Source organism: Agelaius tricolor, unplaced genomic scaffold (genome assembly GCF_023055355.1).
Source record: "Agelaius tricolor isolate 1412-34295 unplaced genomic scaffold, bAgeTri1.0.p SCAF_1, whole genome shotgun sequence".
NCBI lineage: Eukaryota > Metazoa > Chordata > Aves > Passeriformes > Icteridae > Agelaius > Agelaius tricolor.
The window spans coordinates 30,286,946-30,345,995 of NW_027269261.1; the positions used below are offsets into that span (position 1 = coordinate 30,286,946).

The following is a 59,050-nucleotide window of genomic DNA, read 5'->3' on the forward strand; positions in this document are numbered from 1 at the left end:
AGATCAGGAGGTGCAAAGAGAGGCCAGCTACACAAAACATTCCTTCCTCCCACACTACTTGGCCAGCAGCATGAAAGTATACCTTGTAATTTGTTCTGCAAAGACAATGGAATCAAAGTGAAATATCTAAGTGCCTGAAGTTTGTTGGTATGCAGTGGATCACCTCTGCTTGCAGGAGTAGCTGGTTATGGTTCCCTGGGGAATAAACTATTCTTCTGGATGTTGCTCCTTACCAGGCTCACCTCTTTTAAACCCAGGGAAACACAAGGAGACAGTCTAACAAGTGCAATAGCATTTCAACACAGGGAAAAATGGTATGTGATTTACAGGCTTGTTTGTTTTTAAATATGGACTGACTCAGTTACTGAGAGTACTAATTATGCAATCAGTGATTAGGAGTTTAGAGTGGAAAGTAGAAATGTTGAATCAAAATCACAAACAAACTTTCTGTAAAATGCCTGAAAGTGTTTTTGCTCTTGTCTGCACTCTGGAACTGCAGTGGGTTCAGGGTCATTCATGTCATTCCTTGTGCCTTTAAGATACTGTTTCAATGTATAAATGGGCCTTTAGAGACTTAAAGACAGATGGAGAAGAGTACAGTTTCAAAATTTAATCAAATACCTTCCAGTTACGAAGCACAGATGTTCAGGGTCAGGAACACACAAGCGCAGCATTGCTGTAATGTGTCAGGCTACTGCTGCCGCTGTCGGAGTAACCTAACCACTTGCAGGTGACTCAGAAGAAGGTGCAAGAGCACGAAAAGGAAAATTTTATCATAATTTTTTATGATATCATAATTTTCAAGATAATTCATAATAATTGAAGAGCTACTGAAAGCTCTTCAGTTCTTTCAGTCACTTGCCATAAGTACTTATATACAATTTTTTAAAATCAGCGAGTGAAAGAATGACAGATGCTCACATTATTCATTTGTGGCCAATGGCTTTTCAAGTTTTGCAAAGGTCTTGGGCCAAGTGATAACACCTGGGAATAATTTTCATGTGGTAATTGTGCATCATTAAATTCTTCTTTTCCTTTTAATTAAAAGGAAATTACAGCCTTTCAACTTCATGAGGGATCCCCCATTTTTCCCTTAATAAAAAAATTAGCCTAGTTTATGACATTTAAAAAATGTTTATTATGATGCTTTTTTCTTGCTATTCCCTCTAGTACATATAAATTAATTTTTTTAACTACTTCATTTTAAAATCCTTTTTCCTTTTAATGCTTCCTTTAAATAACTGGAAAATCCCATGCAAAGACTGATCACTTGATGTGCTTGTGGATTTCGTAGTTTCTCCAGTCCTGCTTTTAGGCTGCTAGGAACCTCTTGGAGATGTATTTTTATTGGGCACTATATACATTAGTGGAAGGACCATGTGATTTCTTGGGGGCAATATCACATGAGTATACATTGGGCCTGATTGTTTTATATAGGTATCTGTAACCAATGCATGTTCCTCTGCCTTATACGTACTCTCATTTTTGTTTTGTCATACTCTCTTGCATATTTTCTACCTCTCTCCTTTGTCTTTCCCATTCTCGTCCATTCCTCCTTTTCCCATTTCAACTATGTCTGCACGGGCTTATCTCAGCCTTTTAGTTTGTGTACTCCAACTGAGTACGTATATACCCCAAATCTCTTAGTGTTGATGCAGTTGACATGAACTACTCTACTTTTTGAGTGTTTACTTCCTGTTGTGGGGGCTGAAAGAGAAACAGAACAAGTTACAATCACAAAAATGATGTCTGTAAGATGAACCGTGTCCACACCAGAAGCACTTTGCCAGTGTGTAAAACACATCACTGTACCTCTCCTTAACCCATTTAAATTCGAACACAGAGGGGCAAGGGCTTGTGCGTGGCTGTAAGCGGTCCCTGGAGAAGGCTTCACAAACAGGATGAGCTTCAAGAGGGCTTCAGCTTGGAAGATGTTTTGAGCATCTTATGGAAAATCACTACCCGGTGTTTCCCCTCCCTCCCAAACACATAGGGACATAGAGATATTTATTGACAGTACCAAAGGCATGAAAGAAATGGAGATGCAGTTTCTGCTCCTAGTGAACTGTAATGCCCACGTGTGGACGTCTCAGGAAGGGGTGAAATCTGCCGACGGACATATTTTCTCCTCAAAGCTCCTGCTCAGCTTCCCCTCAGGCTTCCACGCATCCAGGAAAGCCACAGATCTCATTTCGCAGCCTCCCGGCGTCGAAAACGAGAAATTCCACTGAACCTGCCGGCATGAGGGAACAAGTAAAATAAAACTGAGCGACGTTAGCCCTTCTTACCCTGACTCTGGGGAAAACACAGAGAGGGACTTACGGACGGCTGTGGGCGCAGGGACCAACCGCGCTCAGGGGGGAAGAGGCCGGGGCCGGGCTGCCCTCCTGGCCCCTCACCGGCTCCCGGCAGGCAGGGCGGGAAGAACGGAGGTCGCGGCCCCGCTCCCCTTCCCCCAGGCGGCCCCTCGAGGGCTGGCGATGGCGATGGCCAGACCCCACCGCCTCCCTCCCGCGCCGCGGGGACCGCCCGCCCCCGGCCGGGCCGCGGGCTGGGTCCCGCCGCGCCCCGGCGGCCGCTCCGCGGCGGCAGCGCCGCATGCGCGGGCGGGGGGGGAAGAGAGGAAGCGGGAGAGCCCCAGATTCAAATTGCTGTTCTGGAGGGAGGAGAAAACTAGGAGAAGGAGACAGCCCGGGGGGAGTGGAGGGAGGAGGAGAGAGTGGGAGGGGAGTGTGGAAGGGGAGTGTGGAAGACTCTAAGGGAACGCGGCAGAAGCCGGGAGAGGAGGCACCGCAGACGGCCGGCGTAGGCAGAGGTATCAAGGGAAGGACAGGGCGGCTTTGGGCACCCACGGCCGCAGCGCGGGGCACACGCCCCGGCTCGCCCACCCGCCGCACTTCGCCCGCCCGCCCTCCTTGCCCGCCGCCAGCACCATGGTGGACAGGGGCCCCTTGTTGACCTCAGCCATCATCTTCTACCTGTCCATTGGGGCGGCGATCTTCGAGGTGCTGGAGGAGCCCCACTGGCGCTCGGCTACCGACAACTATAAGCGGCAGAAGACGGAGCTGCTCAAGCAGTTCCCTTGCCTGGGCCAAGAGGGTCTGGACAGGATCCTGCAGGTAGGTACAGCGGGCACCGCCGGGGCGGGAATAGGGGCTGGGGCCGGGGGGTGCCGGCGGTAGCAGCGGCGGCAGCAGCAGCAGGTGCTGCCGGGGGCCCGGGAGCGGAAAACCCCGCGCCCGTGGGCGAGCGGGCTGAGGAACCGGCCGGGATCCGGCACAGCCCGACCGTGTCTGTGCCTTCACAAAGCCCGGTGCCGAAAAACTGTCCTTGAAGCGGGAGCGTAGGGAAACCTCTTAATCGTTCCTAACTACTTAATGACAGAGCCTTCTCTTTCCCTCCGAGTCCTGAAGGAGCTGGGGGTTGATTTTCAGCGGGCCGGCCCAGAGGTGCCGCCCGGAGTGTGCTCCCGCCCGCTGCTCAACCCGGCGCCCGTGAATGCGGCTCTTGTTTTAGCACCCACGGTGCTCCTTCTGCCTCAATGGATGTTGTGTTAAGAGGAAGGGAAGGTGAAGCCAAGTGTCTCGATCCTCTTGTGTTTGGTCTGATTTTCTTCCCTTTCTCTTTTTTAATTTCTTCCTTTACTAAATATTGGGGAGGTGCCTAGGGGTCCCGCAGGTCAGTCGGGGTAACGGGAGGAAAGGGTGCACGGCTCGCACGGAGGGATGCTCGCAACTCTTGCGCTGTTATACTCCAGGAGGCTGACTTTTTTTCCAAGCCATAAGGAGTTGATAATCGTCCTGTCTCGCTCATCCGGCAGAATGCTCTTCAAACCAGTTCTTAATCGATAGCGTGTATTAAATCCGAGAGCTATATAAACTTAGTGCCTTCTTATGGATGTGGAATCCGTTAAAATGTCGTGGTAAGCAGTAGTGAACTATGAAACACAGACTGCCCAGATATGTAGGGCTCCAGTGGTAAGAGTGAGCCATTTGGGACTTTTTAATTTCAGAAATGTTTATACCGAGTAAGATTTGCTGTTCATTATGTTTGGATTTTTATAAAATTATTTTATTTTCAAATTCACTAAAAGTCGATTAAAATGCTCAAATACAGAAGAATGGCAAAGTGGCTCATTAGTTTTCTTGGTGTAATAGATACTGTGCAAGCTTGGAAGAGTACAGATTCTTTATCCTAAAAGTTTGTGGTTAAAGTTCTCTTTCTTCGGTTGGTGGCTTCCTTCTGTCTGCTTCAGATAGCAGAGCGTTCTGGTGGCAATGTCCTTATTGTTCCCGTCTTAGTGCCTTGCTAAGTGTCTGTGGTATTTAGTGGAACAGGTGGATAGAGGCTTGAAGCTATTGAGAGACGTTGGAAAATGAAAGACATGCTATGTGTTTGGAGTAGGTTTTTGCTGTTCTGGAGTCTTAATGAAATCTTACTTTAGATTATATCCCAAACCTGTTTTAATGTCCTCAAGGAAAAAAGCATTGTTTGGATTGGGATGTGCCTGGCACGCTTAACTTGCTGCAGACATAATGCAGGATCTACATTCTGCCTTAATTTATTATGAAAATTATGTTGGTATGAGGGAATCATTAACAGCGTTTTATGTTTGGTTGTTTTTTCCCATTATGAGTATCACAATGAATCCTGAAGTGGCAGAAAGTTGGGGTTTTTTTGGTTTTGGGTTTATTTTTTTCTTAAAATACAAGATGATAATGAAAAAAATGTGGACGGCCTTTCCTCTCCAATGCATTAGCCCCTGCTGATAGTATCATACGTGGTTTGAGGTTTCCCTCTGCACTTCTTCCAATCCTATCCTGCTATCCATGTCCAGTCTTGCTAGTCTGATGATCCCACATAGATATTCTGTTGTCATCCTAAGTTCAGGTTAGCTCAAATGTAAATGCCTTTATTTCACAGTTATTTGTAACTGCAAACTTTACTGCCTGCTCTCTTTTAGAGTTGTAGTTTTGTGCCTGTTCATATTCAACTTCTATGTAAGAAGTGATGGGAAAGAGGGGAGTGTGTCATATCTGACAGAGGACAATGGTAGGGTGAAATCTAACCTAGCTGAAGCTAACTGATGGGGGGGAGGGAAATCATGTAAGGACATCAGGATTCTGTCCTAAATAAGCTGTAAAGAATATCAGAAATAGTCTTTGTAGTTGTCCTTTCTCATCCACTCAATGCTGCTTCTGTTGGGTTGTGCAGAATCTTTAAAACATTGCTTGCATCTCTTTCACAAAACCTGATCATCCTTTTCTATTATTAAACCTCCAAATTTATTCTCTATTCACAACCAGAACATGTTGATTTGAAAAATGGGCTTTTAACACCTCCCCACTCATCCTCATCCCCACTGCTATCTTGTTCCTCTGAGCCTCCTCTTCTAGCTTCTTCCAAGGACTCCCTAAACTTGTGCTTGGGATTTTGCGTGGTTTAACTAATTTTTCTGCTGTTGTCTCTTTTTTAATAGGTAATTTCATCTTGAAGCCTTTTCTTTCACTCTGATGTTGGTCCCAACTGATACTCTTGTGACTCTACAGAGCCATGTTGAGCTTTGCTGTTGCTTCTCTGATGTTCTATTTAAGACCCCCATTTAAAACATACTGGATAAAGTTCTTCAGCAAATATCACCAACTGTAGAATTTTAAATGTGTATTGGTAAAATGAAAGGATGCCAGGAAATGTTCAAGTTGGACTAACAATACCAATTTTGTTTCCAGAAGCAGCCTGAAAGGTGACAAGGACTGACTTATTCAGAGACCGGTCTCTCTGCTGCCCTTGTTCCCCACCCAGGTTAGCTCGTGTGTTCCTTTGAGCCTAATGCTAGCTGTAAGTGGAATGGAAACTGTGTGGAATGGCTGCAAAGCCAGATCTGTAGCGTTGATCTTGAGCACTTAAAAAGACAAATAGTTTATCAGCACAGATTCTCAGCTCACGTACAGACCAGCATCTCTGTACCAACAGTTTGACTGATTATTAAGTGGGCTGTATTTGGTCAAATACTGTCTAAAGTTTATATTCTGTAATAAAAATTTCACAATGTATTACAGTAGAAATACACCACAATAAATGTTTCTTGAAATGTGTTTAACACACTTGCAAAAATTTACAAGCTAAGTATTGTAGGATATGCTAAAAAGAAAGCCTTTTCCCTCCATCCTGAGAAATGCCTAAAAATAAACTTGCTTAAAAGCAACTTTTTAGGAGTCTCTTGTGTGAAGAATCCATTTGCTTTTGATTGTTGAGAGTACCATACTATTTATCAAACTGTAAGAGGTAAAGTACTTAAACACTTCTCAGAGTAACGTTATGTAGACCCTGATTTTAAAGGTAGCTCACCCTAGGCTGTGTATAGGCTGGTTTCTGCTTGTCCACGTTCTTCTGGGTAGAGCTGATTGCTCAGATATAAATGTGGCTGAGATGCCACATTATTCACATTATTTAAGCCTCCAAAGACCCTCCACCGCAACTGTGTATTGACACAGGGAGCTGTGTAATCTCTCATCTCTATGTACAATTACTTTGGAAGAGAAATGTCTCATAACTCTTTGGAATGTGTGCAGAAATTAACATTGTTAGTATTAATGTCACTAATCATATCTATCATCATTGTAGGATCTTAAAAGTAGTGTAACAGCTTTGTCTGTTGATACAATTCTGTGGCTTGTCATTGCCACTTGTTTCAGTGGCCGTGAGTTCTGGGACTCTTTAGGAAGAGCAGCAAAGCAGGGATCCACTGATGACACTTTTATCTCCCCTGCTGTAGGAAGGAGTTTGGAAGACTGAACCAAATATAAGGTGATTCAGTCATTTCCCTCTCCTCCAGTTCCTTACTTTTACTCTTTATTGCTCCATCCTGGTTGTGAAACATCAGCTTTAATGATAAAGGAGCTATTCATGCAAGAAGGTGCCCTCTTGACCTTCAATTTTGTCTATTCACATGAGCAAAGGTTTGCCTACCCTGGGCCACATCTTATTTACCAGGAAATCTTCTACTTGCCCACCAGAGTCATTGAAAAATGATACGGGTCCCACTGATAAACATCAAGGCTGGTGAAAAGAAAGGGAATCATTTGCAGATGAGTGAAAATGGTTGCTTTCAAAACAGCAATAAAATGAAAAGAGAAACTGCTGCCTGTGTTTAGGGGAAGCAGACAAACATACTGAGTATGAGAGCAAATAGTTGGAGTCTTTATTTGAGAAGCGTATAAGACTCAAAGCAGGCCTGAGATACAACTTTAGAAACTGAAATGTTTAGACTTAAAGCCCAGTGCTGTGAACAAATATTTTAGAAGACTTCTAAGGATGGCTGCTAGAATATACATGGCATGTGGTTTATGCTAAAGAAAATAACAGTTAAGTGGATTAATACTAGTTTCTCCCCTGGTTTTTAAAGTGTCTTCATTTTTCACAAGTACCTGCAGGTGCATTTCCAGGATTTTGGTTTGTGTTTGAAGATGGTGAAGCTTGCTTGAATATTCTTGGAATTTATCTTAAATTGTGAAAATTTAAGAATATTCTCTCATTCTGAACATTGTTTCCCACATTGCTTTTATTTCAAGCTGCTACCTCAGGGTTTAAATCTATGTGCAACACTTTTGAGAGAGTCTGCAAACTAGAAAAACTAAAGTTTTCTTAAAAACTTGAACTAGGTTTTCAATGCTTTATTCAACATTTAATAGAGATAAAGCTTTTGCTTAAGCTTTATAGAGTGACTTGTTTTTCAGTGTTAAATTAATAGGAGCATCTTTTTCATAATATTTTCCCTTTTTTGTGCTCTTCAGGAAATGGATAAATGAGATTCTAGACTTACTTGGGTTTGTTTGCTCTTTACCATCCTGATCCCTTCCATTGGGGATATTGAAGGTGGGGTGGATAAATAGGGGACTGAATTCATTATCTGGAATCACAGTTGACTTGTCTCTTTCAAGGTGAAGCCTTTTTCATAGGCTGAGCAAAGTAAAGCTGAGCATCTTTCAAAGGACAAGTGACTGCCAATGAAACAAAGTTGTTAACTATTTCTATTATCTTTCATATAAAAACTCGACAGTGTAAATTAAGGCTTATGCATGTGAAAAAGGTCTTCCTGGATTGTTCAAATTTACATCTTCATTATGCCCAGTCCAAATTCAGCAGCTATGAACTGAGATGAAAATGTAGGACCACTGTCCACGGCCGACTAAGATGCCTCAGAGTGTGACTTAGGGGTACTGCCACTGCAACATTAAAGAATTGAGGACAGGCAGCACAGAATCGTTAGGGTTGGAGAAAACCTCTGAGATCATAGAGTCCAGCCTTTGAACAAACACCAACTTGTCAAGTGGACTCTGGCACTGAGTGCCATGTCCAGTTGTTTCTTGAATGCCTCCAGTGATGGCGACTCCACACCTTCCTGGGTAGTCCATTCCAATGCTTAACAGCCCTTTCTGCAAAGAAATTCCTGCTGCTGTCCAGCTGCATTACCCCACAGCTTTTCTCTGTGTGTTTCTACACAGGAAACCAAATGTAAGCAGGCATGCTTTTCTGTTGTGTTTCCTTTTTTTTTTTTCCTTTTCCCTGTTTAACCATTAAATTGTTTGAACTTTCTTGGAACATAGTTAAACAAAGCTGATAGTGCATACACTGCAACTCTGCTGATGGAGCAATAGCAATCGATCAGAAGCCATAATTTTTTTGCTATGGGCTTTTCCTTTTTCCTGTTATGCACTTAATCTTTGAGTGTTCCTAGTATGCTGTCCTTCTGTTACCTTAGAACTGAATGTTTGTGTTACCTTGCATGTTACCTTCTGCTACTAGGTGTGTTTTTGGCAAGCTCTGCTCCAGAGACCATGGCATGCAGGTAGTTTTGCAAGTTACCAACAGCTTGTTCTATGCTTTGGTTCATACTGTATATATGGTTTTTGCAAGATACCTTCTGTACCCAGTGAAGATACAGAGTAAGGATGAGTTTGTACAGATTTCCTTTTTAAAAACAAGTAGTTGTTTTTGCTATGTATTAATAATTAAAGACAGTGAATTGTTTTGCTTTTCTCTGAATGCTGTTGACTTTCAGAACAGTTGTTTTCCTTGCTGGTAGTGCAATTAGATGTCAACATAATAATACACAACCCAGAAACAAGCTGGATTACAAGTGAGAGTAAATAATCTGATCATCTGGGGAGCAGAGGAGAATGCTTGTGCACTTTGGTGCTGTGGATCTGCTGATCTCAGTGCCTATGATTTACAGAGGTTTTATTCTGTCCTGGCACTTGTTTGATTCTATGGATTGAATGCATAGGAACATGTAATTAAATTTCTTCCTGGAGTAGGTTGGAATAGTAGTATGTCTTTGGGCTTTGTTTAGTCCAAACTGAGCTCATCACAAACTGAATCTGCTCTGTAGTATGTAACAGAATGTGGTAGCAGGACAAGTGGAAGAGTTGCACTCTTCGGTTAAATTAAAATCCTGAAGCACCACCTGTGGTGCTACTGACATCCTCAGGAGAGCCACTCTTTGAGGCCAATTGAACTTTCAAAATAAGCATGTAATATGTACTCTGCATTTTTGCTAGCACTGTCTGCTGAGGGGATGCCTTGGGCTTGAAGGAGCTTTGTCTTCCTTTATTTTCTGTCTTGATTCTGTCAGGTCCCTCACCATCACTGCATTAGTAGATCTTTTCTTTAGAACACCAGGTTCTTGAATTGTAGACAGGAGAGATTATTCCTAGGCATGTATTGCCCTAGTAGCTCTATTTACAGTCAAAATAGTAGGGAAGTGATTATTTTTCTTTTTTTTTTTTTTTTCCTTGCATTGTGTTGTGTGAACTCGAGTGGATCAAATGCACTCTTGGGTGCAAAATAGCTTCTGAAATGTTTTAAAATCAAACCTCAGAGACAGATTTTCTTAAGAGAAAGAAATGTGAGTGATAAAAGTGAAGTAGGAAACAAATAATAGGTTGTGTTTCTTTTTCTAACCGTATGTGTATCTGTAGTGTTTCTTACGATGGACCTATGTTTTTTAACCTCTGTTGTGGGATCGATTGCTACAGATCAGCCTGTCTGTAGGACTGTATTTCTGCCTTAATGAAAAGGCAGACACACATTGTGATTGAGCAAACTGGCAAATACTAAACTGACTTTGTTCTGTGTTGGCATCTTGGAAATACTGTGTAAGCAGTTTCCAACTGCTGAGAAACAAAACTCAGACCTGTACGTCTCTTTGAGCTTGCAAGAGGTGCAAAAATGTTCCCAGTTGGACCTATCACAGGTCTCTGTATTCTGATACTTCCTAACAACAGTGACAGTTAACATCCATTTGGACTGCAAAGTAAGTCACAAGATTGTCAGATAATGGCAGCGAGTGAGTAATAGCTGATGGAACTTGAAAATAATTCTGCAAAGGCTAGTGAAGGTCCCGAGGTAGAAAGCAAAGCCAGATATGATACAGTATTTTTGATGGCCTGGCTAAAATATCAAATTATCAGTGATGACTTCTCTGTGTGACCTCCAAATGCACATATTGCTACTCTTCTCTGCTACTCCCAGTCTACTCCAAATGAGTAAAAAAGCTGTGGAGGACAGTTGCTCAAGAATCATGTTTGGTCCCTCGCTAGAGAAACTGCAGTTTTTGAGTAGATAGGTTCTGGCCTGTAATGGAAGTGAGGTTGATGAGTCTCCTCCAGGCACCAAAGAAACAGAGGAGGTGTTTGGAGCCAAGCAGCTGAACAAAGAGAAGGGTTTAATCAAGCTCACTGTGATACTGACTTCTCCCTTAGCCTCTCTTGCATTAATCTGGCTGGAACGCTCAACCTGCCACATGCTCAGCTCTTACAGTTGCTGTTAACCAGCTACAGACTGTAATGCAAATTTGTTAAAATCAAGTTAAATAGTTGATCTATGATAACTCACCAGTTAAGGCTTCAGGCCTGTCTAAGTGGTGTGTACGTGACTGCAGAATGGCAGAGGGCAATCAGTGCTTGCCTTGTTGGCACAAGGCTTTTTGAAGGGCACTGGAGTTTGTGCTTCCCTCCTCATTTTTATCAGTGCACTCTGAAAATTTTTCACCTGTATCACTATCAATTGCCCTTTTAAAATGCCACTTGCCTGCTTCCAACTTTTTTTATGGCTTTTCAGGTGGAAGGCAAGAAAAGGGAGAGAGACCAAAAAATTTTGAAGTTGCTTCTGTTTAGCAGCAAACCCAGTAGTCATCTTTATTGTGTCTTTACATTATTTGTTACACTAATACTAGATTTTCTGGTAGTGTCTTAATTGGATGTGACTATAGGATAACAGTGCTTTTTCATGAAGTTGTTACATGGTCTCTGCAAGGTCCTAAAGGTGTCAACTTGATTAATGAAATGAGAATAGATGTCTTTATCTTATATTTAGGGGAAGTAAAATACAGTTCAAACTTTGAGAGCACCTTGGCTTTATTTGCATGTTTTAATAATGCTTGTTCAGCTCTGCTATAATTAGACAATTGGTTATTTGGACAGATGTCCTCACAGCTGGAGAAACACTGTCATAAAGTAGTTTCATGCTAGATACTGACTAGGTGTTTTCAGCTGAATTCTGTGCATATTGGAAAAACTGTCTCACTTATTTGAGGCAACTGCAGCTTTTCTGTGGTTTTGTTGACTTCCTTAGCATCTTTATGTGAGCAGCTTTTAAGCTTGAGTGTTCTCTACTTAGAAGTGTATGAGTGCTTTCTCTGTCTCAGCTTTGGAGAAGGTTCTAGATGCTGCTGAACAGTCACAGATGTCAGTTACAGGAAATCTGGGCTAGGAAGGAAAAGAGTAGCAGAAGGCAACAACTATGGTACTTCTGCCACTTGATCCCTCTTGCCTTCAATACAATAGCAAGAAGGTGACAAAGTGGTTTGGCTTTCATGCATTCCCAGGGATGGGACAGTTGAGAAGTGATGGAGCACAGAGTCTGTTAATTACCTACCACACATCAATGCTGTACATTGCTCTTTGCCTGCAATTTGTCTTGTGTTAGCTGTTCAGGGGAAACCTGCAAATGAATGGGAAATTTTGTGAATCTGAAAGTGTGCATGGTAGTTTTAAAGTGGAAAGATTTTTCAGTTGACTAAGCTTACTTTTTCACTTAGTTAAAATCCTTTCTACAAGATATATGCAAGTTCTAGTTTACCTGTGGGGTTTGACCAGGAACTAGATGTGGTACAGGACTGAAAAGATGACTGGAGATTGATTGAAGCAGTATCTGTTCTGCTTTCTGTCAGTTAGTGATTGGAAGCTCCCTTGGTAAGAAAGCCTCTTCTGTGTACTTATTAGTGTAGCGCCAAATATATTAAAAAACAGAAGATTGTGTTCCTGTGCATATGTTGTATATATGGTTTTTAATGTTATTTATGTTATTTTTAATGTTATTGGATTACTGAAAAAAAAAAGGGGGTTGTATATATGCTGACACAACTGTGTTTAAGAAATATTTTAATGCACAGCTAGCTTTTAGCAGCAAACTGATGGTATTGCCAGTATAATACACTCACCCAGCAGAAGAAATAAACTGGGCAAACCAAGCTATTACAGGTCTGAGAGTGTCTAGGTCAGACTGTTTCCTAGTCTGTTATCTCAGTTACTGGTCACACTTTTTTCTAGCCTGCCATAACTGTGCTGGCAGATCTCTGTATTTGAAAACATTTGTTCAGAGCAGCCTCCATTCTTTCCCCAGTCCTCCTCAAAGATCAGTCTTCAGCTAACCTAGTGTTGAAGGGATTTATAATAAAAATATTTTATTTTAGGTTTAAGCCCTGGATAAAGCTAAATATATAATAACAGAAGTCTCAAAGCTAAGAGCCTTTCTGTGGCAGGCTTTTTGCCCTTGTTAGACCCCTTAAGATAAACCCATCACCTTGCTAGTCATACAGAGCATCCTGTCCCTGTTGACATAGGAAGCATGCCTTGCCTTGCCTCCTCCTCCTGCTGCCTGATACAGGAATGATATAGGGAGATAGACTGGTTGAAGTTATGAAAAGTTTTTGGTTGACCCTGGAAACCTGGTTGGTTGTTTGGCTTAACAAGGTGGCTTAAATGAAGGTACTACCCTAAAGCGTTACTAGCCAACAGTGTGTCTTTTTCTTGTTTCTGTTCTGTAGTTCAAAAGTCTACCTGATTAAAAATGTTGTTGCAAGTAGTACTCTGCTCCGCCCAAGTCTGATCACTTTCAGTTTTTTTATTTGATGCTGTTGGGACAAGCAAGATTTTTATTCTAGCATGTGTAAGCTCACTGGATTGTCAGACAAGGAAGTTGTTAGGATAGGTTGTTAAACAGGAAATGAGGTGTGTGATGCTACTAGCATGCTTCAGCAGTAGCCTCTAGCATGTCTTCAGAGAAACAAGACCTTTAAAGTTGTGTTGAAATTTGGGGATGCAATACAAAAGTGCTTGTGAAACCGAAAGTCTATGGCATTTTCCTCCTGGTGCCTAAGAAACGGAACAGTTTTTAGAGTGTTCTTAACAAGTAGCTTTCTGTAAATTTCTTAACCTGAAGCATGTTTTAATGCATGGCTATAAATGGGAACAAATATAGTATGCAGTGTTACTTCATGCTTCAATTCACTCACTGAGCTGAGAAGTTTATTGGGCCTCTGTAAGCAAAGCTGTCAAGCTTAGATCACTTGTGTTTTGACTTGTTCTAACTACCTGTTCTTATGCACTAAGGGCATGGGAGGTTGGGGGGAGGGGGTGGTGGGAAGCTTCATTTTAAACTCAGTTTCCTCTTCTACTCCTGTGTAATATCAACATTTTCTGTCCAGCCCCTCTGCATCTAATAAATTCATCTCAATAAACTGTGTTTTTATTGACAATAGGACTGTTTTGGTTTCATTTAAATCTACTTAAATCAATTGCTACTGAACTGAAATGTATTATTTTGGAAACAGACTGCTCCATGGGTTACCATCTGCTTATGCAATCGGTACCAGCTCTGTTGCAAGAGTCTCATGCAAACACTGTCTGGTTCTAGCCCTGCCTAACACAGGTCACCAGCTGGTGTGAGGGCTTGATTAAACTCTTGACTCTTCTGCTTCCACTTTCTTATCTCTGAAATGGGGACAACAGCATTTTCCAAAGCCCTTCTAAAGGGGAGTTGGCTACATTAGTCACCATGTATGTATTCAGATAGGAAGGAAGCCTAATCTGGTATTACAGATTATTCCAGTGTCTTAATTTCAGCTGATGCAACATAAAGTTGTCAAAATACTTTTTTTTTTCTTTTCTCCATCCAAGGCAAAGTGTGTTATAATCATTTCAGAACAGAAGTCCACCAAATTAAGCTATACTAATGAAAGCTATGACATAGTCTGATAGGTTTTATTTCTGAATGAGAATGTTGGTAAGTCAATGAAAAGTAGGGACACTCAGCATCTGCAGAACAGCTGCAGTTCTCATGCAGCAATAACCTTTAGCTAATTTGTCTTCAGAACATGTCTATGTGGAACTTGGGAAAGTGAAAAGGAAACATTTCTATTACTGCATTAATCAAAAGAGCAAGGGAATGCTGGTAAAGCACTGAATATGCTTTTCATCAAAATAGTTTATTAAGTAGTTCATAAAACTGGACTCTAGTCCTGAAATTAATAGGGGAAAAATATAAACTACTAAATTCTGTAGTCATGATCTGTCAAAAAACCCAGATGCCTCTTGAAAACAGTTGGTATTTACATTCATTGCACGGAAATCAAAAGGGGAAATAAAATTAGGCAACAACATTAGTTTGCTGAGGCATAGGATCTGCAGGTATCACAAATAGGGAAGTTTCAGTATTCAATTCTGCAATGACAAAATAGTTCCAGTTAACTTATTTGCTGAATTAAGAGTTTCACTTATTATTTAACTCTGCAGAAAGTCACAAAAGGAAATAACCTTGTTGATCTTTTTCCATTAATATCCCTCACATTGTTTGTCCTATGAATTATGACTTATGGGAAAATTAACTGTCCATGCTATACATCATACACAAGCAAGTCTTAAACAGTGTATGCTGTAAAAATATTGACATACCTCCAAGAGGTTAATTTCCCTACACATTAGACCTTTTTTTCCAAAGGAAACAGTAACACCTATTTGAACTGCATAATAGAAATAGAACTCCAGTTGTTGAAATTGTTTTTTTATGGACTCATACCACCTAAATCTCAATGACTTCATGTTTCACTCTAAAATAGAAACTATTCCAGAACTTGGGGGGTTATTGCAGAATTAATTAATTCTCTCATCACAGTAATTTACCCCTAGTCTTCTATTTTATTCATCTGGGCCAGGAGGTCTCTAATCAAGCATGTTGTTAGCTAGTTGTTATGTCAAAGCAAAATTAGCAGCAGGACAGTAGAGGTTGGTAGTGAGGGGTTATTCATTCAACTGTAATGGTTCAATTTGCCAAAACCCCTCAAAATTCACCATGTAGCATCTTAAAACTGCTTGGTTTCTGATCAGTGGTGTTACATTCACTTTCTCTTCAAGGCTTGTTTGCATGCTTGATTTCATGGTACAGAAAGAGCAACAAATATTTTCAAAGGCCTTACTGCTCTGTTTTTCTATCAATTCATGTGAGCTATGCTGGCTTGGCCTCAATTTGCCTTAGAGAGGATCTGTGCTTAGGTCTAGCCCTTTTTGGGCTGAACATCCTTCTGTGATTTTATTATTGAATTTTACTGCATGAAAAATGAAGCCTCAGATTTAGGACATTCCTTTCAGTAAAGGTAGTGTGGGAAAGCAATGGGAAGTTTCCATGAGGATGGAGAAAGGCAAAACATAGAACTCATTGCAAACCATGAAATCAATAAGTATTATCTAAATCATGTCTGGGCAGACTACAACAGGTTTCCACAAACACTTCTGTCCACCATGTGAGGACTTTTTAGAAAACACATGTGTGTGTTTTGACTGAAAATCTCTTATACTGCCTATTTTTAAAACACTGTTTTGTAAAATAGATGCTTATGATGGAAAGCTGCAAAGACAAATGTAACTCTTGCATTGCTTCTTACAAAACAAAAGAACAAAATTATAGAATGGTTTGTGTTGGGAGGAGCCTTAATGATACTCCAGTTCCAACCCCCTTGCCATGGGCAGGGGTAACTTTCGCTGGACCATGTTGCTGAGATTCGTGTTCTGTTTCCATTGTCAGATGGAATATTTCCATGCAAAATGTGCTTAATCTGAAGAGGACATCTCTTGTGTTATGTCTGTAGCTGTAGATGTAATAGCCATCTGTAAACCTTCAGTAGAATAGCACTTGGTACAAATAAGGAGTGCAAATTATCATTACAAAATCAGTGATCTTGACTTGTACTTCTTTTCCATGTGGCCTTAAGATAAGGCTTCACAAAGTCACAAAGTAGGGTAATGCATCCACTTTGTAGAACTGCTAGTATGTTCAGTAAAGGAAATTATCTGTATTCTGTATGGCTCAAACCTTACTTAAAGTTCTTCTTGTTAGAAGTCTTTCAGGAGAAAAAATAAATCAAGCTCGTGCTTCAAAAATATTAGTCTTCTATTTATCAGTAGAGTTGTTTCTTTCCAAGTAATTTGTTTTGCTCTTCACCATTTATCTCTTGGGCACTCGGCATTGTGTCCATCCTTGAGGAAGAGCTCCTGCACACCTTTAAATGGAGCCACAGAAAATGGTAAAAGAGTAAAAACTCTCCCAGCATCTCTCTGGAGAATTCCTCCTCTCTTACTAAGAGGATTTTACTAAGGACAAAAATATGCTCCACAGTGCAGTACAGTAGTAATAAGGATTCCAGATCCAAAATCTTACCCCTAACACCACAGTGCAGAAATATTTACATTAGCTGAACTAATCACTGTTAATCTGGACCTTGGTTTGGGCAGGGAGGTTCTTATACACTACCGTGCTGAATGCTGTGATTAACAGCTATTGCCTGGTTGAGAGCCTGTTTTAATTTGCAGCTTAGTTTCATTCAGACTTATTTTTTTGTTGTTTATTCCTATACCAAACTGGATTTTTGTTTAAATGGTTTTTTTGTTTGTGGTCTTGCATTATAGTTTCTGACACAGTAAAAAGAAAGCAACGCTATCTCCTCTCACCCTTTATTTTTGCAGTAAAACTTGCTTATCTTCTCTAAATAAAATTGATGACAAAATCTATGTTGTTCTCAAGGGCAATGAGGTCCAGTTTCAAGATACGGAAGTTTTGGAACTCTCCTCTTACTGCAGGTTAATTCAAGGAGAATTTAAGTTTACAGCCTAGACTGAAGTAGGAAATTAAAGAAACTAGATGAGTTTCAAACTGTATTTTGCTAGTCTGTTGTCCCTATAATCGAACTAAGTCAAATGGTTTTTCCATGGTTCTTTTCTACAGGCATGCCCTTTCTGTTATTAAATCAAGAGCCTTTCCTGGAACTACTGTTTTTCTATTAATTTTCAGATATTGCAGAAGTTGGGAAGCTAGGAGGGTTAAGTTTGATCTCCACCCATTTGCTTGTCCCACAGGAGATAATTCTCTCATCATTTCAATGGGGATTGTTTACCAAGATATTTTCCACTAACTTTAAAACTCTCTCTTTGTTCTCCATGCCAAGTGACACCAAAAAAAAGTGCACTTGCATCTTGGGAAGCATCATATCCTCAGGAAAGCTCTCTTAATTAGGTTTATTACTCAGCTGTAACTTTCCCTGCAAAACGCAAGCATATCAATACACTTTGTGATGTTTGTGTCCACCTTGGAGGGAAGGAAAAGGTGGTGGTGCTAGTTACCAGCACTGATTGAGCAGCTAATCTTGCAGAACATTACACAATACTAAGACTGTTTCTCCAAGTAGAAGCAACCCTATGGACTTTTTGTAGATAGATTGGAATTCATTGCAGTGATCAGCATTTACACCTATATGAATTACTAAAATGGGCAGCACGTGAATGTCTGGTTTTAATTGGGAGGTAGGACGTGGTGAGTGGAGTGGGCGCAGGAGAAAGTAGGGGAAAAAAAAATTCAATGTAGCAAATACTGGCACTATAGAATGGCATAAAAATTTTATCGTCAATGTATATTGTATGTATCCTATTTGATGCTGCTCATGCTTTGTCTAACTTTGATCATCCATTCAAGCAGGGAATAGCTGGCAGGATTACTTACCTTTTCTGTTTCCAAACAATGATGTGGAATTAATTTATCCGTAAACTCACAACTTGTTTCCACTGGACTGTGTCCTGAAGTTTCCAGACTCATAAATGTTATATTTAAGCCACAATTAGAGTTTTATGTGTCTTTCAGGTTCAGGCATGTAAAGAGATGGTTCTTTACATCTCCTCCAAATTCATGATTTATTGCATGGCCTTCAGATAACAAGCTAAAACCAGAGCAGAGCATATATCTTCTAAATTTGTATGTAAAATCTTTCCCCCCCTTCTTGTCTCTGACTAATGAGAGCTATTTCTGGATAATAAATTGAGATTGTACTTGAAGAGCATGATTTCTGCTGTCTAATATGGGTTAATTAACAGATTGCCTTTCTAAAGGATCACTTAGTCTGATTAAATTTTAATTGAAAAACAAGAAAAACAGATGAGCACTTAAAAGACTGAAATAAGCAGTGTTTCTGCCTGTGACAAATGTACACTCTCTACCCTCATTCATTTTGCCAACTAGGAAGCATATAGAGTAAGAGGACACAGAGACAAAGAGAGGTGCTTGTGCTGTATTACTGTCTTTAATGAGACTGCCCTTTGCATGTTAAATCAATTTTTTCCTCTCTTCACTGGGTTGTCACTATCAGCAGTTACGGATTAACTAAGCCAAGTGCTTGGTCTGTTACAAATTCATCATTTTAGCATTGTTCCCACAGACACTCTGCACTTGCAAAAACAAAAAACCCAGAAGAAAAAAAATCCTGAAATGCCCAGATTGAAATTTGTCACTCTGTTCCTTTTGAGACAGTCCACTGAAGATCTTTCTTCATTGTTTAACATGTGTATAACTGGTGCTGTGTTAAAATAGTGGTGCTAAAGATAAAGGGTGGAAAAATACTATCTATCATCAGTGCCTGGGAAAAGGTGTGGGAAAACTCTTTTCCACTTGGCAGAATAGTTAGAAAGCAGGTCTGTTCTGCAAAGTCAGGACAGAATCTTAAGCCACTATAGCCTTAATAAAGGTAGGCAGGTGTGACAATATTATCTCTTATGTTTTATTTATAATGGCATTGTATCTAAACACAAATCCTTTTGAAAAACTTCACTCTACACATTTTTGGAAGGTCCTGGAGACTGTATGCAATAGTAAAATGTGGTGGGTTGACACTGGCTGGATGCCAAGCACACACCAAAGTCTCTGTATCACTCCCCATGCAAGTGGACAAGAGAGAAAATACAGGGAAAGGTTTGTGAGTTGAGATAAGGACAGGAAGAGATCACTCACCAATTACCATCACAGGCAAAAGAGTTTCAACTTGGGGATATTAATTGAATTTATTACTAACAAAATCAGAGCAGGATGATGAAAAGTAAAATAAATCTTAAAAACACCTTCCCCTTACCCCTCCCTCTTTCACAGGCTGTACTTCCTCCCACTCAGTGGCTCAGGGAGACAGGGAATGGGGGTGTTATGGTCAGCTCATCACACTCCTGGCACTGCTCAGGGAGAGGAGCTGTTCCCCTGCTCTGCCATGGAGTCCCTCCCACAGGGGACAGCTCTCCATGAACTTCTCCAGCACCAGTTTGTCCCATGGACAACAGCTCTCTCTGAACTGCTGCAGTGTGGGTCACTCTTCCATGGGGTTCAGTCCTTCAGGCACAGCCTGCTCCAACGTGGGTCCCCCACAGGTCCTACCAGAGTGAGCTCTCTCCATGGGTTTGCACGTTCCTGCCAGGACCCTACTCCAGAGTGAGCTCTCTCCATGAGTTTGCACGTTCCTGCCAGGACCCTGCTCCAGAGTGAGCTCTCTCCATGGGTTTGCACGTTCCTGCCAGGACCCTGCTCCAGAGTGAGCTCTCTCCATAGGTTTGCACGTTCCTGCCAGGACCCTGCTCCAGAGTGAGCTCTCTCCATGGGTTTGCACGTTCCTGCCAGGACCCTGCTCCAGCACAGGCCTCCCACGGGGTCACAGCCTCCTCTCAGGCATCCACCTGCTCTGCTGTGGGGCTCCTCCACAGGCTGCAGGTGGATCTCTGCATCCCCAGGGACCTCCGTGGGCTGCAGGGGCACAGCTGCTCCACCATGGTCTGCACCAGGGGCTGCAGGGGAATCTCAGCTCCAGAGCCTGGAGCATCTCCTGCCCCTCCTTCTGCACTGACCTGGGTGTCTGCAGAGCTGTTCCTCCCACATTCTCACTCCTCTCTGCTCTGGCTGCAGTTACATTTTTTTTTCCTTTTTAAATGCATTATTATAGAGGTGTTGCCATCATTTCTAATAGGTCCAGCCTTGGCCAGTGGCACATCCATCTTGGAACTGGCTGGCATTGGCTCTGCTGGACATGGAGGAAGCTTCAAGCAGATTATCACAGAAGCCACCCCTGCAGCCCCCCAAGCTACCAAAGCGTGGCCACACAAACACAATGGATTCACTAACCTGTAGCAAGGATGCTGTTGTTTAAATACTCTTTGCGTATACAGGTGATTCTGGGATTGGGTAGTGTGAATTTTAAGAACAGCTAATGTGATAGAACTTCAGATGCAAATAGGAGTTCACTGGCATGTCCAACAAACTCTTGCAGAGAAATTTTTGAGCTCATGTTGAGCAGTTCCAGTTTGCTTTGGGGAATGTCAGTGTTCTTCCTTGGTTCTGAGCATGTAAATAAACCTTACAGAAGCTTCCTCAGAATTACACTAAATAATGAATATTCTCAAGTGTAAAGGTATCTGTGTAGGATTATGTCAATGTTTTCTAATCCCTCTTCAAACTCAGTTACACCCTTTGAAGGACATACACAAGGCTTTTTTACATGCAGTTACTTAGTCAAGAGTATTTTCTCTCTGGTAAAGACTCAGTTACACCCTTTGAAGGACATACACAGGGCTTCTTTACATGCAGTTACTTAGTCAAGAGTATTTTCTCTCTGGTAAAGACCATTTCCATTTTTCTGTGTTTGATAGTATCTTGTTTGGTAGTTTCTTGTCTTTGGTGTTCTTACTGGACAGCCTGTTCTATGCTGGTTAATCAGTAAATTAAAAGAGATGTTGAGCTCTAATCCACAGTTTTCTTCATAGCATGTACTTAATTACTTTCACTGGGATCTGCTTTCAAAGTCCAGTAAAGGACAAGGTATCCCACTCTATGCTTTCTCCACCTAAATGGAGATAATAAAATATTGCAATAAAACTAGCAAGACTGCTTAAAAAAAAGTGCCAGCCACATGTAAGTCTCTGAACAGGAGGTTTCCCACTTAAATCGATAACGAATTGTGACAAAATGACTTAAATAAGAAATCAAGAACAAGATATGTAAAGAAATAATCTGGGTATTCTGTGTTCTAAACTAACAGCCAAAAATGATGCCTGATTTGCTGTCTGTTGTATCACAAAACTATGCATAGTGAAAACCAGGCATGTATTTACATGCATTTTTTAACTATCAGGCTTAGATGTAGGGACAGCTTTGTGTGAAGTGGCATGTGCTGGAGGCTCAGTTAGGTAAGAAAAAATCTGCTTAGGTGAAGGCACAAGTTCCTGACAGACCTAAGTAAAGCATAATGAAGGGAAAGCAATAGTGAGTCTTGGTTCTGTAATTAATTTATGCATTGAGAAGCACTGTTGCATGAACAGAATGAAACACTAAGAAGTTGGCTGGGTAAATGAAGAATCAACAAGATTAGCCAAACTCTTTCTACAGAGCAAGTTCAATCTTGTTATATAACCTTTTGGATAAAGTGTGTTATATACAATACATTTGAACTCTTTATATACCTTTCTGTTTTGTATGCTGTAAGATACTGGTGCATCATTTAAAGTCACTTGTAGCAAATTTAAATAACTTTTATAATTGCCTTATTAAAAGCACACAAATAAACAAAAACCACTGACATGTTGAAACAGTTTTAAAAAACCAGCAAAACTTCTTTGAGTTCTTCTTTTTCCCAAGACTGTGGAAAAGTGAGAAGATAATATTCTATTTGCTGTATTGATAGAAGTGTGAAAATATCATCTCATTCTGGATTAAATCTTGCTATTGTTGGAAAAAAACTCCTCCCTTGAAGTATATTAATCCATGTTTTTCCAGGATTTTTTTCCCCCACTGGGAATTTTGAAAACTTTGTCTTTTGATAAGAGAACTATATTTTAAGACTAAACTGTTGATTGAAAAATGCAAAATATGTATGCACTTGCTATAGCACTTGCACTGCATTTATAAAGTGATTGGTTATGAAAGCAAGGGGAAAACTTTTCCCCTGCTATTTGTAGTTGATCTACATTGGAATGTAAACCTGAGGAACAATACTTGCTTTCCAGGGTTTGCTTTTATTTTTTTTTCTTCTATTTCAATTCATACATAAAGGAGAAGGAATCCTATATAGTCCTAGTGATCTCTAGTTTTTTGCATAATCTTCATGTATTCTTGTGGTTATGTGTGTTATTTACATCTGTCAACATCAAGCATGAAGCTTATAGAGTTTCTTTTCTTCTAGAAGTGAAAGTTAACATTATTCTCTCAATGATTACTTCCTATTTTTTGTTTCAGTTTCAACTTTGACCTTGTGGTAGGCGGCTACCGTCCACAATCCCATTGTCCTGTTAGAAACAAGATATTTCTGCCTTGGATTTTGTTTGTTAAAGCAGCCTATACAAGTTCTAGGATTATCAAGAGTCTTGCAGAACCTAGTTTAACATAGGCCAGCTGGGTATTCACTCCTTTATGCTTAGCTGATCCGGAACCAAACTTGTGTAGTCAACCGATGTCCTCTTCACTTAATGTGGAACTTATTAATTCCCACCATCCTCCTATACTGCAGGTGCTGCTGACTCATATCCTGCACCTCTTGCTTCCAGCTCAACTCTCTGCATAGGTCAGTAAAGGACAGTAAAACTTTCACAGGTTAGCAAGACACAAGGGTGTTGCCTGTCAGACCGAGACAATGTGGTTCATTTGTCTTATTTTTCTTTCTCAAAAAAGGTCGCAAACCATTCCCCACAGAAGAGAAGTAGGAAATCCAGGACTCAGCTAAAAGACTTCTTTTTACATCTGGCATGGTTCTTGTCCTGACAAACATGAAATTCATGCTGCAAACACAGATAATGCTGAGAGGGAAATGAGAGGTCAGCTGTCCTAAGTCCTGCTGGTTTGTGTAATCCTGCAGAGACTGTCAAGTGGCAAAGGCAGCCTCAAGGGCTTGTCCACTTGGCCCCGTGTGCTGGCCCTGGTCATGTTGCCAGTGTGATTCCGATGGGAACGCTTGAGACCAAGCGAGCAGTTAGGGTAAGTCTGTCATTACACTAGAGATGGCAGTGAAAAAAGATGGCAGGAACCACAATTGTGTGCTTTTCTGGTGGCTTCGAGCTGCTTAGAACAGGAGGATGGTTACCACCATGCTTTCCTGAGAACTCTTGCCTTGAGCAGATCACGTATGAAATGTGCCAGGTGCCAAGTGGCAGAAACATATCCAGAGAGTGTGCTGCTGTTTTGTATTCTAGGCTGTGTGAGGTTTTTGTATTCTAATCCTTAAAGAATTTTTTTTCCTTTCCAAGAAGTGATGAGCTTCCATTTCTGTGCACTGACACGTGTATAGCAGCCGCTCTAAAGATGACATGGGAATAGCTGATCTTTCTGCTGCCTCAATGAAATCATTTCACCGTATGTGAATTCTCCCGGCTTTCTGCAGCTCTGCCACGTTGTGTCTCTGGCCACCAAAGTAAGCAGCGTGGCACAGCAAGATTTTCTTAGCAGTACTGCATCTGTCTTTGAGGTTGGGAAGAGAGGTGAAAGAATATATAGGTTAATATGAAGTCTTTGAAGAACTCAAACAGGAATTTCTAATAAAACATTACTTGTGTATACCTCATATATCTAGACATGAAAAGTAATTGGGAGAAAGAGTTTTTTATTCATTGGTAAAATCATTAGTTGCATAGTTGGCTTCACTTTTCCCTTCCTTACCCAAAACCCAAGCTGCCAAGGTATTCCAGAGAGGAAAATATTTCCTCTGATGGACAGTATCTTCCGTTCAGTTGGGGCACACTGGGGGTGCAGAGTGAAAACCAATCACCTTCAATATCTACCTTGTTTGTTTGTTGTTTTGTCTTTCTCCAGTGACTGTAACTCAAAACAATAAATTATGGTGTTTAGTATTACATTAGATATATATTTGTTGTTTAACAACTAAATACAGAAACTTACTCAGTAGTTGAGCTATGACAGCTGTAAGCCAGGATTAGTATATTCTAGTTTGACTGTGATCTTACAAGTTGATCTAGCTATAAAGTACTTACAAAATTCAGACTGTGCCTGTGAAATAGCTTCTGCTGCTTTTAATGTGTAAGCAGACATCAAAGTGCAATATGCCAACAGGACAGGAAACTTCCCCCTGTGGCCGCTGTGCTGCCTGTCTGCATAATGAGTTTGAGGATGCTGTCCTGTCAATTTAGCTGTGACCACCCACAGGCCTTTTTCCTTCAAAAGGGTTACTGGCTGAGAGGGTTTCTTTTCTCTTTATATACATGTAGTCAGTCCTGTGACAATATTATCCAGGTCAGCAGAACTTTGTAATGTATACCTGACCTGGGAGTCTTAACACGTGACTCAGGTTTTTTATTATTGGAAACATATCCATTAACAATTAAATATGTTTTTATTGCATCTAAAAATAAGATTATTATAAACAGCTGACTGCTACTGTAACTTTATAGCTGGAGCCAGAAAACCTAAATCACTGTAAAACCCATGTGGGACAAGTAAAAGGGTGTGCAATTTGCATGGCATGGATTTTAACTGTTTATGTAGTTTTAAAGTCACTACGAATTCCATTAGGCTTTTTGTTCATACAGTTGCTTGTACCACTTCACCTATCTGTTTAGCCCTGCTGCTGCTGGATTTGGTTAAAAACTGAAATCTGGTTAAAGATGAACAGCAGTATACTGTTCATCTGATAGTTTAAATTTAAAATATATTACCCTGGACAATTTTATTGTGATTGGCTAATTGTCAGTATTATACGTACCTCTGATTAGATAACTACCGCACTTCTCTGGTTTCTTCAAATTGTATAAAAGATTTAGATGTCAGTGTGAAAAAAGATTGCTGTTAAAGCTTTTTTATTTCTTGTAGGAAAGTCTCTACTTGGTAGATTCTAAATTCAGTGTTTTTCAGTGCACTAAATCTTTACATCCTTGATAAAACAACTTGAGAAAGAAGCAAAATTACTCCTATGTTGTTTTGGAGTCAGAAGTGAGGACAAAGCCTAGGAGTCCTCAAAGGATGCATCAGTTCTTGCTTTAATGGGTTCAGCTTTCAGAAGCTGTGATTGTCCATTACATTGTAATATTCTTGGGAGTAGAATGAAAGCCATTGGGTCTAATTTCAGGCTTAATAGTTCAATTACATCTCCTTTCTTGTGGAAAAATAGCATTTCAAAAGACAATTGTTCATACCACTGGGAGAACCTTAAAGCTGCCATTAGACCTGTAAGTGAGATCCCCAGGGAATGCTTTGAATAATAACACAGGAGGCTTTAGCCTCTTCAAAAGAGACCTGACTCTGAGCAATATTTGGCTGTTCTTCCTCTATGTAATAGGGTGCCTGTGGGGCAGGATCTGTTGCTTTAGTTCATATATAGTCAGTTTATTGTCTTCTGTCTTCAGTCTGGTGTATCTGTCTATCTGGCCACAAGTACCCCAGAAGTCCTTTTTTCTTCACATTGCTTATTGTCATCAGACCCAACTGTTCCTTACTAGAGTCTCTTAAGACTTAGAGTAAAATCAGTAATGGTGTGTGACCTATATGGGCCAAGATCTCTTCTTGCTATTTTAAAATCTGTTTTGAGAACTTTCCAGCCCTACTCTTACTCATATGGGGGAAATTCAAGTGGCAGGTGCCTAAAACAGTCCTGCCTTTATCAGTATGAACTTTCTTAAGGTGAGACCTAAGACGATGTATAAATTATAATTAGTTATTTTCAGCTTTTGCATTTGGGCATACTTGAAAAAGTATATTAAAATTACATCTTTCAAGATACTAACACTTGCACCATCTACCCTCTTCTTCCTCTTCTTCCTTGCCTTGATTTTTACAATCCAAAGACTTTTTGGTGGAAGTTTTCTGTAGTTTAGGAAATCAAGCACAGCCAACCTGGGGCATTCTATATCCTTGCATATAAACAAAGTCACCTCTGACATTTTAGCCTAACAGATTTGCCAAGCAAAAAACCACAACCATGTTTGCTGTTCAGTTGTATAGTGTCCACTCACTTTTTTTTTTTTCTTTTTTTTTAGCCAGAATCTTTAATTATTTCAGTATGGGCAAAAGTTAAGCTGCTTGGAAAGCAGCTACATATTTCCCACAGCACCAAAGCTATATAAGCATGTTTTGTGACTGTCTTTGTTCCTGCAGCTGGGATGCATATAGTACATTCAGACTTATTGCAGGCATAAAGTAACTTAGAAGACTGGACTGTAGATCTTAGGTAATTATGTGCTAATAGCCAATAGCTGTGTGCAAATAGGGATAGGAAAAGGGTGTCAGCTGTATCTGGAGAATTATCTCTGGTTCACCATACCAAGGGTTCATATAGCTTGTAGAACTGGCCATCTCCCCCAGCATGTTAGCTGCCTGGCTGCAAAGGGCAGCTGTGTGCCACAGCTTTTTCCAGCAGCTGTGTCCAGCAGCTTCTTCCCCTCAGATCTGGGACCTCTTTAGACCTCCAGACCTCAAATCCTGGCAGGTCTTGACATAATTGTATGTACTGGGAAACTGAGCTCATGAGGTCAGGCCAAGGTGGATTAATGCAATGAGATAATGGGAGTGGATAGTTCACTGGGTCTCTTGGAGAGCACTTGTTTTGTGAGGAAACAACTACTAAAAAATATCCAAGTCTGATTATGGAATGGAGAATGAATGGAAAACTGGCGCTTAGTGTAATATTTTACACTGGAAGAAGGCATGGCAATGGAAGAAGGAATGGCAATGGAAGAAGTCAGGGCATCTTTTCAAGAATAATAGATAATAGATTGTGTTTTTCACAAATCACAGGTGATGTGGATGTCCTTTGGGACTTTCAGGAAGTTCCTCTGCAGACCATGGCAGAAATGAGTGATTGCTTTCTTCTCAGATGAGCTCTTGTGACCCATTTATTTTTTTGGAAGAGGGTTTGTGTGTTTTACTTGCCTGCCCTTAACCTGCCTGTTTTAGGGCTGCTTCTCATTTGTACACCACTTTCTCATGATAAATGAGTGCCTTGGTGAGAACTCTGTCCCTTTTCTATCCAGAGCCTGCAGGCTATGGGAAGATACTGCATCCAGTTGTACACACACTTTGGGTTTACCAGGAGGAAAAAAACAAAAAGAGTTCTTTACCTTCATTCGCTTTCAGTGCTTTTCCTTTTATCTTCTGGAACAGCCTGGAACAACACACGGCAGTGTGTTGAAAGTGCATTTTTAATTAAATTATGTGCATCTTGTATATGTACAATACATTCATTTGAGGGCATTTTTATTACAGTAGGAGGGTGGTGATATGTAATAAATCTCAAGAATAATTAAAACCTGTGTTAACTTGTGTATGTTTTCAGTAGTCATTGAACTTTGTGTTGAGTCTCTGCTTGGTCCAAGATCAGATCTTAATCAAATAGAAAGGAAGGAAAGGGTGATGGGAGAAGGAAGAGTTGGTTGTTACTTTAAAAGTTGTTGCTAGTTTAAGATAAACATCACCTGTCATGTTTATTTCTAAAAAAAATTTCTAAAGTATTTTGCTTCCAGTTTTTAAGATATTTAGCTGCAGGTAGTTTCTATGTTCATCACTTATTGAGAGAGAAATACAGACAGTGGGTAACATTATAAATCAATATCTGGAAATATCTTCACCTTTTCTGTCTACTGATGTAGCCTCAGAGTTTTGTTCAGTGTTTACACTGAAGGGAAAAAAGCAGAGTAACGTGGTAAGGCTTTAACTGCATCATGATGCTACAGGGCAAACATTTAAATAACTTGGGATTTCCCAGAGGGAATATGGTATATCTGTTTGGTTTTCTCCTTTTACTTTGGGGAGGTAGAAATGCACTCCAGAATCAGCAAGATGCATGGTTTTGATCTGAAACTTGCACTTTTGCACTGAATAAAAATAAGTGCTTTGCATTTGTCACAGCTACCAGATTCCAGCGTGGGAGAACAAAAGGGCCTGATTCAGGGGCAATGATTGGAATCCTGCTGCATGAAATGCTTTGAAAAAAATGTTAATTCTCTGTCTTTGAAAATTACAGTTTTACCATTTGCTTGTAGATTATTTCAGTTTGGTAGAAACAGCAGGTGAATTAACATGAATCACATGAGCTTTGCCAAGGATTCTATGCCATTCATACCCAAGTCAAGCTGAGGCATGTAACAGTGTTTTGAAATGAATAGTAGTTCTGAAGATGTCCCTAATATTAAACCAAATTCAAGATCTGCACTGGAGGTTAAATGCTAGTTCAGTTTGCAGGAGTGTTGTTTGCTCTCGGGAAGACATCCATTTAGTTTAAACTTGCAAGTCCAGTAAAAGTTTATCTAATTGAAACTCCCAATTGAAATGTCACAGCACCTGCATTAGATTTTCTTATGTGAAGAAAGTTTTTAGTATTTCATAAAATTATTTTTAGTGAATCTACTGGGCCAGCCTTCACAAAAAACTCAAGAGATTATTTTGAAAGTACGAGCTTAGGGGGAAAACCTGAGAGGGACAGACACATTTCTTTTTTCAGGCTGCCAGGATTTTACAAGATTGATTGTTACTTTTTCCTTACAGATTGTGTCAGATGCTGCTGGACAGGGGGTTGCCATCACTGGGAACAATACTTTTAACAACTGGAATTGGCCCAATGCTGTGATCTTTGCTGCTACTGTGATCACAACAATCGGTAAATATTTACTATGTCAGCCTTCCTATCTGTAGTTTTCTGTAGGCTCCCATTTCTGTGTCAAGGTAGCCACCGAATAAAGTCCCCTGGCTGGAGCTGCCTAAAGTGTGTGTTCACCTGCAGATTCATGGAGGAAAAAACCAAGGGTTTTGGCACCCTCTCCATGTGTGTACAGAAGAGAGAAGTGTGCCTTTCCAATAAGTAATGGACTAAAGGTGCTGTTGGGGTTGGTTGGTGTCATTCCAGTTCCAGTGATTTATGCACTTAAATTTCCAAATCATAAAATTCCAAAACAAAAGCGTAACAAGGCATTCCATTAAATGAATACCTAAAGCAAGTGCATATGAGGTTTTTAGATTGCTGTCTTGTTACACACACGTTCTCTTGAGCTACTACTAAATTATCAGTGTTGCTGGCTTGCAGAACTAACTATATTTTTTATCCACCTCTTAAAAAAAGATGAAGTAGAGCAACTGTTGCTTTTTAATTATCACTACTGATTTGTCCTTTTAAGATCCTCTGCACTGGAAGACGTCTTTCTCCTGTGATATACAAGTTTTCAGAACTCAACATTATATGCCCTCTGCTTTTGCAGAAAAATCTTTGCTACGTGGTGCTGTTACACGCTTGTTGCACAATTAAAAAAAAAAAAGGGAATGCAAAATAACCAGAGAAGACCGAATGTAGAAGTCTTAATGTTACACCATATGCAGTACTGTGGTTTTCTTTATTATTTAAAATTCACAATACTCAGCTTATAATATAACTTAAGAAAAATGTTTAAGTCAATAACACACCTACATAAGAAGATTCTATCAGAAGTTTAGAATATAGGCTGCTGATTTTAGAGCCTGAATCTGTAATGCCCTCTTGGGTTCTATGACCAGCAAAGAACTAAATTTATTTGAAATATCTTGCACTTACTTGCCTTGCACTTAACTCACAAGCTCTTACCCTGTAAAGGTACCAGGTCACAAGTTAAATGTGTATAGTGTATCTTTCACCTGGGACCTAGCTTCAGGATGAATTTTGAGTTTCACACTGTAAAATTAAACCAGTCAAGTTTTAACAGTGCTGCTTAAGACTGGGATATCACATTAGAAGTTTTGAGATGAGCTTTATTTTCTATTTATCCCATCTTGTCCAGAAAAAGATGCGCAAAATCTAGGGAACACAAAGTGCAGTAATGGGGAATATGTGTTTGTTAGAGTAGAGTAGATTTGGAATGCATCCAGTTTCAGAAGATGGGCAGCTGAAGTAAAGTAAATCCCTTTTAGATGGTGAAGTAAGGAGTGCCCGACACAGTAGGAGCCCACACAGTGTTGTTTTGTGCACAGCTAGAATTGCCTTGAATTCTCTTCAGCCAGAACAGACTGAGGACATGCTTATCTCTTCCAGGTTACGGAAATGTTTCCCCAAAGACACACGCTGGGCGTCTCTTCTGCATATTTTATGGGCTTTTTGGAGTCCCTCTCTGCTTGACGTGGATCAGTGCTCTGGGGAAATTCTTTGGAGGACGTGCCAAGAGGCTGGGCCAGTTTCTGACGAAAAGAGGAGTAAGCCTGGTAAGCCCTTACTTGTTTACCCTTGAACTGTGTAGTTTTGATGCATGAATTAAGCTTGCATTTCATAACTTGCCTGCTTATCTTGTAGTAAATGAACACTTGCACAAATTTTCCAAATGTTGTTGCATTGAAAGAACTAAAAGAGGGATGGGGTTTGATGTGTTAGTTATGCAAGAAGTTTAGCAAAATGAGATCTTATAAAAACCTTTGATACTACATCTTATGTTAAAGGCCTTTAGAACTAATGTGAGGAGGCTCTATTTCACAGACATTTCATTCAAGCTCCTCAGGCCAGGAATGAAAATATGCTGTCCTGCTTGGCTCCCTCCTGCCTGCATGCTAGCACAAATATTTCCTGCTGTGCAGTGAACCTACTGCAAAACAATATTTTGTTCTGAGTTACTGGCTTTTGCTTTTTTGTTTGTGACGTTTTGTTGGTTTTTTTGTGATGATTTGTTTGGGATTCTTTCTCCTGCCTTCCCCACTGCAAGTGAATTCTCAGTTCTAACTCTGCACAGAAATGGGAGGCAATGCAAGGTCATAGTGCCTGGAGGGCACTGGGACTGCTTTAGTTTCAGAATCAGAGCAAGAAATTTCTTGGGTTTGCACCTGAGAAGAAAGTACAGAAAATAATGGTGATAATATGTGTGTATGTGGAGGTTTGTACAGAGGTTGACATGAGTGGCAAAGGGAAGGAAACAGAAATGGGAGAGAAACAACTTAAAATGCTTCTGATCTTCTGTATTGAAACAAGTAAAAGGAAAGTTAGAGGTACTGATGGCTTTTTCGACTAGAGTGCTATGTCCATATCCCCTTCCAATTTATAAAATACTAGGGACTCCTTAAACTCTTCCAAGAGCATGAAAGAAAACTATGAGCAAATAATCCTTTTTGAGCAAATAGTTGCAAGAGTAGGGAGTTCTGCCTAAAGGAAAAAAAAAGTGTGTTTACTTCAGTCACTTTTAGGGACTTTTAATTATGATGGCTAAATTGTTAGCACGAAACAGAAAGACCTGTTACTGTCAGATGATTCTTGGTGCCAGGGGTGGGAAAAAAAAAAAATTGAGATTGTTCCCTGACTTTTGCTTTTTCTTTGCAGAGGAAAGCCCAAATTACATGCACGGCTATATTCATTGTTTGGGGTGTCTTGGTCCATCTGGTTATTCCTCCCTTTGTCTTCATGATGACTGAAGGATGGAATTACATTGAAGGCCTCTATTTCTCATTCATCACTATCACCACCATAGGATTTGGAGATTTTGTTGCTGGTCAGTAATTGCATTTTATGTATTATTTTATTACATGCACAGCATCACAATTCTACTTCCAAACTCTTAATTTGAAAATTTGCTTTCTAAGCTTTTACAGCACATTTTGCAGGATAGAATATTCTGTTAAGGCTGGGTACTGATGCAGTGGACTAGATCTGGCACTTCAGTGTTGGTGTAGACACCTAAGGCCTTTATTGGGTTAATTTTGCAGCCAAGTTCTAGAGTCCATAAGTCCTTCTTGTACCCCATGTCTGTATTTCAGGCAAGGAACTACCCTGCCCACCATGTTAGTTGTGCACCTTTGAATGGGATTCAACACACTAAGCAGGATGTGTAGGCATTGGGCAATGTTTTCTACACCTGCCTAGAACTAGTCAATGGGGAATGCTGAGCATATTCCTCTCTCCTTCTAAACCTCTTCTTTCTCTAAAAGCCACTGCTTTGTTCAGCACTTTGGTCCTCATACCTGGAACTCTGAATCTTTTTCTCAAGGAAGGTACCTATATATGCATACTTCAGTGGCAGGAAGAAGACTGGTAATTTTTAAACAGGAAAATGTTCGCTTTTATATCTTACAAGGAGAGGATAAATATGCTTCATTTTTGTTTGGTTTGTCCAGTGGTGAGAATACGTGTAGCCAAGAAGTGGAAGATCAACTTCTTCTTTCATTTCCCCACTTGCTACCTCTCTGAGTGGTGTTCAAATAACAAGGCTCTTTTAGTGAGGAAGAGAGCAATCCTCAGGGTCACAACTTAAAAGGTTTATCAGCTGTGAGTCTTCTTACAGTAATGTTTTTGTTTTTAATTTCCTGTAGGTGTAAATCCAGATGCAAACTATCATGCGCTTTACAGATATTTTGTGGAGTTATGGATCTATCTGGGACTAGCTTGGCTCTCACTCTTTGTTAACTGGAAGGTCAGTATGTTTGTGGAAGTCCACAAAGCAATCAAGAAACGGAGGAAAAAAAGAAAAGAGTCATTTGAGAACCACCCTCGGCCTAAAAAACCCCTTCAAATGGGTACCTCAAAGGATGTCAACATTTTCAGCTTTCTTTCAAAGAAGGAAGAGACCTACAATGACCTTATAAAGCAAATTGGGAAGAAGGCCCTGAAGACAAGCAATGACAAAATGATTATAGTGGAAAATGCCAAACAAATGAACACCAGTATAGATGTTCAGGTTACTTACACAAAAACAGAGTCATTTGAGTATGATGAGTCTTCCCTGGACATTCAAAATGGTCACGTACTGAGACCCCTCCATGACAAAAATATTGGAGACAGCCCTCTAGAAGGAACCATGTTTGTGAACCAGCTGGACAGGATTAGTGAAGAAGAAGGTGAAGTGTGGGATTCCAGAGACTATCGGCCCTTAATATTTGAGAATGCCAATATAACATTTGTAAATGAAGATGATGATGAAGAGGAAGATATCTCAGATGATGAGGAAACGTCAAAATCCTCTATGGATGATAATCTTGCAGAGGAATCTGAAACTGCAAAAAAATTGGTAAAATTCCCATCCTCTGATGAATCTACCTTTACCAATAATGAGCTAGAACTTTCTGTGCCTTATGAACAACTGATGAATGAATATAATACAGTAAGCAATGTGAAGGCTGCCACGTGAAGTGTGCTGGACAATGGCTTTCTGAAAGGGATCAGTGCATATTGAACATAGAGCAAGGAGAAAAGTATGTTTGCAGCTTCTCCTGTCTCCTTGAAAACAGAAGCAAGTCCCAAACTAAGAAACTCCAATCTCCTTTTCCCATCCTAAGTTGGCTTCTGAGCCTGTCAGCTTTGCTTTTCTGAAAGACTTGTAAAATAACAGTTGAATTTGGAGTCCCACTCCTTTAGATTTTATGGTTCTTGAACAAAATAGAAAAGACTAGTTAATACACTGGATCTGCTCTGAGTTCATGCATTTCATTGAGGAAATAGTTTGGGATTGTAACTATACTGTTGCAAGACTGTTTTGGGCATCAAATACGTTCGGTTACTCCATTAGCCTTTCACCTCTGAAAACCTGGATTTGAATCCGGCATTTATCACAAATGAGATCAAGGGGGTTGCTCATTGTTAAGTTGTTACTGCCAAAAATATGGCGCTGTACTTAAAGAGAAATTTTGGATGGAATGCCAGGGCACACAGATCTGAGCTGAGCTGTGCTGCTAGACTGAGAAGGAAGCTCTGAAACACCTCCGTAGAATACGTCAGTGCTTGTCAAATTATAGTGAATTCTAATTTCATAAATAAAATATTAAAATTAAGAGTTCCAAAGGAATGGATCGAGAAGGAGCCCTCTAACAAGGAAGAATCCGGGATGAAGCTCACCAGTTGGGCTGCTAAGCTGCATATCAGCCCCAGAACTGTCAAAGAGTAAAGTGACTGGAAGACTTACTGATCAAAGCATGTATGGGCACAAGCAGGATGCAATGAACATTTTTAGTGTTGAAAGTGTCCTTCCACTGTCCATTTCCTAAAGGAAATACTTGAATGAACCGTATACAATATCTGTGTACAGGTGAAGTTTTATTGACACTGTTCTTCTTAGGAAAAAATCACCTTGGGAAGCACAGATATTCTCCAAATGCCCTAATGCCTGTCAGAAGGGACCTGTAGCACTGCTGCGGATCTGGGCAGTGTGTTAGTCAGTATTGTTGTTTGATGTTCCTCCCTGCCTTGGTACTTCAGACATGACTTGAATGGGAGATGATTTTTGAAACAGTTGATTACACTTCATATATTGTTTTGTTTTGTTTTTAGAGTTTGACCTATGTGCATATACAATGGTTATTCTATCTCACTCGATAGAAGTTTGGGCAATATCAAACCTTGCGCAAACTGAGATGTGATCAAATGACTTCAGGCCATAAGGCACTTTTTTTTAGAAGGAACTTTGGCTCTAAGCTTCTGAAAGTATTATCTTTTGACTTGGAGATGGGCTACTCACTAGAAGGAAGCATGTCTGTTCATAGCATGTATGCCCAAATTGTTTTGGCTACAAAGAAATTTTACCATGGTTTTCTTTTTCTTTTTCTATGTCTGTGCATTAACCCTGACAACTCTTTCACATGAGGCTCTTGATTATATGCTGGCAAGAGGTATTGACTTCAGTTTTATCCAATACACATGGAACAGAAGATAGCCAAGACCTTTAAACCTTAACATGCCAGGTTCTGCTGATCTGTTTGGTTTTAGAGTATTTAAGCCATTCTGATATGTCCGAAAGTTTCTAAAGTTCAGTGAACAGTTAAAAGCTGTCCCAGTCTCATTTTCAGTGTAATGCTGGCAGACTCACTAGCTCTGTAACACTAGCTCTGTTCCTTTTGGAACTTTGCAATGCTAATCTTAAATTACTGGCTATTTCTGATAACTACAAATATCAAGGCTGCAGCTTCAGTTGCTGGCCTGTCCCACAGAAGAAGGAGGATACATGGGGAGCTAGCCTTTAGATGGGAAATTTTGAAGTTATCTACTGTGAAACAAGGGACTGTCTTTACTATTCTGTTTCTTTCCTACAATTTTCCACATATATGACATTTTTTCAAATAGAATGTGAACACAATGGCCAAATTGTGGCCAACTCGTGTCCACCTGTCATACTAAACAACTGTGTAGTCAACATGATTTGATTTGTATTTAATCTGCAATTTATGGTAGTATTGTTGAAGAGAGATTCTCATTTGTAATCAAATTTTATTATATTTATGCTATTTGGAGCAGGGCTGGCTGGATGACTTTGACTTATATCTTACAGGAAAGAAGGAGAGGCCATATCAAGATGATTCTTATTTACTTCTAGTAAGATACCTTAATCTCCACTCTTCTAAAATTAGTCCAAGCCCTTCAAGTTTTTGAATCTGAAGGGCTGTGGTTGACAGCTGTACTTAATAACTGTAAGAAATGTTAGGTAGGATTATGTGCAAATGCGCAGGATGCTTGTGTAGTCAGTCTAGCCTTCTCTTTTTTTTTTAAATATTTTTTGTTTAAAAAAGTCCACACTAAGTTAAAATAAAATGAGAAAGCACTCCGTATATTTTTTGTTGTCCTCCAACTTGTCTTCCATTATTGATGCAAAGATCAAAGTTTTAGTAACAGTTAGAGAGCTACAGGACAAGGAGCAGAGAAAAGACTTTCAGCAAGTGCGTGAAATGGAGAAGCATAGTCCAATTTTCATTTAAAAAACAAGAAAAAAAAAAAAAGAAAAAATTCTCTTTAATACTGAAATAATACAACCCAGACACTTGGCTGGGCTGCTTTGATTGGGAGGGGATGTTGCACACTGGAACCCAGACTCTGTTCTGCGTAGCAAAGTGCACTTGTATGCCAGAGCTGAGAATAGATGGGATCTGTTTCATATTATCAAGCTAGATGTGGCTCTCTGGCCTTTCCCAGTGTAGTCAGCATAGACTATAAGTCTGCATAATAAGTATCATGGGATTTAAAGTAATAGTTTAAATTTATTAAAACAAAGTACAATATTCCCTGTTTTTCGGGGAAACATGATCACACCTCACAAAACTGTTCTCAAGATATCCCACCATGTGCCTTAATGTAATCTTAACACTGGGTAAAAATTCCTCTTTACACAGGGGCCAACAGAATTGGTCTCGTTAAGCCCTACATGTTTCAGAGTTTTGGAGGGGTTTAGTTGTGCATAGCTTTCATAATGGCTCTCTCCAAAAAGCTGAACCATTCCCAGGGCTTTTAAAATTATGGTGCCATCTCAGAAGTGCCGAAGAGCTAAACAGGACAGCTTTTTGCCTGCCTGTCTTCCACATCTTGAGAAAAGAAGCTGCCTGAGGGATCTAAACTAGTATCTTTCTGCCTTCAGATTTACATGTAATTACTTAGAGGGGTGTCCAGGCTGGATTTTGTTCTATTCAGCTCCAAAAGTGTCTCTGAGTGAATTCCCCAATGCTACCTGGTTATGTCTTGTAGTTATTTCAATTGTTTGATCAATCTGGAAACATTTTCTTTGGATACCTATTGATTTCATTTGGCTAACTAATAATGTTAGCAGTTTTCTTAAAGCTGTGGAGTTGGTTTTATAGGTGAGACAGATCTCTTCCTGGAAAGAGAGGAAAGGGGGATATTTAAGGAAGGAAAAAAGCTTAAAAGCATGTATAAGGAAGGGATAGAATAGCAGTGAAAACTCTTCTTTCTAGCTGTTGCCTACAAGTAGATTTTATTTCCAATCACATCATGTGATGGATAGATTCACTTATTAATTTTGCCAAAATGAGCCAGTACTTTCACTTTTACTCTTTTTTCAAAAATTAAATCCTGAAATGTGACAATGGAAGTCTGTTCCTACAAAAGGCCTTTTAAGTCCTATAAGACTACGTTACCCCATTCTTCATGACATCATTGTGATGCTTCTTGGGTTTGTACTGCATTCCTGAAGCCTGTTTTTACCAGAAGGGCATCACTTTCAGATACCTGTCTCACATCAGGCAGCCTGACACATCTGATACACTGGTACGAAGTCACTGAGGAAATACGAAATCAGAGTGTTCAATTTTTCTGAACTAATGATTCGTGAATCTGTTGCTGGCAATGGATATCACAAAGCACGCAGAATGAAAACCAGACTGATAACAGATCCATGGTGACACAGCTGTATGTGTGAAGATTTTATTTTTCCTCCAGTTGATCTGGGAGAGTGTGCAGAGACAGATGAGGAGAGCAAAAAGCAATATGTCTGTTGACTAAACAAAAGAACTTTGTAGACATGTAATTTTTGTGCCTCATGGGATTCATTCCATTTGTGATGGATTTAACTTTTAAAAATTAGCTTGTCTTTCATATGGCTTTTGACATTTGTGCAGTTCTGACTCTTTATCACTCCATAATATGCCTGTCTGTCTGTTCTTTGTTGCTGATTGTCACTGGAATCACACTGTATGTAAATATTTGTTAAGTCTTTGTAAAATGTAATTTATTTTAATATTTTGCAATAAAAAATTTACAATTTATCCTCTCTGTCATGAGAAGAATGGCAATCAATATTTCTTTTTACAACTACCTACACTTGTAATGCACCTTACAGATGAGACTGGTCCTGGCCCAAAGAGCTGGAAGGTAAAGAGCCAAAAAAGCAAGCTGTTTTATGCAAGCAGATGCCTTAACTTGTACAGGGTATTGATGACTTCAGTTCAACGGCATCTGGTCTTCAATTAGATACAGCATAGCAAAGTATTATTCAATGTGGATTTTGGACAGCTGTTGAAAAATAAACTGGAGTTTATTTTAAGGGCTGTGTTTTATCAGTGGGCTGCTTTTAAAGAAGATGCACAGAGATGGGAAATGTTAGAATTAATCAGTACTGTGATAAAATAAAATGGACATTTATGACTGGTATCTGAATCTCATGCCAGAGCTATTAAAATATCTGAGTAGCTGTTTATGAATTTTCGCAATTTTTCTAGTAGCAGTGCTCACCATTTTTCAGGCTAGAACTATTTGCAGTCCTTCAGCTCCAGCAGTTTCCTTGGCAACATGCTAGAAAATAGCTAACTACCTGCCTTAATGGGCAGCAAAGTGTGACTTGGTGATACCTATGGTAGAGATGGAGCCACCTGAAGAAATTGGGACAACCTCCGCCTGAGAGGGCAGAGACTGAACCTTGGCTTTTAGGCAAATAAGTGGAATTGCTGAAGCACAAGCTAGGAAAGTTGGGAGATGCATGGGCATGGCAGTGAAGGGTGGATGCTATAGGATTTGAGTGAGGGTAGCCAATCTCTGCTTTTCCTCCAGCCACACAACAGGAGCAGTGAAGGAAGAAGTGCCTGATTGGTGACTGATGACAAAAACAGCCAAAGAGGAAGGTGGCAGCTCCTCATGGAGCCCAGGGCAGCACATAGCATGGAGTCTGGAAAGCACCCAGTAATATTTCTGTCAGCTCCCAGCAGGTTGGAGACTATTGTTCACCTTCTGCCCTCGGAATTTTAGTAGTGTCATTAATTTATTGAGGGGAGGGTGGCAAGAAGTAGGAAAACAGGACAAACCTGTATCTGTTACACGCCTGTTCTAATGGTCCATGCCTGGCTGCAGGTTCTCTGAACACAATAGCTTAATAGATAGATAAAATCACAGAGCAGCTGACACTTCAAAAGCCTGAAATGTTTTCACTGAATGTGTATGGTAGGCCTTTACCAGTGCCTGGTGCAATATGAAACCAGCAACCTGCAGCTCATGGGCACAGAGAACTCAAACCTTTATTTCTGAGAGATGAAGACAATAAGAAATCAGGATGAGTTGAAGTTCAGGACCATTTTAAACTGGGAAATATTACTCCATTCAGGGCAATTTCCTGTAGCTGTCTCAACTCTTATGCAAGGAGGTGGTGGAGCTCTGTTACCTATAGTTTAAAGAGGAAGGGTTTTCTTTTTAAATTCATGACTTGTACCTTGTGTCTGTCAGCAAGGGTTGGCTGGTTTTTGGTGTTTTTTTGGTTGGTTGATTTTTACTTTTTTTTTTTTTTAATACACTTTTAGCCTCAATCTGCCCTTGGTAAGATAACTAATACTGTGATATATAAGAATAAAAGTATAAGAATAAAAGGTTGTGCTGAGTACAACATTCCTTAGATTTTTAGTTCTTTTTGTTTCTTGGAGAATTCCCTTGCCCAGATTGGGCCTCCTCCACATACCCTGCCTGGCTTTACTGCCTGATTCTGGGCTGTGGCTTCATCCCTGAGGAAAAGGGGGAAGTGATGGGTGAATGGGAGTAAACCCAGCCCTGACCAGAGTCACCTATCTCACTGAGAGCAAAGCCATGGCATTGCCTCCTCCTGGCAGGCCCTTAGCTCTCCACTCAGACTTGTTCAGCACCAGGTCTTGTGCAGCTTGGGGTACTTGAAGGGGTTGGTGAGGGATATTCACTTTATTTTGGGCAAATACCTGCTTTTGCATGCAGCTGATGCAACTCTGCTGACTCGTGGCATGAGGGCAAAGACTCAGGGAAAAAGGGGTGCAAAACTGCCCTTTACTGCCTTGATTTTATTCCCAGCTCCCAAGGAAACAGACTCATAAGGGGTTGGGGTTTTGTGGGCAAGAGGTGTGTAAGCAGGTGTTGTGCATCCTGGGGTGAACAAAGCAGCAGCCAGTGGTTATCTTGGACTACACAGCCAGCCCAGCACAGGGAGTGGTACCACGACTGACAGGAGCATAGAGGTCCAAAACAGAACACTCACAAATACTCATCTAACTGACCAAGGGAATTTGCTGTTTCACACCAGCATGGCTTCTCTGGAAAGGGAGTGTTAATGTGGACTGCGATGCCGGAAGCTTTATCCTGCACAGAGGCTCCCTGAAAGCCAGGTATCATGTTGTACTTGGGAGGGCTTCCTCTGAAAGCCAAGATTCCAAGCCAGAACTCCTTCTGGTTAATAAAAAAATGAGTAAATATATGAAAAATATATTAACATATGAGAAATATTCTGATTATCATTTTTGATTTTACAAGTTAATCTGAAAAAACTGTGAAGTCAAATAGTTTTGGTTTTCTGTTTTCAGGATATTTTTTATGGGATGCCAAAATTTCTCTCCATCTTGTCACTCTGTGCTGCTCGTAGGAAAGAGCAGAAGAGTGATAACTCACTCTTCATATTTTGGTGGTTATGTTGTTTCCTACATGGAGAAAGCTGTAGAAAATATACCCTGTCTCCTCTTTTCTCCTTACTGGGGTGGGGCTGCGAAAGACAAAAAAAGAGGAAAAAAGAAATTGAAAATATGAATTCTGAAAAATTGAAAATCTCTGAAACTATGCATTTCTCCTCTGTGAGGAGGTTAAACCACAAAATATCTTAAGTACAATCAGGGTTTTTTCCTATAGAATTTTTCAAATTCTTTGAAATTTCCCATGCTATCTTTTAATAACATTCTTTTGGCCACTCTCCTATATATGCTAAACAAAAGCACTCATGTTTTCAAATTACTTCTATGCATTGTTAATTCAGGTAAAGTGTAAATCCTTTGACACACTTTTAGTCTTATTTGATGTAAAAGTATAGTGTGGCACCATAATATGCCTGTAATTGTAAGGAAATTAATGCACTCAGTATGAATGACCAAGAGCAAAAAATTCCTGTTTAAGGCCTGTCAACAGCTTTGCAGTGTTCTGTGGACTTTTGGCTTTGGACACTTGTTGATCACATTTCTGTTTATCTAGCTGAGCTTTTGGGTGTACGAGGAAGTATCCTAATTTCTAATGCCGCTAAGATCAGAGACAAAAATCCTCTTCTGTGCTGATTTGTGGGCTGGGCGCTATCCATACTGATCAAAATAAACTCTGCAGAGGAGCACTTGTTCCTACACACTCCTGGTTGCTGGGCAGAACTGCAAAATATGTGCACACCAATGTGAAATAAATCTGTGTTCACATTGAAATAGAAGTCACAAGCTTCTGAAGCTGAAGTGTGTTTATTCATAAAGCTCTGTTGTCCCTCTCTGGCAACCTTCATATTTGTGGCTTATGGGTTTTTGGCAGATAGCAAAAAGTAAATGAACAAATTAACACTTCAGATGCAGACAATCTCTATTGATATACTCTATTCCTCTCATCCTGGGGCTTTTGCCAGCTCATCTCTGGCACAGCTGGAAAGGAAGGAAAAATAGTAAGCTAATTGGCCTGCTTTTTAATTGCTGATTAGAATGGGAAATTAATACAAAAGCTGGAGTAAGCAACACACCTTGGACACCTGAGGGGGACACTGAACTCTTTGGCTGTTTTTGTGGCTGTTAGTTTTTAATAAATGGTAGAAAATTGGCTGCTTAAAATGAGAAAGGCTTGCAAGGATGGCTTTCTTTCATGCAATGAAGAAGACTCAAATTTTAAGGTTTTTTTCTGTGCTACTTATCTTCAGAAAGTAAAATTCACTGATGTAAATTGTGAGACTAGACTCTGAGATATATGATAGAGATCAGCTGAAGGCAAGTAGATAAAGAAAATACCTGCTTTTAAAATTTAACCTTCAAGTTATCTGTAGTTCTGTGGTGTAAGTTCTCTATCCTTCAGAAATTGAGAGAGCCTGACATTTAGCCCCAGCTCTGGTAATCCCAGCGTGTCAGTCAGGCAAAGTTAAAGGGATGGGGTGTTGAATTAAGAAATTATCTTTTTTAGGGCAAGATATAAAATTTGTATCAAGTACAGGAAGAAATCAGAACTACAGTAGCTGAGGAATCTGTTAACTGCTCTAAAACACCAAGAAATTAGTTTTCTGGCAAATAATTTCAAGCAGTTTTCTGAATATGTTGTCTGGCCAAGTCTCTGGGGGAGTTTATGATGTTTGTCAGTAGATGCAAAGTATAATCTTATGGAGGCTTAACAGCTGAAAGGTGCAAAATCTGCAGGAAAGAGCTGGCAGCCTTTTAAAATGTGTAGGTTTGAGACAGTCTTCTTTCAAAGAATTCAAGGAGAATAAGAAAAAAAAAAAGTGGAGATGGATTGTAGCTCTAACTGGCTCTTATTTAAAAGCTTCTGCCTCCAGATATTACTGTGCCTTCAAGTGCTGTGTGGTTTTGGAAATACATGGGATAAACTCTTAGCACAGAGAGGGAGGAAGAGACTTTGGGCTTGTCAGAGTCAATTTACTGTAAAATGACCATTCTTGAAAGTAATATCAACAAGACTCAGGGTGGGGAGAACTGTGGTTTCAAACACACATTCTAGTCAGACCTATGCAGTAATGACCCAACCAATTTTTTAAGGAAGGATGCCACTTCCAACCCTTTGGTCTCCATCTTCTGGTTCCCAATGCTTGTCTTCTTGCTTATATGTCCTAATTTCCCCTTCCCTCAGCTGTGTTGCATCTGTCCCATGCCCGCTAGGAGCACCACGGCTGCCTGCAGGCAGGGCACAGCAGCCTCCTGGCATTTGAGGCAGGGCACAGCAGCCTCTTGGCACTTTAGGCTAATATCCAGAAGGCAGACTTGGCTTCTCCCCTCAAACAACATCAGTCTGAACTGCTTCAGCTACAGGAGGCAGCTACTGAACAAACAAGGCACCCAGCTGAGCGCTCATGGCTTCCTTCAGTGAAAAGGTCAAGCTTTTGCACACTTTCAGACATGCTATTTTTATCTGCTGGGGATTAGGATTTGCATGGATGTAGTTCAGTAAGAGGCAAGGGTAGAATTTCTCTAGGGGGCATTGAACGGGCTGGGCAAGCCTATTGAAATACAGGGATTTGTTAGTGAGGCTCCAGTTCAAAACAGGTTTTGAAAGAGGCTGTGCCTATTGTGAATTTTAGTTGCACCTTTTCTACCTGCATGTTCCTCCTCCCCTTCTTCCCACTCCACTTCCCACTTACTGCCACTCCTACACTCCTCCACCCCACTTCATAACCACAGTGGTCCCTACTGCTGCAGCCTCTGAACTGGGAGGATAAAGATTAGCTCTTTCTAGTCTGGAATTCTCCAGAAGGCTTCCACACCTTAGATACACTTCAGTTTGTTGTTGTGTGTTCAGATCTCTTGGCATGACTACGTTTGTCTTTGTAGATGTGACCTAAAATCATGTTACCAATGTCCCAAGTAAGCAGCAAAGCTGTCACCTGTTTAAATAAACCTTTGGCTCCTAATCAACAATTCACCAGAAGAAAAGAAATTGAATAGAACAAAATATGTTTGATTATTTACTAAAGGCATAATGGCCTGGAGACTGAAAACAAAGAGTGGGACTGAAAACCAGATGGCAACCAAATAATCTAGACAGCCTACATATCAAATCTTTAGGGTACAGAAAACTCCCACAGTGGAATCTTTTTAAGCAGTAGAGAAATCCATATGTGCTACTTACCCAGTTACAGTAATTCCAAATAAATGCCAAAGCTATGACTTTAAAATACCATAGATCAATGTCAGGAACCATTTATGTGTAACACTTGACTCCAAGCAGCCTCAGAATGCCAGGGAGATGGGAGGAGAGGGAATGGGGTCTCACACCACCTCTGTGCAGAAGCACCCACCACGAGATTTGCCACTTGGGTTATGAAGGAGTCTATAGAAAGCTGATAATGCATGAGGGCATGAGCTCATAGGACGGATGCTGCTGGTCCCAGATGCCATAGATGAATTCTAGGGTGTTATGGTGCCAAGGAGTGTAAAGGGACCATTTCAGACAGGGGCAATCAGCTGATTACAGGCACAGAAGGACAGACTATGAATAGCAGCTGCCAGTGGTCCCAGGCAGAATTATCAGAGGTATTTTTATAGTTTGCATCGCTCTTGGCTGGTTAGTCTTAAACTGAAGTAGAGGAGTTTTTTTCAAGTATCAGGGATATCTAGCAGCACCAAAGCCTTTGTACACAAAAATGAAGCCCTAGGAACGAGAAACAGGACTAGATGGAGACTGTCAGTCACCTTCTAGAACTTCTAAAAGGAGTAGGAAAATGGAACAACCCTCGCCCCAGGTAGGGTACAGCAGGTACTCTGCATGAGGGGGAATAAGAAATCATGTCAACTATAGGTGAGAAAGATTCTTCTACATCCCCACGACCTTTACTTGGGCTTATGTTTAGGCTGGGCTAGTATTTGGAGTGGGAAGGATAAGAGCATGAGTTTGGGTAGATTCAACAGCTTTAGAACACTGTATTTTGTATTTCTTGTTGCAGCTGAAGGCCCTGAAGCATCTCTGTGCACCGGGACTCTGGGATGGGACTTGTTCCCTTAATAGAAGTCCACAGGCAAGGAGGGCAGGGCATGTGCCACCATATGCCACCTGCTGGGAAGGGACTTGGAAGAAGCAAAAATTGTCATCACTTCACCAGAAAGAGTTGTTTCCTCCCTCCCACTGATTCACCACAGTGATGCTCAGGGTTAAAAAGAGGTAAACCAATATCTTCATACTAAAGGTCTCCATTATATGACCTTTAAACGAAGAATGATGTCCATATGCTTCATGAGAAGCATACAACCCTCTCTTGTTGAGAAGATCTCCAGGAGGGCAGCTGATAATTCTTGGAGCAACAACCTTGTTCCCTGTTGTTACAGACCATGAGGTGTCTCACGTCTTGCTGCTGCTCCATTCACCCATCTTCTCACAAGGGAGACAGTGGTGCTGTTCCCCTCAGGATCAGACCAGAACCTAGGTGGGTCTCCTTTGCAGAATCCCTCATGCAAGGTTCGTTTGCTCTTGCCCATTTTTAATGGTATTAAAGCCTTGGGAGGCCACAGAGTGTGAGCAGACTTCTTTCCTCACAAATGTGTGACTCTGCAGTGAGCAAACCCATATGACACTGTGCTGACAACAAGTCTGGTTGTATCTTTGGCAAGATCTACTGGTGCTGTTTCCACCACCTCCCTCAGCAGGTTCTTTTTTCAGCTAATGTAGTAATTTTTCTTACGCATAACATGCAACTCTCCAAAGTTTAATTTTGTGATCATTTTATGTTCCCATTAGCAAGTAGAAATAATTGGTTCCTGTTCTCATCTTCATTTTAATTTTTCACTGTCCTGGGTGCAGAGGCCTCTGGGCAGCAAAACAGGAAGAAACTAAAAACAGAATTAATGAGAAAGAAATCAACATGCACCAGTATAGAGCCCATATCAAGAAATTCTTAAAATCCCATCCTTCCACCTCAAGAAAGTAATTTCAAACACTTTAGAGATAATTAAAATCAAATAAAATATCTAGAATAGCATCAGAATTACTACTGTATGAAAGGATCTGGGAGGTGTCAAAGATCCCCCACCAAACACATCAGATGGCTTCCAAAGCCGTAATTCCTGAGATGTATGAGCAAAATTAGAACATGAGAGAGGAGAAAGAAGTATTCTTCCACTCCCTAGGATGGTGGGGTTAATATGGACTTTTGCATGGAATCAGATCATCAGATTTTAAGGAAGGTGTAGGTAAACTGAGAACAGTCTGTATTATAGCAACAAGAAAATGTTTTAAGAAAGGATGGCATTTGAGAAAGTCATTAGAAAAGGCTGAAAATATGTTTATTCAGACTAAAAAAGAAAACAAAAGAGCCAGTACACATAAGTTTTCTGATGGGTAGAAGACTGCTGAAGACTGCTAAGCAGGGGCTAAACTGTTCCTTTGTAGGCCTTGGCAAAATAATAAAAGAAATCTGTCAACATTGCAATAAACATGACAGAGCCTAGTGCTACAACAAAGTGATTTCCAACTGTAAGAGCAGTAAACTCCTAGGCAGACATGGACTTTAAATTCTTGGAGAATTTGCAAATGGTTTAGGCAAACAGCTGAACTGTCAGGGATAGTCTTGCTATATGCAGGGACACCCAGTACAGAAGGGCATATTTGGTTATCTCTTGAGGTCCCTTTCAGCTGTAGCTTGTGTCCATTCTAAGAGGTCTGATCTGTTTTTATCACTCTCTAAATTATTGCTCTTATGTATTAGGGTTACTCAGACTAATGAGACTCTGCTGTAAATTAGATGCAATATTTCATATGCATTGTAGAAATTACTCTTCTACTTACTTGACTGGCTGCCCCCAACATGGTTGGAATGTACTAACATTAAAAGGTAAATAATAAAAAGACAAGGAGACTTCATATCCTTTCTATTTCCTGCACTTCCTTAGTTGTCAGGGCCACTGCAATATGGTGCTGTGTGGAATCTTCTAGTTCATTGTCTGGCTCTCCTTCCCACTGTCAAGTGTTTGGATATAATAGTGTTGAGGCAAAGATTGCTATGTCTACGTCAGTGTATCCCATCTGCTTTTCCACTTGAAAGAAGGAAATTATTCTTTTTCTTTTCCATCAGCTTCTCCTTGAACAGTATGTTCTCCTTGCCTACCTTTCCCTCCCACTCCTTAGTCATCTTCCATTGCTTTTCAGCCACATGTATGGATTTATGTGACTCGGATGAAGTGGTTGTTCTGTACATCAGTTGTCATGCATGTAAAGTTACAAAGGTTATCTCTTGATTACAGTTCTCCAGAAGTTCTACAGTTCTACATTTGGTGGTCATTCACTGCTGTGTAACAAGTCCCTCTTCATTTACCTCACTGCCTAATTGAAGGGATGGAAAAAGAGGTAAGAAATTATGTGAAAGGCTTTGCCTTCCGGAGTAACACAGATGCTTTGCACAGTCATAGCTAAAAAGCAGCAACTGGTGTCTCAGAGGAACATCACTCCCTTTGTGGGTGAGAGAACTGGCAAAACCTCTGACTATTGGGAAGTCTTATGAAAAAAGTTCTTTCAGGAAAAAAAGCAAGAAGCTTGTTTAAAATTCACTTCCATTTTTATCACTGGTTTGGTTTTCTTTTTGGTTTTGTTTTGTTTTTTTTCCCTTTGAAAGATTTTACATCAGCTCCTGAGACTCAGACAAATTTACAAAATGTTATGCTATTTCTGTTTCTGGAGCAGAGGAATTAACAGTCTTCTCAGACACCTACAATGTGCTTGTAGAGAAGGGAAGCATATTATAATGAACTTATAAATCAACTGGACAGAGGACTTGAAATTGCAGTGAAAAGAGAAAACAATGCTTTACTAAGGTATATTAGAGACTATCTGAAGTACTTACTGACATTAATGATGTTTTATTCAACCCAGAGAAAGTACCTAAGTAAGAGCTGGCTTTCTTATTCTTAATTTATTAGGTTATTTGGATTACAAAATCTTTAAAGATTATTTATACTGCAGCTTATTCCATTTCCCCAGAATAGTGCCAAAAATCTTCTTTACCCTTGTATTTAAAATTTTCTAGCAAAGAAATGGAAATTAGGTCCCATATAATATCAGTGGAAGACCCTTCCTCGTAGCTCATGTTAAGCAGCAGTTCAAGAAAGGCAGTGGGAAACCTGATGAAGAAGTGGGGACTGGACCAGTGTAAGAGAGCAGCTTCTGTTCACAACAGATACAGCAGCCAGGCCTGTCCCTCTCCTAGGCTTGGAGGGACCGACAGCACCTCAGGCAGGCAGGGCCACGTCTGTCCCGCTGAGGACAGACAGACTCCTGTGCCCGAGTCCTGCAAGGCTCCTGTCTCAGCGTGGGCTCACCACCATGGTCTACAGCACTTGCCTGTCTCACAAGACGGGAGAAGGAGCTAAGAGAGAGGTCCTGGGGCACTCTTTTTCCCAGACTCCCATACATTTTTGCCTTTCCCTTAGCTCATGCAATTTCTCTGCTCTGTGTGATTGCTCACATCAAGCCTAAAGCCATCCTTGCCCTCTACTGGCACCCTGTAGAAACACAGGAACACATCAGGCAACAGCTCCATGTCTTCAGCTAGTCCAAATCCCTGGACAGGAGGAGAGGGAGGATACAGTGACTCCCTGCAATCCCTCATGGGGTGGGGAGCAGACCTGTGCAAACACTCTCTGAGCAGCTTCCTACAGCACCCGTACCAGCAGCATCCTGGTGAGACAGGGCAGGCAACCCCTTCTGCTCGCTCTGTCCTGATGTTTGCAAGGAGAAAACCTGACACTTATTAAAGTGGAATCTGATTTCAGGTTATTTATGAATAAACCAGTTCATAGAGAACAAGAAGCAGCTCTGCCAATAGCTGTTCACACTGTTTCTTTCCTTCATTTCCAAGGAAAGCACAGTCCAGTTGGTTTGCAAGCTCGGGGAACATGAGCAAGAGTGGTCGAAGAGAATTGCTTGAATGGCTACCATGGGTATGCCAGCAGGCTGGTAATGTTAGGTGGCACTTTCAACTCTGAAGGGTCACACAGTGCTTGAACTCACTGTAGGCTTGAAATGTTGCACTGAATCCTACTGGAAAGCCAGTGTTGGGGTCGGATGCAGTGGCTGCACCAACAGTATGTAGAAATCTGAGACAAAGCAGAAAAATAATTGTATTCACTTGAAGGACATGTGTGTGACATGTTAGCTTGGCAATAGATTACTGGATAAATGGAGTAGCACACCAACACCACTGGAAATGTAGACCACACTTTCAGTTCAGGCTGACCTATTCACAGGATCACAGAAGCACAGAATGGCTGGGGTTGGAAGGGTCCTTAAAGATTTATTTAGTTCCAACCCACCCTGCCATGGGCAGGGACAACTACCCCTAGACCAGGTTGCTCAATGCCCCATCCAACCTGGCCTTGAACACTATCAGGGACGAAGCACTCACAACACAGTCCTGTCTTGCAAGGTTTGGATGGATCTTTCATATCAACTGCAGCTGTAAAATCCAATAGATTCAACTCCTGGTAAAATACACTATGCAAAGACTCACAAACTAGCAACAGCCATATAACTACTGCAAACTGCTTTACATTAACTTGTTAAATAAGCTACTGTTGGTCACTATAATTTTCTAAAATTCAAAGTATTGAAAATAAATATGAAACTCTATACAAGTAATAATTTTCAGAAAATAATTGTTCTCTTCCCTTTGTTTGCTTGTCCATAATAACAATGTACACCTCCAGCAATGGCACAAATAGAGAGCAACAATTCTTTTGTCAGAGAAGAAATGTTCAAATGGCAACTGTAATTCAAAACTTGTGATGCCATTTGTTTTCTTTAACTTTATATGTTTAGATCAAATTTATCAAAATAACTTATTTTTATAAATTTTGATCTTGTCTCAGAACAGCAATTGGAAAACCTGGATTATTTTTTGAGACAGTGTCAGTGTGCACATGACTGGGAACGTATGTGCATGCCATCTGCCAAGATCAGACATTTTGCCTTGCCCAAATCCATACAGCAGTGCCATTGGGGTTCTAATCTCCTGGGCCACTCCCAGTTTCTTTTCTAATGTGCTTTTCTGTGAGACATTTTGATCAGTCTCCAGCCTCCACATTTAAGATTGAATACCCCTCCACCTCTTTGAATCTGCTTCTGTTTTTTGTAACCCCAGAAGTTCAAAACCAACTAAACCTCTCTCAACACCTCAAAGTTAGCAAGGTCTTCAGGAGGAGCTTTCTGCTTTGGTCTTTGTCTGAAGAAGCTGCCATTGTGGTGGTGTATCACTCTTAAAGAGGGAGCCTCAATGTTGCTGTTGGATCCTGCTTCTGCACTAAATCAATTTGATTTTTCCTCTGCTCCACCTGGAAAGCCATCTCTGTCCTGCTCATGACTTACTGCCATACAAGCATTTACCTTGAAACTATTTGATCTATCAACATCCAACTTTACAGTAACAAGCCCTTCCCATGATCTTGCCACCCAAATTTATGTCTAAGGCAGATGTGACCAGGACTTCACTAGATCCTCTCAGCACCTAGTGCAAATCATTTTGCATTCCACATACTCCTTTAGAACTGCATAAGTCCTTACAGTAACAGATACTGTCCTTTGGAACATGTTTTGGCAGAGCAGCATGATAACTTTTCATCCCAGACATCATTCCCATGTGGCATTGTCCTGGGATGTTCTGGTATATGCTCATGTACCTCAAAAAGAAATTAAGACCTTGGTATAACTTTCAAAATCTGTTTATTTTCTGTCATTTCCTTTCATATGGATTATAAGGAATTCGTGGAACTGATTTATGACCAAAATCAAACCACAGTGCCCTTGTGTCCTGTAGAAGCGTTTGCTCCTCTCAACTAAAAAGACAAGTGTAAGTATCTGAGATACTCCAGTTACCTGAAAGGCCAGACCTTCCTCATCCTTCTGAAGACATTCAGAAATGTCCATACTATCACTGGGGAATGAATGCAGGTGCTCAACTGTTTACTTCATGTTGATCCTTATCTCCAGCTTCTGGTCTCCCACCCTTTTCAGCTAAAGATGTTTCTCTGAAGACTGTGCTGCACAGAGATGTTTCTTTGCTACTGTCTTGTCTGCAGCATGGAAGAAGCAGTAGAGAAACACTGTTTTGGGATGTGAATATTCACATTACCATAAAGCTTCACTACAGAAAAGATCTGAGGCTTTTGGTGAGTTTGCATTAATTACCAGAGCTTTCATGGGAGAGGGAGCCCATTGGCCAATGAATTACATAGCTCAAAAGACATATAAAAAAATGAGTCAAAATATCATATTATCTATCAAATAAACATCTCCTGGATTATTTGTTTCCTTGCCAGTAATAGGTTCCAAATGTACCCTGCTTTCATAGATCTAAGAAGTGACATCTTAGGTAGTTTAATTTTAATAACAGCTGAGAAACTGCATTTTCCCCCCAGTTTTTGTATTAGGTAACAATATCTTTCAAACTGACCCTTTGGTTACTAATTTCTTCAATTACAAAGCAAGAGAACTGATTTTCCTCTGTAATCCACAAAGGAGGCTTTTATTCACCAGTGGCAAGGGTTCCCAAGATGAAAGCAAAAGGCGTCTGGTCTATTGAAGTCGGCAGCAGAACTCCCACTGCCTGCAGCATTGTCAGAATCACACTGAGGATCAGGCATATCCTAATCTGTCCTGATCTTTTATGCAAAAGACTGGTAAAACAGCATTTAAATTTTTATCAGATTAGACAAACACATACTTAACAAATCAAAGGCCTTTTAAAGATAAAACTTGTGCCTCTGTGAGGCCGAGTCATAATGTCTGAAATGTTTGGAGACTGTGACTTAATTCTGCTGAGAAGGATACCTTGTTCAGGCTAATGATCTCACTGGAGCTGATGCCTGAGGAATCCTTCTGGCAGCAGCAAAGCACAAGAGGCAGTTTACCTCAGCAGCCTGATGTAGCAAAAGTTTGGCAGGTCTGATTCCCCACTGACTCTTCAGATTCACCAACTCCCATAAATTATGTATTTTGTTCCCTCTCTTGTTGCTGTCTAGGTATAGTAGGGAGGTTTGCTTATGTGTGCTGTAAACATGTATTAATAATTTAATCTTTGCACTTGATAGATGTCAAACCATCGATTTGCTTGGATCAACTCAATAAGGTCATTTCCAAAGCAATAAAATTTCTCCCTTTTATCCCTCCTACCAAGGGAGTACATTCCTTGTTTCTTTCTTTTGGGAACAAAATACAGCATGGAGAGAAACAAATACCTAAAATACAGTGTGGGGAGAAACAAGTAACTTTTTTCACTTGTTGAAAATTTGGTTTTGCTTAGTTTGACTGATAACAGCTCTGCACTTGAGAAAGGCCATGTTTCAACTCCCACTGACAGATGCACAAGAGGTGCACCCTGACTGCCCTGTAATTGTACAGTGAAGATGTGTGTCTGGACTGAAAACTTTCTGAATTTCTTCTCATGCTACATCCAAAAGAAAGGGCTGAAAATAAAAATGCCAGAGCAGAGAGTATCGTCATCTTCTGCACAACCAGGCATATTCCATGGGCATCACAAGTACTGTTTTCACAAATACATCCAGCTTCCCTTTAAAACTAATGAGGGATTTCAGCTCTAGAAAAAGACTCTTCCAAATTCTCATTCCTTTGGGGTCTGGAAATCTGTTTTCCAGCAGAGACATATTCTTTATGTGTTCTTACCTATTTTTAGTAAGCTAACCTTATCCTTCAGCTTAAGTATTCTCTTCCTTTCAAAGTGTTATGGCCCAGTGTATTTACTTACAGTAATTGTATCCCCACTTCACTATTTTGTGCTTATTTTGTTAGACTAAACAAACTGATGTCCTTCATCTTCTCCTTAACCAGCATGTTTGCTGACCTCTGCTCCACTCCAGTGTGGACAGCAGTAGTCAGGAATTTTTACAGATTAAAGCTCACCAAATAAAGATGCCTTTTTCACACCAGGAAATTCAACAAGGAATACTCTATTTCAGCAATAAACTCTAGGTGCTAGTGTTATCAATACTATTGCTATTTTATCAATAGCAATAAATTGTATGGTATCTGCTTTTCATGCTCTGATCAACAGATGCATTTAGTCATTTCTTCTCCCCTTTCAAGGGAAATGCATCAAAGGCAAAGCATCATCTTGTGTCTTCAGTTTACTGATTCTCATTTTTTCCAGCTAGAATCATAATCCTGGAATCAAAATAATTTCATTCTTTATGATTCACACTGTGTTTTCATATTTTTAACAAACTTCAGTGTATGAGAGCTGACATCACATTTCAGGTCAGACTTAACTCAAATCTGGCTGAAATGTCCTGAGCTTCTCTAGGGGAACAAAACCAAACCCTAGATGTTCCAGGAAACACCCCCACAAGCAGCAGAATGAAGATTAAAAGCAAGAGTCGATTTCATCTAAAAAGCAAATTGTTTTGTGTCTCAATTAAGAATGCAGGAGGGAAAACCACAGTAACTACAGCTACAAAATCCTTGATGCAGGCAAAATAATAGCAAAGAAGTGCATTTTCTCCTGGTATGCTTTACACTGCATGGGGACTGACTGGAGCTGTGTTACCAAAGAGCTGCAGCGTTGTGCCTCATCTGGGAGGTGCTGACAATATTCCATGTCTGAGAAGAGCCCTAAAACAGGGGACTGCAGCTGGGGCTGGGGACACAGGCTGACCACTGAAGGCAGGCCCAGAGAGACTCTGCACAGCTGAAATGTCTTTTCTAAGAGGCCCTGAAGACACCCTAAAAACAGGGATACTTTCACCGGAGGGCTGAGAGGAGCTGCGTTACCTGCAGTGCCTGGTGCCACCGATGCACAGATGCACGCTCAGCGGCTGAGTGGCTGTTGCTGTGATCCTCCTCTCATCCCACATCCTGAGCTCAGCTTCCACACTGGGGAAGGCTGTAATCCCCAGAACACCTGGACACAAATCAGTCAAGCTTCTTTCTTAAGTCAGCCCTGTGCATGCTGCATGACTTCTGTGAGCCAGGAATATGGCATTTCATTTTGGTGTGAAATTCCTTCAGATCTGCCTTCACTTACCAAAAGTCAGTTTCCAGCCACTGTGATTGCAAGGGAAACCTGAACACAGACTGATGCACTGGTATTTGCTACCTGAAAAATGGCTCTCTAAGCTACTCTGCTCACTTTAGCAGGTATCTGAGTGTTAGTGCCTCATGGTGACAATAAAATAGAAGTGAATTTTAGGAAGAAGAACCAATTAACTTGTTTATCATCCCACACTGTCTGTCCCTCCCTCACAGCTGTCCTCATTCCAGCTCTATCTCCTTTGGATAAGTCTGCAATACTGTCATATTTTTTCAACCTAGTTTTGCAGCACACTGAAGTTTTGAAAGTATGGAGAATTGATAAACCAAATTGCACTTCTGCATAGAAATATTATTTTGCCACCTTTCTAAAATTTATGCTTAGTTCAGTAAATAAATATACGTTTAAATAGATCAGCAGCTGTGTTTTCCCTTTCAATTTGATATGTTTCCAAATCTAAACACCTTGCTGTAAAAGTGGATCCAATTTGCTAAAACAATAGCTGATTTAAGTAAACAGCAAGCATGCCTCCCCTGCCAGGATCTTTCTGATGATGACTTTTGGTAATGGAACATAATTTTCCTGTCATGAAGTGCTTCATGTGACAAGGACAACAAATTTCTGAGACCTCGGTGTGAGAAACAAAAACTGAATTTCATTGGCAAAAGTTGAAAGCTATTTCTTTCTTTTTTCTTTAACCCCACTCAGTGAATGTCCTGTAAGGAAATCTTAAAGCTATACAGTGAAAAATATTGATAACACCAGAAACTTCATTCCACCAAAATGTTCACCCTGTAAACCCCTGCAAACATAAAAAAGTATTTAAAGATGTGTCTGGCTATGCTATTATCCAACATTTTTCTTTATGCTTAAAACTCAAGACAAATGAAAATACTTGGGAATGCTTTGGGAAGAAGGGAACATCAGCATCAGGGAATGATCTCCTTAAGGGAATCTGTTGTTCTTCCAACAGCTCCCAATACCTCCAAGTGAAACTTAGAGGCTTCCTTTACTTCTGTACCAAGCACAAGGATAATCTGAGTGTTGATGTTAACCCACACTAGATCATCTTTCTAGTCTCCTGGGGATAGATGGTTTTGATTGTGAAAGATCCTTATTCCTACAAAGAATTTCAGGTCTCAAAAAGACTTTTAGAAGTGAGGACTTGGCTTTTAGTCTAGTAATAACTGCTGAGCCTCCATCATGAAGATACTCATCAGGAATTTCTTAATATATATATTTCAAAACATCTGCAGGAAGAGAATGCAACAGACAGAAGAAATATTGGGAGAGACTCTAATAGAGATTGAAAGGAGACACGAGCTCTTACTGAGTCCTTCCTATGGCATGTGTGACTCCTGCAAAGACTGTGTTTGCTTCCTTGCATCTCTCACCAGCCTTGAGTTGCCCACCATACATTATTTTAATTAAGAGCAAGGGCTCTTTGGAGTGCCAGGTGAAGCAAGTCCTGGCTACAGGGTAATTTAGAACACATTCTAGTACATCTCTGTGCTTCAGTGGTCCCAGCTGAAAAAAAGCAGTAGAGCACTTGAACTTTGCCCTGTTGTAAAGTGCTTTGAAATCCACTAGATCAAAAGAGCTTTAAAGCAAAGAGCAATGTTATCAATGTTATCTCTTTACTATGTTGGCAAACTCCTCATATGTATTGCTAATTTCTGATTGCTTCTTGTCCCCACCTCCCCAGAGTGACAACTGTGGAAAAGGCAGGCAGGTACCACATATCTTATCTGCAGTTTTAGGTAAAGACAGATGGAAATGGAAGGGGGAGAGCTAGAGACAAAGCAGGGAAAATCACCCATCAGTTTGCATCTCCAGAGGAGATGAGTCTTCACTGGCTCCTGATGTCCATCTACCCTGGACGTCACCTGAAGGTTAATTTCAAGCTGAGAGAGCACCAGAGCCCTCAGTAACACAGCTAAACTTCATGTAGCTGTCAGTGTAACTGACAGAGACAGCAAATTATGGCTCCCCAATTTAGACTGAACTTGCTGGCTCTTGCCATCTGCAGGAACATGTCCTGAGCACCAAGTGATTTAGAGCAATGCTCTGAATAATCAAAGGAATAATGTGTGCACCCACTGCTATATTATACTGATGCATATGATAAATGAATTGACCTGTAATTTCCTGCAGCACTAGCTAGAGCAAGTATTTCCTTTTGTAGATTGTATTTATGGAAACCTGACTGTAGCAGGTCAGAGTGACTTGATACATGGCTGATGCAAGCTAAGATCTTTTTAAAGTCAGACAAGTTGGGAAGAAGCTTTCCTCCCATCAGGCTCAAACATTGTTCTGTCACTTCATCTTCTGAAACTATGAGAAATCCAGGTGTCTGGTCACTGTCAGAGATAGTCACAGCTGAATTATTTGAAGCAGTCAAGATGTATCTATTCAGAAGTGCCTTTGAAAGGATCATCCCAGGTAAAGCAGTAGCACTGGTACCCAGTTCAAAATTTGGAACAGCCATAAGATTCAATAATTTTTAAGAGCAATCTGATAGTGAAAATTAGAAGAATTGCCTGCCATTGCTCTAAATATTTTTTTTTTTTTAGTTAGACAGTACAGAAGTGTATCTGTGTATAAGGAGACTCATACTTTTAGCCATTTGGGAAAGAAGAGCAAAAATTCATATAAGAAAAAATAATAGGCTAAAGGCAACTATCATCTACCAGCTGCTGTCTCTTTGAGGCTAAAAGAAATTAATAATCTTTCTGATTGCAGACAGCCTTTAAAAAAACCATAGGAGCTCAGTATCAGTTGTCCTAATTCGTAAAATAGCTTACATAAAATCCCCAAAGTCCTTGCTGAGCCCAGGCTCAGGCTCCCAGCCACACTCCTGTGCTGCTTCTGCGCCCCACCAGGACCCAGCTGTGCTATCGGGTACCTGCTGCAGACAGTCTCTAGAAAACAGGCAGCAAGATGAAGTATTACCTGAGCAAATTTCAGTGCAACTGACTTTATTTAAACACTTCACTGCAGTAATTTCACCCCCCACACACACCCCTCCCATTTTTCTATTTGTCTCACAAGCAGGGGCTGGGGAAAACATTCCCCGCCCTCAGACAGAATCATTTTTTGAGCGTGAGTCGTACATATTTTGAAACTTTGTACTATGAGTAACTCTCTAGAGCCCCGTCATGGTCCAGCCCAAATGTCCAATTCCAGCAACTTTCTGATGTGCCACCCTACATCCCCTGCACTCCCCTTTATCTGCTGTTCTACTCCCTCCTGCCCCTGACCACGCTGCTGGGAGCGGTATGGTAGTAATGGGAGAGAAATGGAGAGACCCCGATGGGTTGGTTTGCTCATATGTCTGCCTCTGAACCCTGCCCTTCCTCCCCTTCCTTCCTCCCTCCCTCCTGCTTTTCATCTTGTTGCAAAAGGAAGTGGCTTTTGGCTGCAAAGTCTTCTGTTTTGCCTCCTCTAGGGCAGGATTAACCAGTCTTCCTCACACTCCAGTCCGTCCTTGAGCACATGACAGGCAGCTCCATCACCCTCCACCTCCCACCATTTCCCTCTGCTACCATTTGCTGTGCCCACAGCAGGCATCAGTCACCATCAGGGTGTATCCTGATGTGTCCTGACATTGCTGCATCTTGCTAACCATAAAAAGCCAAACCCAGTGATTCCACAGAAGAATGTCTCCATTGGAAACTGAGAAAGCGGACCAGGCAGCGTGTCTGAAAAAAAAAATTGAGAGACATTTCTGTTCCTTTGCTACAGCCAGGATCTGCCAGATGTTTTTGCAAAGCTCACAGCACCACCTATACAGATGCTCTTTCCCTCTCCCTCTTTAACTGTGCTGAGAAGAAACCAGACATGAGGCTGCTGCCATGGTCTCAGCACTGCAATGACAAAAGCTTACGAGCATGTATGCAATGAGCCTTTCTTCTGCCACCTCAGTATGAAATAGCCCTCTTCTGCTTAGTAAGTATTATCAAGAAATTTTGGACTGAGATCACCACTGCCTTACTAAGAAATATACAATCTCCACCCAGATGGAAAGAAAGGGTGATTGTTCCTTGGGGAAGGTGACTCAAGCTTTGGTGGCAATGCAATGTGCCTTTTGATCACTATGTTAAACAAACAAAGTCTACAACGGAGAACTCCAGTATTCCTTCTGCAGAAGAGGACACTAACAGTGTTGTAAAACACTTGCACAACATTTTCAACTGACAGATGCCCAGATGCTGTGTAGGAACAAGGACCAAAAAAAAATAATCATAATCATTTGCAAATATTTGAAATATGCCTGTAGTATTAATCCTGCTTTAGTGATTGTTAGATAGTGGTATGCAAATTCAAGGAATCAGTCCTGCTGTGGAGAGAAATTCAGTACAACCACAAATAAATGTCACATAAACACCCAGTCCACTGATGTACAACTCAGACATATTGGAAACATTATTCTGTGATAGATCTGCATTGACTTTTATTGTGTTGAGTAAATGGAATTGGAGGGAAGTTCGATTAATTCACAGGTTGCTGGACTGAAAACTCATCTAAGCCTATCAGCACAAATAGCTGCCTATCTTATTGGGAAGTAAAGTATTTTAAACTTGAAGTAATGCAAGTGACTATAATGTTATAGTGAAACTGAAATATTCAAAGGGGAAAGAGCTTTCCTGGTCTATGCACAGAACATCCCAAAATTTCAGTATCTCAAATTTACCAAAAGTAAGACAATGTAAAATTGTATCCCTGGTGACATAGACCTTCCAAATCTTTTGACAAAGGCACCACAATTCACAACTGATATCACAAGTTGCAGTCAATCGAGAAGTATGATAAAAACTGTGTGGAAGGTGGAAGAAATTTAAAGGAAAATACTTATTCCAGATGAAAGTTGTCAGCTTGTCTGATAATAGATTTCAAAAAAATGTCCTCAAGTGCTCTCCATGTCCAGTACAGGCAGGATGTAAAAGTGATCAGCACTCATCTGAAGGATTGAAAAGAACTTTCTAAGTCTAGAAATAAGCTACATAGCCCATTTTGGAGACTCTGATTTTGGAGGTTTTTAAAAGATCCCTGTGCCAGGGAACATCTAAGTTCAGATATTTCTATCTGGACCAAACAAGCTGTAGGTGACATCTTGAGCTCCTGATAGATTTAAACTTCTCTGATTCCAAAATATTCTTCTGAAGTTTCAATTTTGAACATTTACCATTTTCTGACCTTTTAATTTTTTCCAAAAGAAATCAAATATTTTAAAAAGGCAATTTCATGCTGTCTTGGCTTGATGGAAGCACAAAAAATATTGCTTTGAGGCTTTTCCATAATCAGGAAGATCTCTTAGGTTATTTATGGTTGCTGTCCCCCGGGCTGAAGGCTGCAGACCATGGGATGGCTCCTCAACAACAGCAGCCACAGCAGCTGCTCTTGTTTCTGGACTCCACCTGTAGCTCCTCTCTCTTAGTATACAACTAATATATATTAGTTATTTATTTAGTCTAGTCATCACAGCTGGTAGAAGCAATATAAATGAAATGTGCTCCAAG

General features: G+C 40.5%; 1 protein-coding gene across 1 annotated transcript; it reads left to right on the forward strand.

The window, feature by feature from the left end:
• The first annotated feature begins 2,731 nt into the window (after window positions 1-2,731).
• KCNK5 (potassium two pore domain channel subfamily K member 5) lies at window positions 2,732-37,815 on the forward strand. The gene is made up of 5 exons (XM_071428306.1): window positions 2,732-3,119; window positions 28,888-28,999; window positions 30,398-30,564; window positions 31,664-31,832; window positions 32,650-37,815. The coding sequence occupies exons 1-5, from the start codon at window positions 2,934-2,936 to the stop codon at window positions 33,462-33,464; spliced, it is 1,449 nt and encodes a 482-aa protein (XP_071284407.1). The 5' UTR covers window positions 2,732-2,933; the 3' UTR covers window positions 33,465-37,815.
• The last annotated feature ends 21,235 nt before the right edge of the window (window positions 37,816-59,050 follow it).

What these genes read in the sequence shown, in the direction of transcription:
- KCNK5 (XM_071428306.1), top strand. Translation starts at nt 2,934, where the DNA reads ATGGTGGACAGGGGCCCCTTGTTGACCTCAGCCATCATCTTCTACCTG. An exon ending in GTCTGGACAGGATCCTGCAG is followed by an intron (nt 3,120 to 28,887) that starts GTAGGTACAGCG and finishes TTTTCCTTACAG; the next exon opens with ATTGTGTCAGATGCTGCTGG. An exon ending in ATTTGGAGATTTTGTTGCTG is followed by an intron (nt 31,833 to 32,649) that starts GTCAGTAATTGC and finishes AATTTCCTGTAG; the next exon opens with GTGTAAATCCAGATGCAAAC.